The 50703-nt window shown below is 38.7% G+C and overlaps 1 protein-coding gene across 1 annotated transcript; it reads left to right on the forward strand.

The window, feature by feature from the left end:
• Positions 1-20944: 20944 nt before the first annotated feature.
• On the forward strand, positions 20945-50453 carry trpc5b (transient receptor potential cation channel, subfamily C, member 5b; the record flags this gene model as incomplete). The annotated part of the gene is made up of 10 exons (XM_081391490.1): positions 20945-21322; positions 22313-22834; positions 27329-27665; positions 32094-32233; positions 32423-32745; positions 37615-37810; positions 39694-39903; positions 46207-46248; positions 48451-48540; positions 49677-50453. 10 exons carry the CDS (start codon positions 20945-20947, stop codon positions 50451-50453), a joined length of 3015 nt encoding a protein of 1004 aa, XP_081247616.1.
• Positions 50454-50703: the final 250 nt, after the last annotated feature.

A 50703-nucleotide genomic window follows, 5' to 3' on the forward strand; every position in this document is an offset into this window, starting at 1 on the left:
CTTCATATATATATATATAAAAAGCAATAAGCCCCTTGAAGCCGTGTTTTACAGTGAATTTAGAACAGCTAACAACGCGGAGTCTAAAACGGTTACTACAGTCTAAAACAAAAAATATAACGTTATAACACATTTATTCCTTCGCCAAGCAATGTAGTTCCAAATAGGTTGCCAAGCAACACATGCAGCAACCGGCAGCAACAAAGAATCACAAACGGCAGTTGCGCAGTAATACTAATGTAATGCGGTCACAGGTGTATGTTTGTTGAGTAATTTACAACGGCTTCGAACGCGGCTCAACCAATCAGAATCAAGGACCAGGTCCAGAACTATCCGTTTTATAATGGATGGATTATCTCGGCAAAGGAGAAGTGCTCACTAACACAGATTTAGACAAATTTGTGAACAATATTTGAGAGAAATAGGCCTTTTGTGTACATAGAGTCTTAGATCTTTGAGTTCAGCTCATGAAAAATGGGGGCAAAAACAAAAGTGTTGCGTTTAGAATTTTGTTATATATATATAAACAATGAACAAAAACAGTTCTGGCACACAAACTGTTCCTTTCTTCTTCTTCTTTCTCCTCTTGGCTGCTGAGCATTCTGTGTCAGTGGCAGCTTGATTTTCCACAATGCGACAAGTCCTCCACTGCAAAAGCGATAGATTTCCCCAAGTGTCTGTAACAGACTAAGCCGATTGTCTCCATGTGTGGCCTGTGTCAAATCAATCTGAATTCCAGCTCTGTTGCAGCTGGATGCAGCCACTCCTGTCTTTATTCCTCCCAGCTAATCTCTCGCTATTTAAACTTAAATTGATAGTTTTGCTCCATTGCAATGTGCATGGCAGCGAGAGAGTAGTGTTAAAGTTTTAGCTTAGGTAAGCTTATGTTGTATAGGCTTCAAGATCTTAGAGTTTTTCTTGCCAGAATCAGCTTTGGGTTGTTTGCTGAGGGCTTGTGAGGGGCTTTTCTATTCTTCTTAAAGCTTCTTCGGCAAGATTTGTATTGTGTAAAGTACCATACAAATATATTTTAATTGAATTACTTTGCTGTACGCATACTTAAAAACGCAAAAAAGTGAAACCACCCTCCAGAGTGGAAATCTTAAAAACGCTCCACCGTCGCGTTCCCGTCTAAAGGGTAAAAACGCAAAAGTCTGCTAGACAGTGAAGTTGTGTGGCAGTGCTTCACATTGCCACCTAGCCGCCTGGAGTGCATACTACATCGAATTTCACTTTTGCGTCACCATATGCACGCAGATTTCCCCCCCTATAACGCTCGTCTAAACGCAAAATAAAAAGTGATAACACAACGCCACTTTTGCGTTTTCTCTTCAGATCGTTTCCGTGTAAACCTAGCCTCAAAGTGCAAGTTTTTGAAAACTATATCATTATCGTCTACATTACAAAAACACAAATTTGTGAAAACGGTGACGCCATGCGCATGAGAAAAAAAACGTTGTCCTGTAAATGTAGCTTAAGACAGAGTAGCATGCAGGGGTGCGGGAAGTAGGGGTGCTGTTTTTACAGGATTGTAAATGTAACGCAATTTTTTGTTCATTTACACTTATTAATGTTTAGTATTTAGAAATGTATTTGTAATAAACACTTTAAGTGGGCTATAAGTGGCCACTTTAAGTGGGCACTTTATTTGGAGTTAAAGTAAGTGGGCACTTTAAGTGGGCTTTAAACTGTTGCAATGTGTGTAAAAAGAATTTCTCCGCTCTACTCCTGAAACATATGTTGTGATTCTCCTTCAGGCGATCCTATATGTCTATTCTTCCACTGTACGGCTTCCCGTTTGGCAAGCCCGTGTCTTTCCCCTGTCTGTGTTGTCTCCACCCTGGCTAGGTTCGATCCTCCGCATGGACCTTCCATATGTAACTTAGCACTGCCCTCTGGCCAGTCCATATGTGTAACTCCTCATACTATCTCCCTAGAGGGCAGTGTGGTCTCCATAGCATCCCTTTCCAGTTGGAATAGGCACGCTTTCCCAGTGTTATCCAATATTCTCACTGTATGGGTAAGTAGGAACAGCAGTGATTTTCTCTGTGTAAAGCCCTGTCCTTCTTCCACCCCAGTGGTGCGGGGGGGATCAGGCGGCTTACACGGGTGAAGGCACAGCGTTTGTGGCGTTTTTCTTAGGGATCCCAATTCATCAGTCACTGAAGTAACATGTAGTGACTGACTGAAAGGGAATATCTTGGTTACCTATTGTAACTCCCCTTCCCTGAAGGAGGGTACAGAGACGTTACGTCCCGTCGCCGCAATCCCTGGGCTCACCGATGAACGACCAGACTCGAAAACTTTCTTTATAACACACTTTCTATATACCCGCAGCACGGGGTGTGCTTCCCGATGCAAATCTCACTCAAAGTGTTTCTGTTTCTGTTAACACTCGAAGGTGATAGCGCTCTCGTCAATCACTGACGTAACGTCTCCGTCCCCTCCCTCAGGGAACAGGGGGTTACAGTAGGTAACCTATAGACATTCTATTTGTACAATGTTGAACTTTCACTTATGAGTGTTGGTGGGTTATTATGCATTAGACCATGTGTCCACCAAATCATTTTTTTATCTAAGGCCAGCGTATTTTTTTCCAGTGTTTTCAATGCAAGCGTTTTGAATTGCATATTTAAAAACAGCAGCAGCGTGACGAAGCACTGAGAATCTTTTTTCTGCTAAGCACAGAAACGCTTTTTACCTGGTCGTAGAGAGTAAAATTTTTTTTTACCTTTGGGTAAAACTGTTCTGTTTTGGCTTAGTTTTGTGCTCCCAGTTCCTGTGTTCATTTCCTGTCATCCTTAGTTGAGCTAGTTTCCTAGTGTGTGCCTATATGTTCCCATTAGCCGCTTTCCGACCGGAGGAACCTTTTCACAGTTCCTAGAACTATTGGCTAAAGTACCCGGATGTCGGCGTGTTTGCACCGCAGGAACTAGGAACGATTTTAGTTCTAGGAACTCAGAGTAGGGTCTAAACCAGCACTATAGGAACTACCCGTGACGTTAGTGTACGCTGATTGGCCGAACGCCTGCGGAACACCAGCACCCGCCATTTTTAAAACAGCTATAATGTAAACACAGATTATAGCCTATATATTTACTCTAGAAACTAACTATACAAACATGGAAAACAGTGATAGATGGGTCTCTAAACCTTTATGCTGAAGAGAAAATCCAACGCAACTTTGAGGGGACCAAGCCAAACATGATTATGTATTTCTGCTCAGCTAGCAACACTGGACATCAACCACACGGCAACGGCTTTTTTTCATATACTGTCTACTTTCTATAACAGTTCTATCTAATAACATATTAAACAGTACAGATCGCTAACTAATAAACACAGAGAATGCGAGCATTGTTTGCTCTGTAAAATAAAAGTCACTGTGCTTGCGTCACTCCCTTACCCCTCCTACTAGTTCCTATGGCCACTTGGCCAGTGCGAACGCAAACAGTAAAACCGAGTTTGGGGGAGAGTAGTTCATAGAACTGTTTAGAAGTGGACAGTTCCTAGAACTAAGTTCCTGTAACTACTTGGTCGGAAAGCGACCAATAGGTAGCCTATTGTGTCCACCTGCCCATTGTTAACTTACTGGTTTAGTCCTGTGTATATATACCACCTGTTTAATTCAAGTCTCTTGTCGGTTCTGGTTAGCACTAAGTTTGGTTTTCTGTTTCTGTTTTGATTTATTATTAAAGATGAATTATTGGAATTGAATTTTCTCCTTCGTATGATTGAACCACAACGTAACAAAAATGCAGCGTTCATCACTGTCACTTTTTTTTCTTTTTTCATCACTGTCACTTTTTACCCAATCTCACTGAAATGTTTCTTGAGCAGCAAATTAGCATATTATAATGATTCGCGAAGGATCATGTATGACTGAATACTAAATGCTGAAAATTCAGCTTTGCCATCACAATAAATTACATTTTAAAATAGCCTATATTAAAATGGAAAACAGTTATTTTATTAATGTAATAATGTTTGCCTTTACTGTATATTTGATCAAATAAATGAAAAAATTCTTTCAAAAACAATAAAAAAATCTTTTTATAACCCCAAACAATTGAAACAGTAGTGTACGTGCCAGACCTATAGCAATTTATGCAATATAAGAAATGTCTGTTAAAATAGAGCTCAGTTTGTATTGTGTTAATATGAAGGAATTTTCCATATTGATTTTCACAGGAGTTTTACCCATATTTTGAATTATGCATTGCATTGTATTTGTGTATTATGGTTAAAGGAAATGTTTGTATAATATTCTGGCATAAAATTATCAATACTTTTTTGGTTTTTCTACAGCCTGACATCAACACTGCTGATTAGATTTGTATATAATGCAATGTCTAAAAAACAGATAGCACACCAAAATGATCTACAAGACACAGTTTGAATGATCAAGCGGAGCTAACTGTAGAAAAATGTGGAGAATAACAAGAAATGCTTAGATATCATCAATATAGTGCTGTCTTGTAATTATTGCATGTGAATGACTGGTTACTGCTGTCAAAATCTCAGCGCAGAGGAGCCATACATTATACATGCCATAGCCCACAGCCACACTAGACATGATGAATAACCCACCAGGGATTACTGCACTGGGGTTATTATTATAGCAACTGTGCCAAAAGGTCATTGCTACTGATTTCTTGAAAATAAATTTGATAAGATATCTGGACACTGGAAGCATTACATAATTATACTGTATTATTAAATGAAAAGAAATTCATTCTGACATGTTCATTATGCAAGCCTTGTTATTAGGGGTGCACTATTAAACCAGTTAGACTCATTAGTGTGCTTATCTAACAGGGTTCCTCAGGCTCTTCCAGCAGTCATCCAACTAAATCATAAATGCAGTCCAGACTGAATGGGAATCATTAAAGTTATTTTTTGTTTCATTTAAGTTTAAGCTTTTTATTTCTCCTAAAATTCCTTTTCCTAAAATATAATTACACACAAATGTTTTAATGAATCATCATAACTCAGATCATTTGTGACCACATGAAGTGGATGAGAAATGTTTGAAATCACTTTCAGAATTATTTTTTTCTTTTCTTTTTTCAGCTGATGAACGATTAAAAGATTGACCAATCAGAAGAGATTGGGGATTTAAAGCAGCAAAAAACATGGACATCACAAAATACCAGACCTTTAAGTCGTTCAGTGTTCTAAAATATCCTCTGACTTGATGGAATCTGAAGTCTGAAGTTAGTCTGTGCCCATCATCTGACTGCCAAATATCTGCAGACTAGCTTTTCTGACTTTCGGCAACTAGCACCAACTTGTCTAGACTGCAAAAATCTGGACAAAAGTTGTGTAGAGTTCTTGGTGTGAATGGGCCTTATTTGGTATTTGCACATGTGAAATTCATGTATTCTTTTTTTTTAAGCCACACACCAAACCGACATCAGAGAACTAGCGACAAAGAAAACCGAACAGTCCAAACGATTCCAAACGGTTATTTCGTTATGAAAATATTTGCGGATGGGAATGCTCAGGTAAGATGAAGATGTAAAATTAGAAGAGCCATTTGTGTGTGCCCTTTTGACTTTGACTGACTGCACTGCCCACAATTCTGTCATAATTTACTCTCCCTCAAGTTGTTCCAAACCTGTATGAGATTCTTTCTACTGCTGAAGAATGTTGACGGTAGTCATTGATTTCCATAGTATTTTTTTTTCCTACTATGGAAATCAATGGCTACCGTCAAATGAGTAAGTAATGACAACATTTTGGGGTGAACTACTATCCCTTTATGGCCAAAAATCAGCCAATGGGGTCCTTTTAGTGCGGCAAAAAACTGGGCTGACAGATACTCAACCATTGGCCCAACTTTGACTGACAGCTGACAATTGGCTTGGTGTTAACGGACAGTAGAAACAGGATTAAATAGTTTGGGAAGAATAGTTATACAATTTCAGCAGGGACGCAAATAGTTGGGAATTGAACCAAATGAAACTAAAATTGAAATAGAATGGTCTAAAATAAAAACGACCATCTGACCGACATGCGTGACAACCAGCTACAGTTTGTTTTTTCTTTTTATTGTCAATTAGGGTGGATAAATCTCACACTAATGATGCCTAGTTTTGTAGCTACTACGGCCCTGTTTACACCTAGAATTAAAGGAGAACTCCGGTCAATTTTAACATTGAGCTCATTTTTTTGTAAATTTGGAGTGCTGTAAGTACAGGGAACAACGACAAAAATCGTTGTTGCCTACACCGTGTTATCCTCTTTTTAAAATTTGCACCCTGTTGTCCTCAATTGGGCAAGTTTTAAACCTGCTTTTAGCCTCTTAACATCCTTGATGTGTCATTACAAGTGCACAGCCAATGTGAGTGATTCCTTCGGGGTGAACGCGGGTGAATCTGACTGCAGTAGATGTGAAAGATATTAATAAAAATGATGTTTATTCAGCCAGCGCTCATACCTGTATTTACATCCTGTTTTCGGTCGAAGTCCATAGTAATCGATTGTCGAGTTCACACACATAGGTTTAGTACATATGATCACGCGCGTGAACTCGACAATTGATTACTATGGCCTTCGACCGAAAACAGGAAGAAAATACAGGTATGTGCGCTGGCTGAATAAACATCATTTTTATTCATATCTTTCACATCTACTGCAGTCAGATTCACCCGTGATCACTCTGAAGGAATCACTCACATTAGCTGTGCACTTGTAATGACACAGCAAGGATGTTAAGAGGCTAAAAGCAGGTTTAGTACTTGCCCCATTGAAGTCAACAGGGTGCAAATTTTAAAAAGAGGATAACACGGTGTAGGCAACACCGATTTTTGTCGTTGTTCTCTGTACTGACAGCACTCCAAATGTACAAAAAAATGAGCTCAATGTTAAAATTGACCGGAGTTCTCCTTTAAGAAGTGTTTTGGTTTATCAGATCACTATAGACAAAGGAGACACATTCCCATTTACACCTTATGTTTTAATCTGTCTCTTTTGTCCACTTTCAACCACTTCTGTCCTTTCTTCGAGGGAAGGGCCTATAGGCGGGTAAATGTATGGGTTTTTCAGATCTTTAGATCTAATGCACGAAATAAGCTTGAGTAATTTACATATGAACGCACGGACGACGGAAAAACATACGGAGAGCATCAGCGTTCGTTCGTTTCTAACACGTGTTAGAAGTGTCAGGAATGGTAAGAGAACATTGTGCTTGGTTTTCATCTTCAAAAAAACTTGGGTCTTCAGCTGAAAAAGTTTAAATCCCGCCTGGCTAGCGCGCTTCCCATAATATTTACGTCAGTGGGTGGAGAGAAGGCTGTCTTTTGTGGCTGTTTGAACGTATTCGACCATGAACGTTTACGTTGCGAAAGCAATCCGGTCGAATGTGTTTTCAACTACCTCTGGAAGTGGAGATGCTTTTGAGAAGCTCAAAACGTTTTAGACCCCATTTACACCTGTATTTAGCGTCGTCCACCTGTGTTCCGATCAACAAATCGCATCTCAATACCAGGTGTAAACAGGGCCTAAATGCCTTTACCAAAAAACTCTAAATGGCTTTATGGGATGAAACGGAAGTAGCAAAAGTGAACAGACTTTGGGTGTGCTATCTGAGGCTGAGACTGTGAGCCATGGAGAAATGTAACAAAATCATGATGTGTGTGCGCCTAGAAGGGCGAGAGAACGTACCGCAGCGCTGAGCGCCACACATTTGCCTGGATCTCCAGTGGGCTGAGCTGTCGCCAACCAAGCACCTGTACTTGTCCTGTCATTCCCAGCGAGCAAAACGAAGTGCCCAGGAGAGAAACACCAACACATTAATGTCAGGGGAGAAACAGAGAAACACTCGTAGCTCTTCAAGACGAAGAAGGAGATAGGCAGGATTTGAGATGACAACAACCAAAAAACAACCTGGGTGCTGAAGAGGAGGGGAGAGAGAATGGGGAAGGGGAATTGGGGGGATGCTGCAAGAGGGAGGGAGGGATGGAGACACAGAGAGAGGAGGGTAAGATGGAAAAGGGAAAAAAACGGAGAGAGAACAGCTAGTCAGAGCGGCACAGAGGCAGACTGAGGTAGAGCATGAGCTGAAGACGACACTCCATCCCGCAACCATGACAACGGAGGCAAGCGCATGCCAAACCCCCCGTACCCTCGCACCACCGATAAGGGGGCTGTGAACCTCGATGGACACAGGGAACGACTGCAAAACACATTGAGGCACTGAAAACCAGGAAATATCCCTTTTTCAGCATCGATTAGTTCTTTTCCTGTGCTTTCACCTGGTGAGATGTGTTGAATTGCTGCTCACCAGGGTGGGCTGAATCCGGATCAAAGCCAACAGCTGGAAACCACACGCTGGAGCCTTTTCCACTGTGACCCATCAATGGAGTCCCTGAGGTGGGCTTAATACCGCTCAATGCTTCTCCTACGGAGCAAACGACCAGGCGCAATGCCAGCAGGCTTGAAGACAGATTATTCTTGAAATTTGCCTGTGAGATTGAAGAGACAAAACATGTAAGCCAGATGGTGCCCGGTGAGTGCGCATTCCTAATTTTTGCATGTGGAAAAAATTTTATCATTTGGAAAAGTATAATAATTTTAACATGTTGCTGAAGGTGCAGTGAGATCAGTGGAGAGAAAAAACATCAGTATACACGTCAAATGTATTCGCTACTATCTGTGACTTTGAACAGGGTTGACACAGAAGATGCGAGAATGTATCAAGAAAATGTTATCGTAAAGGATGAGAATGAACAGTTTATACCAATGAGTGGCTCTTTCGGGAAACTGACTGCAAAACTGATTTGTAGAAAGGGTTTCTATACTAATAGCTAAGACTATTGTTGCATTCAGAAAATGGTTAAGCACTATCTTAGAAAAAACACTGTGTTGTCGAAGCACACAAACACATTTAAGTGTGGCAGCCGTCTGCAACTGTCAACAGGTTATTAAGGCTTTAATGAATCTCTCACAGCAATGTTTGATGGCTTGTCCTCACGAAACGGTACCATGTGTCGCCATGACTTGCTTCTGATATAATTAACAGGACACTGAACTTAGCCACATATATATGTATTAAATGTTTCATGGGAATATCAGACAGTTTGCATGTCCTCATTCATAAGCATTACATTTAAATACACTCAAAAAAAGAATGTGTTGGCTCAACAAAAAAATTAACGCAATTTTTTTTTTTAGTTATGACAACATTGAATTTACATTCAACCAACAAGCTACACTGACTTGGAGGAACCTAATAATTTGTAGCAAAAACACAATTTTTAAAGTTGATTACTCAAAAAAATTAAGTTGGTCCAACTTCCAGAGTTGTAGCCCTGGAACCAATTCATCTTAACTATTTCAGTTCAAAACAACAGCTATCATAGCTAACTAACTTATTTAACATGCATATTTAATGAACAAATAAGATATTGATATAAGTCATTGCTTATAGAATCAATGTAGTGTTTACCTTCATGTATCTACTCTTCAGGTATCTAACATTACAGAAACTCTTTTAAATGTCAAACATAACAGCATTAAACACTAATAAGTCTTTCCCTTCACTAAAAACAAATAAATTAACACTCGATTTCAACATTTATTCTTCTTATCCAGTCATATGCAAAGCATGCTGGGAACTAGAAATCCACTGCCTATAATTAATATAAAAGTTACTACAACCTAATAATAAAAAAAGCCAATTAATGCAGAAATTTGAGTTTAAATTGCAAACAATATTAAGTTGATTTAATGATCAACAATATAATGTCAACAGAAATTTACAAAATAATGTTTGCAACTTAAAAGGTTTAATTAAAACAATAAATTAGAATTTTTAACTTGCAACCATGCATTTATTAAAGTTGTGCTAACAGGTCCCATGAATTACTTTTTAGAGGCTAAATTTAATTTAAAGTAAATTTGAGTGGAATTTTGGTTTCACTTTTTTTAAGGTGTCATTGTTACAGTGTAATAATTACACAGAAATGTGCTGAATAATATTAATTAACAACATGTAGCCTACTCACTATAGGGTTTTGGGTTAGGGTTTGGTTATGGGCACTGTAAAATAATTTGCTTTGTACAATTTTTGAGAAAATCTGGGAATTTGTCTTTTTCCTTTATTCTTTGTTCAAACCTGTTAAATTGTAACATTTCCACATTTAAATGGACATGTATCAACCAAAAGTATTCTATTATTTAAAATGTTTTAACTAAATAGCACAAAAAATATTGACTAAGGGTGTTATTAGATATATGTTGTTATCTTCAACCCTGTATCAATCAGTTGATAAAATGTAATAATAATAATAATCATACAATAATTAATTATTTAAAAAAAATATAAATATATATTTGACATTAAAATAAAACTATTTAATAAAAAAAAAAGATAAAATTAATTAATTAATTAAATTTAAATAAAAAAAATTGTAATTGGTTAATTTTTTTTGTTATTCAGAAGTATGATTTATTATTGGAAGCAACATTTTTAAAGAAAATGATAAAAAAAAGGAAGAAAAAGGAAGTGTCTTTGTTGAAGTGTCTAAACAACAACAAATATTTTTAGGCACAAAGCATCATTTCCTGACAATGGCCCAGTAAGGCCAATGAGGAAAACATCAAGATTTCTTGACAGCATTAAAAAAGTGGTAGTGGATGTTTTGCAGGTTTAATTTAAAGTAAAAATATTATCAGGCATGAAAATAGTTAAGCATGAAGTAGGTTACAGGCATGCTGGTCACAGGTGTGCTCTGATGTACATGACTTCATTTTCATATTTCACGCTTCGATCAACTAATGTGTAAATAACATTTAAGGCTGCTTTCGCAAATCTCTTATTATATAACATCATGTGGGTCAGCATCTTTAGAGTTCATTCCTGAACAAAGACACTTCCTTTTTCACCTGCTTTTTAGTTAATAGCATTGTTTTTGTTCTGTTCTCCATATGAAATGTTTCCATGAATATCTCATAAACGTGAAACTGTAAAACACAGCAACCGGGTGCAGACACAAACGCTTAATTATCACTCAAAGTGTGCTTGATAATTGGATCATTACTGTTAATTGTGCTTGCATTAAAATTATAAAGCCATTTCTAACACAACCGGAAATGGTGCACCCGTATACACACTAGGGGAGGGGGGCAAGGCCCACCAAAACCTTCTCCCTGGTCCCTATGAATTCAAAGGACAGCTCTGAACAAATATCACTATTTGTCACTATGTTTAGAATGGTATAGTATGTTAAACCATGAGATGCATTACATTGAAGATATTTCCAATATTGTTTTCAAATAACACTGGTGATCAGTTATCAGTTCAGAAAAAAATATGATTTATATATATATATATATTTATATATATATATATATATATATATATATATATATATATATATATATATGTATGTCAGCAGGTTCACTATAATCATAGAAAGAAATTATTAAAAAAATTCATAAAATAGGTAATACAATCATTAATTTATCTCATTGTAAATGGAAGGGTGAGTTGAGTGCATTGCATTATGGCATGCAATATTCCACTTATACAGAATAGTTGTATGCCATTCTGAATACATTCCTCTTGTTTTTGTGTTTAGTGTAGTAGTCAAATTAGTGAAAAAATCTGTAATTTTATGGTACAGTGGTACTGATGACAAGTAATGGTACTGTGATGCCTCCTGGGATCATATTAGTGTCAGCTAAGGGATATATAGGCCCCAAAAATGATCCTATTGTATCCCAGATGAATTATTCCAACCAACCATCTGACATCACCTGTTGTCAGCTGCATCCTGATGTCAGTATATCCTTAAACCAATTGAATAAGGCCAGTCTGGTTAACGACCCTGTTCTGTGGTGAGAACCGTCTTGTCTGAGTCATTTTAACAAACAGGCTTTCAGGTTTTACATTGACAAGACCTCTCGTCCACCATCATTGATGCTCTGTGAAAAACAGCAGTGATTGTGACGCAGTTCGGCTCTATAGGGTTAACAGTGATCAGTACAGAAAGGGGGGGGGGGGGGCATTTCTATGCTGTGGAATTGCTAACCGGCTCACCCACACTCTAGTAAACAGCTGCCTGTCCCTAATTAGCGTTTCGAACTGAATGTCTGTGTCGTGTGTGGGCTCCAGTCTCAAAAAAACATTCAGTGTTATGACCGGCTGAAGCTTTTACCTAATACCAACTACACTAATGCTGTCTGCGTTTCTGTGGCTACCTTTCTTTCCCCTGCAAGACCCACAATCCTGACATGTAAAGGGCCAGGTATTCTGCATTTTCGGTGTTCTGCCCTGTTCTGCATACAGTTGAGCACGCAAGACCTTTCAAAGTAGTGTCACTGGCCCTGTCCTAAATGGCACCCTAAATGCCATTTAGGGTGCCATTTAGGGTCCGTTCTTTCGTGACACAAAGTGTTTTGACTGTTAAGTAGAAGTCTGCTGCAGAGCTCGCCCCAGTGCTGGCTCCACAGAGGTGCGCATCGAGGGAGCATATCAAGCGCAAAGGGGGCGCTCGTGAGCACACTTCTAAAACCTGAAATGACAAATGGGACACCCTACAGTCTAGTGGACTTCATGATCTTGTGCACGTGGTGGCCATGCATGTGAAGTGTGACATTTAGGACAGGGCCATTGAGTGCGGTTGGACGTGCTATTTTTCATAACTAAAAGTGCTCAAAAATCAGCACAGTTTTTGGGTTTGCGACTTGTGTGCTGACAACAGGAAGTTCAGAAACGACCTCTACAGTCGCATAGATTTCAGACAGGAAGTTCAGAAACGACCTCTACAGTCGTGTCGATACAGACTTCAGAAACGACCTCTACAGTCGTGTCGATACAGACTTCAGAAACGACCTCTACAGTCGTGTCAATACAGACAGGAAGTTCAGAAACGACCTCTACAGTCGCGTCGATGCAGACAGGAAGTTCAGATACGACCTCTACAGTCGCGTCGATGCAGGCAGGAAGTTCAGATACGACCTCTACAGTCGCGTCGATGCAGGCAGGAAGTTCAGATACGACCTCTACAGTCGCGTCGATGCAGGCAGGAAGTTCAGAAACGACCTCTACAGTCGCATAGATTTCAGACAGGAAGTTCAGAAACGACCTCTACAGTCGTGTCGATACAGACTTCAGAAACGACCTCTACAGTCGTGTCAATACAGACAGGAAGTTCAGATACGACCTCTACAGTCGCGTCGATGCAGACAGGAAGTTCAGATACGACCTCTACAGTCGCGTCGATGCAGGCAGGAAGTTCAGATACGACCTCTACAGTCGCGTCGATGCAGACAGGAAGTTCAGATACGACCTCTACAGTCGCGTCGATGCAGACAGGAAGTTCAGATACGACCTCTACAGTCGCGTCGATGCAGGCAGGAAGTTCAGATACGACCTCTACAGTCGTGTCAATACAGACAGGAAGTTCAGAAACGACCTCTACAGTCGCGTCGATGCAGACAGGAAGTTCAGATACGACCTCTACAGTCGCGTCGATGCAGACAGGAAGTTCAGATACGACCTCTACAGTCGCGTCGATGCAGACAGGAAGTTCAGATACGACCTCTACAGTCGCGTCGATGCAGACAGGAAGTTCAGATACGACCTCTACAGTCGCGTCGATGCAGACAGGAAGTTCAGAAACGACCTCTACAGTCGCGTCAATACAGACAGGAAGTTCACATACGACCTCTACAGTCACGTCGATACAGACAGGAAGTTCAGGTACAACCTCTACAGTCGCATCAATACAGACAGGAAGTTCACATACAACCTCTACAGTCACGTCAATACAGACAGGAAGTTCACATACGACCTCTGTCGTGTCGATACAGACAGGAAGTTCAGATACAACCTCTACAGTCAAGTTGATACAGACAGGAAGTCCAGAAATAACCTCTACAGTCGCGTCGATGCAGACAGGAAGTCCAGAAACGACTTCTACAGTCGCGTCAATACAGACAGGAAGTCCAGAAACGACCTCTACAGTCAAGTCGATACAGACAGGAAGTTCAGGTACGACCTCTACAGTCAAGTCGATACAGACAGGAAGTTCAGGTACGACCTCTACAGTCAAGTCGATACAGACAGGAAGTTCAGGTACGACCTCTACAGTCAAGTCGATACAGACAGGAAGTTCAGGTATGACCTCTACAGTTGCGCCGATGTAGACAGGAAGTCCAGAAACGACCTCTACAGTCGTGTCGATACAGACAGGAAGTTCAGATACGACCTCTACAGTTGCGCCAATGTAGACAGGAAGTTCAGGTACGACCTCTACAGTCACGTCGATACAGACAGGAAGTTCAGATACGACCTCTACAGTCGTGTCGAGGCAAACTGAAAATTCAGAAAAGGCACAGGGGGCACAGACAGTTCAGACACGGCACCTATGGCCGTAACAGAGGCATTAGGAGAAACAGTGAGTTCAGAGATTGCCGCCACCTCGGGAGAAACAGGCGTGGTGTGTATATCTTAAACACACAAAATGGTGGCAGCCATCACAGGGAGAACAGTAGCCAAAAAATCTACCTCTGAGTTAGGTTGTAGCTAGTAGTTAGGTAGGTAGTTTGGTAGTTAGGTAGTAATCTACCTCCGAGTTAGGGCTGCAGCTCCGATTTAGGCGGTGCTAGCGAAGGCTTTGGGATGCCTGCAACTCATGCCGATATCAGCGGCGGATCCGCCACACTGGGCACCAGTCTTCTCCGCCATGACATGGGGGGTCCAGCGGTCGGAATGGTACTGGCAGATGGTGACGTCTGCAGTCACAACGGCCGTCGAAGCTTGGGCCTTATAGCCCCCTCAAACAAACTGTTTAAAGGGTGGATCCTCCTCCACTTCCCCCACAGTTTAGGGAGATCCACACAGCCTCAAAGCGAGGTCAATATACTGATCAAGGGTCCAGCCGGTATATTCCTCCGGCATCTGTTGGGCGATGTTGTCATCGAGCCTGCTCAAAAACAGTCCATTTGCTGGGCATCATCTAATGGCGCGAGATGGCAGCAAGCCAAAAAATCCATGGCACAAGACAGGAAATAACAAAAGAGTTTACAAACACACAGGGAATACATGACAGTATAACAAATATGCTGTAACAATGTGAACAGAATTTCAAAAAACGACTAAGTCTGATGGTCTTGGCCCAGTTCTCCTTATCTGCTCTTATCATTGCAGCAGCCCTCACTCGTATTTTCAATCAGTTTTGCTTCACTGCAGAAATGGCCATGGTTTGGAAACTATTAACTGTGCAGCCCTTATTCAAAGATGGTGATATGGTAGAATCGAACTTGGACTATTGTTCGAATCAAACTATTGTTTTACAACAATAGAACATTTGTCATCTCACCCATTGGTTGTCATATATCAAGATCAATTTTAGCCTCCACAATTTTTTTTTTTTATCTATATCAATAACATACAACAAATATGTATTTAGCTGGCCTAACAGAACTGATATTTACAGTAATACATTACAAAAGCAGTACAGTAACTGGATCGATTGCATCTAATTATTATTTTGCATCACATTGCAAAAGGGCTATTTACACTTAGTCATACTTAGATATCTGATTATTAAAAAGCCAAAAATAAATGTGATGAAAGATGCATTCGAGACAGATTGATATTCATGTGGTTCAATCGAAATGTATAAAGAGAGAATATAAAAGTTAAATCAAGCTGTTTTTTTTTTTTTTCTTAAATGGACAGCATTCATCACATCATTAAAAGGGTTGTGTTTTTGTCATAACTGTTGCCATCCCTTTTAGGCACTTCTAGATAATGAAAATACTGGATGTAGTCTAAATCTAAAATAATAATAAAAGGAAACAAAGATCCTCAATTAAATATCCACTATCAACCAATATCTATAATACTAGTAGATCCAAAACATACACTCCTGTTCAATTGCATGCTCTCCTTCTAAAAGCTTTTGCATGCTCACGTGGACATTTTATTTAAATCATTGCTTTTCCTTTTGAAAGCATATTCCCGGGTTCAATACAAGTTAAGTACAACGCACAACACACACACACACACACACACACACACACACACACACACACACACATAAAAAAAATTTAGACTTGCCCCTTGCATTTGTGTAACGCCTGATCAGGCTCCCGTCCTCCAGAGGGAGCCCTCACCGGAATATTGAACTCTGTCACTTCCTGTTCCTGTAACATCAGTTCCTGTCTTGTCATTTCCTGTCACCCTGTATTTCAACCATGACTGTGTCTGATCTCACGGCAATTTGTACGAATTCTACGAGGTGGCTAATTCGTACGAATTCTACGAGGTGGCTAATTCGTACGAATTCATACGACCTCACTCGTACGAATTAGTATGATTTTTGCTAAATCGTACATATTTTACGAATTGCCCAATTCGAATGAATTCAAACAAATGACCTACCCCTGACCCCGCCCCTAAACCTACCCATCACGTGGGTTTAGACAAATCGTACAAATTCGTACGAGTGAGGTCGTACGAATTCATATGATTAAGCCACCTTTTTATCACTCGTACAAATTCATACGAATTGGTCCAGAGATCATGTTGGAAATCGCATACTCATCCCCAGTAGCGGCGTTACAGGTGGAAATGAGAGAAATGCCTTTGGTAAATAGGTGGCAACAATTGAAAATGTTTTACTGGATATCAGTAAAAGGACACAAGCATAGTCACCCTGTTAAAGATGTTCTTAAGAACTGCTGTGAATATGAATATTCACAAGTAGCCAGTTTCAGATGGGATGCTAGTAATGAGGCAAAAAGAATGGGAAATTTTGATTATGAAATTAGTCCAACAGTGGCAATATCAGCTATACCTCCATGGTTATTCCCAATGCCATTGGTCGATTTACACTTACTTGAATAAATAAATAACCCTCAGAGAAAGATTTCTAAAGATTTGTTGGTGAAACTATATCAAGAGTATCATTATTGCACTTAAATATATATTGACGGCTCAAAATATCCTGAATCTGGGCATACAGACTCTGTTTAGAATTCATCAGTCAGGTATAAAAGTCGTCTTTTTGTGGTTCCTGCTCATGTGGGCATCGTGGGAAATGAAATAGCAGATGAGTTGGCAACAAAGGCTTTAAAGTATACAAGAATAAATGTTAATGTCCCTCTGTGGAAAGCTGAAATGAAGGGCTTAATTAAAAAGACAGTTAAGAATAGATGGCAAGAGTTGTGGACTCAGGAAGGAAAGGGAAAGACACTTATATGAAATAAATAAAGAAGTAGGAAATGTGAGAGAAGTTTGTGGCAAAAGAAGGGATGACAATAATTTCACGACTTTGTATTGGACACACAGCTTTGAATCAATCACCTTTTAAAATTGGTAAATATAATTGTGCAGCATATGTGGATTAACTGAAACAGTCGAACATGTTCTTTTAGAGTGTGCTGGTTATAATGAAGAAAGATCTCAGCTCATAGAAGAGGTTAAGGCTGTAGGAATAAAAAGGTTAACATTAAAGAGCTTCAAAAGCCATGTTGTCATTATCATGTGACCTAACAGCGTTAGTTGCGTCGCTTCACTGCCAGTCATAAATCCTCTTCTGTGGCCTCATGGGATAGTAAAGTGTCCATCATATGCACACTTTAGAATCTCAGTGGAAGTAATAGGTCATCCGGGGACTTTTCGCCTAGTCTTATATGAGTACTGTGAATTCTGACATACTTCTTTTGTCACATACTGTACTGTTTTTCAACTACTATATAGTCGGGAAGTGTGATTTCGGATGCAGCCCATGTGTTCCCACTGCCATATTGCGAAGTATTGCCAGTTAACTTTAATAAGTTAAAGTAATAATTTCTGCTTGTGGAATCATGATGATTCCTGTCATATAGCTTGATATTATATAAAAAAGCATCTTATGTCCATGTCCGAACCAAACCACATCTGAAACAAAATTTGAAAGCGGATCTGCGGATACCCGTTTTTTATAAATATTTTCAGGAGTACATGATTCAGTCCAATGGAGAGAAAAATCCAAGTGCTGGAAAAACCAGAAGCCTTAACATTTATAAACTTCAAATCACCGATCCACTGCAATAAACTAAGAGACGAAGCAAAGGGGAAAATACACAGCTGCCACAGTGTGAACTTAAATATGTGTTCACACTAAATGCCAGCAGATGCTCATGGAACACAATCAATGACTCCGGCCGCTCTGGGATGTTTCTTTGAGCTTGCAGAGGGTATGATGCCGTTCATGGCTCTCTAGCTCTCGCTCTCTTCTCTGTGGAGTTCTGCCATTCTGTGTCAGAATCAAAGTGCTAGGCAAGTTCATCTTTAAAAGACAGCCTAGCTGAAGGCAGTCTGTACAGCTCACAAGGGATTTTTGCTTTTGCTTTTTGTTTCAAATGAGTAATAGCAACAACATCCATCTCTAACTCCCTTTATAACCCACACACAAACACACATACACTACTCTTAGGGCACTGTTTTCGTGAAAAAAGCATTGTTGCTTTGAATGATGCAATTCCAGATTTTGCACGCAGGTTGTTTTTGAGGGCTAGATTGAAGGGGATATCTTGAGTCGTTTTAAGCATCTTGGGTGCATTTGGGGTTCCAACTCTGCTCCTCTCTCGTTGCTATAGCTTCTTTATTCTTCCCTGTACTATCAAAGGCAAAAAAATGCCCCACTCACAAAAATAACTTTACATTGTGGAGGATGAGGAATATGAACATCCTTCATTACGAGATCAAATAAAATCAAAACGGGAAATTGAAATTGAAATCAAAGCAACAAACTTAAATTTAATTTAAATACATCTGGGGTTAAATATTTCACACAAAATAAACAATGCAATGAAAATGATGAATTAAATGAATAGTTATATTCAATCATGTTATTTATTTAACAAGTTGTGCTGTTTTCATATGGAAACATCTAAACATGAATATTAGCGATTGAATTTGGGGCTGTGCACATTCACTGCCAAACCACACTAATGAACTAAAATGTTCATCCAGGTCTACAATTATGCTGAATAAAACATGGGCCGATTCCCTGTGGAAGCCTTGTTCAGCTTTTATGAAGCAGTGAGGTGTGAAGTACTACAGCAAATGGGAAAAACACACTGCCTCTATTCTTACATAATGAAATGCTCACAGAAACGAGTATAACGGTTTTGGCAAGGTTCACAAATCCTGATGGATGCCAGGAGGGCTGAATTACTGCAATGAACTTAGTGCTAATATTTGTTCGAGTGAGCAAAATGGCCTGAGCGGAAATTAATGTAGGCCTATCCCATTCTTTGAAAGTCCTATGTAGCAGGCCTTGACCAGCAATTCTTATTTATTTTGGATTGGCCGTCACAACTCTTTGAAATGAGGGATTCATGGTTTTACATTATTTTACATTTACATGTCATTTGAGAAATTTTACATTAATTTACATTTCATTTGTGTGGTCTTACGGTTTTACCATTAAATTGTGGACAAGGGTTACTCTTCTTGGTGCATACACTTATCTCTATTTATCAATTCCATCAATTATTTGTTAATTGGGATTGATTAGTAAAGCCTAGACAGTGTGTATCTCTAGTGTCTCAGGGTGAAATAAAGCAACAAAAGCCAGATATCTTGGCAAGTTGCACACACAATTTTACGCATCTGTTACCTGCCATGTCTAGAAATTGAACGGGTGTTATGGATTAGTAATGGTGTGTGATCATGTTTGAAGATGTTTACTTTCACATCAAAAAAAGGAAAAAGGAAGCATGAGCCGCCTGAAAAAAACGGAAGACAGACTGGAAATAATAAAGTCTTAGCCCTTGTAGAAGAAAGGTGAAGGAAACATACACAATATTGAGATGCTATCTTAAATATTCAAAAAAATTAATTTTAAACTGAAATTAACACTCACCTCAGAAAAGAGGATAGACACCCATCATAAACCTTGTTCATATGAAAATAACAACAACAACACATTACAATAATTCCTATTCTGGTTTCACCTGCAAATGTTATTCAGGAATGTAAGGCAGCAATGACATGCTGCATCTTGTTTGCTGCCACTGTTACCCAGGGTGTCCCCCAGGGCTCAGTCATTGGCCCTCTGTTCTTTCTCAACATTTCCCCATAGACAAATAATGTGATGTCAGTTCCAGTTCTATACTTTCCTTTCCCTAATTACTGCACATTTGTATGCTGTTTTTTTCCCACCAAATTTGTCAAGCCGAGCAGTGTTGGCAAATGTTTTAAATGTAACACATTACAATATTGAGTCAATTATTATATATATATAAATATAAAAAAAAAACGAATTATGTTGCACAATTGACACCATTTCAGGTTAAAAGAAGCAAATATGTCTCATATTAAAAGAATGCTAAAAGGGCTCAAATATAAACAATTCTAAACAGATAAAGCTTAAAAATTATTGCATCCCCTGCAAATATCTAGTTTCTTACTAAATAAATTGACCCCAGATGAAGAGATCCTTCAGATTAATGATTCAGGAAAGTTTCAATCACTTGTAGTGAGCAGCTCTCCTTGGAAATCAGGGCTCAATCAAGCCTGAAAAAACTGAGGAAAAAAACGTCTTTATATCACAGTTTGACACCCACGGCCAGCTGACTCTCTTGAACATCTGGTTGTAAGCTACACTTGGAAGCTTTGGGGGTTCATCTGGACATAGCATATAATATTCTGTGTTCCATCTGAAAGTACTGACTAGATAGGCCTAATCATTAAGCATTTTAACATCTGATTCATTCATATTTCTTCAGAAATCTGAAGAGCAAAAGCTTTAATTCTGAGGTTTAAACTTCATCCTTTTGTGCTTTCAAAAAGCGTCTTGCCATGTAGATGTGTTTTGATTAAGCATATCAGTTATAAATGTGTAATCTTGAACTGACTAACTGTTTGCTTGCTCAATCTCTGCTCAGCTCTTTCTTGACTTGTGTCATCTTATGTCACCGAGTCCACAAAAACCCCATGGCGCAGCTGTACTACAACAAGGCCAGTAACTCCCCGTACCGCGATCGCATCCCCCTGCAGATCGTGAGGGCGGAGGTTGAGCTGTCTGCCAAGGAACGAGCCTACCTGACAGCGGTGGAGAAGGGCGACTATGCTGGAGTTAAACAGGCCCTTGAGGAGGCCGATATCTATTACAACATCAACGTGAACTGCCTGGACCCATTGGGCCGCAGCGGACTCCTCATCGCTATTGAGAATGAGAACCTAGAGGTGATGGAGCTGTTGTTGAGGCATGGCGTGCTCATGGGCGACGCTCTCCTCTACGCCATCCGCAAGGAGGTGGTGGGAGCAGTGGAGTTACTGCTGTCCTACAGGAAGCCCAGTGGAGAGAAACAGGTGTGTGAGGGTGTGACTTCCTTAGCTTGAAGGGAGTGTCACATCCAACTTTTCTGACTGGACAGCATGTAGCTGTATTGATATGCCATACCTAATTTTGAGGAGAACAAGAAAAACTGAAAAATAAGACATGTTGCAGTAGGGCTGGGTTGATAATACTGATTACTGGATTTTAATCAATCTTCATTTTGATGAAGCGATATCGATTCTTAAATCATAAGATCAATCTTTTGCTGTTTTCAGATGTGTGAACAAAACTTTACGAAACATTATTTGTTGCATGCCTCCCATCTAATAATCACGATAAATTTTGTCCTTTGTTACTTCTGATATCAGCTCTCAAATTCTGTCAATATTATCACGTAATTTAATAATTACCGTTTTGGCGATCTTTACTTCTCTGGCATCACAATCCACATCAGTTAAAGCGGCAGAGCGGATCGCATGTTCATCTCTTCCTCTTGTTATAGCACAAAATATACAAGAATGAACTTCAGAAGGTATGTTGAAAAAAAAAAAACAGTAGACTACAAACTTGTAATCACTTAATCAGCAATCACTAAATCACTAAATCACTTGTGAACAATATGTCATGTAACATTACATTTACCTCAGGAAAGCCATTCAATCTAGTTAGTAAACTAGAAAAAAAACTCCACAGAGCAGATTTTTTTCTAATGAATTGAAGTAATAAGAAACGTAATTATATCTTTATAAAGATTATAGTTTATATTGCCTAAAAACTGCTTTACTCTACATAGTCTAATCATATTTCAGTCTAATCCTCAGAATGTTTTATCGGTCTGTCACAAGCTTTGCAATGATTATTAAAGGATGGGGCAGGACTGTTTATGAAAACTCACAAAATGAAATGTTCAAGGTCATCTTTAATATCATGCACAGTGCATTGGACTGAACTGTAGCCCTAAAGATTGAAAACTTCCTTAATAGCGCAATTTTACTATTATTTATTGATCTCTTTGTTTGCAGGTTCCTTCTCTTATGATGGACACACAGTTTTCGGAGTTTACACCCGATATAACACCAATCATGTTGGCTGCCCACACTAACAACTACGAGATAATCAAGCTCCTAGTTCAACGAAAAGTCACCATACCGCGGCCACACCAGATCCGCTGTGATTGCGTGGAATGTGTATCCAGCTCAGAAGTTGACAGCCTGCGGCACTCCCGTTCACGCTTGAACATCTACAAAACTCTTGCTAGCCCCTCTCTCATCGCCCTTTCCAGCGAGGATCCCATCCTCACAGCATTCAGGCTGGGCTGGGAGCTAAAGGAGCTCAGTAAGGTGGAGAATGAGTTTCGGCAGGAGTACGAGGAGCTATCGCAGCAGTGCAAACTTTTTGCCAAAGACCTGCTGGATCAGGCCCGTAGCTCCCGTGAGCTGGAGACCATCCTCAATCATCGGGATGACCATAGCGAGGAGCTGGACCCCCTTGAATGCAGAGACCTGGCCAAGCTCAAGCTAGCAATCAAGTATCACCAAAAAGAGGTGAGCATTCAAGACACATAGCATGTGTTAACACAGTGCATGAATGTTTCACCAATCATTAATACATATTCGGGTCTTTGGATCCATATCCACAGATGGCTATAACTACTTCAACGGTATAAAACTCTCTTGATATTTTAATAACAATTACAAAAGAATAGATTGAAGTATATTTTGTTACCTTTTAGAACTTGGAAGAGTAGATGATTTGAGCAGATCCTTTTTATCATAATCTCTGTCATCATCAGAGCTCACATCCACAGTACATTCAGCATCTCGCTAATAATCAATCTTTTGATCGCTGACAGCTTCTTCGCCAGATCCACCATCAAGTGACAGTGACACTAATATTTGATTGCATTCAGTAAATTGCTGAGCCATTTCAAGTTTTGCTGATGATATTTGTTTATTCTTTTGTTTTATACCTGCGGTAATTGAGTGAAACATCACGTCAACATTATGTATAAGACAGTGCCACCTTGAGGAATACAAGTGCACTTATTGAGCATCAGAGATTCAATTATTGTTGCACAGAAAAAAAAACTTACACTATTACATACCTCGGGTCGCTAGCCACCCTATACACATTTTAATCAGCTGTTCAAAGGTTTGCTAGTTGCAACGGAGAGGCATCTGTGATAAGGAGAAAGAGAACTCACTCACTCTCACTCTCTGGCCTTCTTCAAGCTGCTGGTAAGGTGACCGTAGAGAAGTCTAGAGGTGAGGTCTCAATCAGCAGCTTCCAGGAGATATATCCCTCTTTGGGGCTCTGTGAGGGCTGAATGAGTAATATTAGCAGAGATAGAAGAAACACATCTCTCTCGCTCTAGGCTCCCCCCTCCAGCTTACTTTGAGGTTGGGTCTGGCAAGAGGCAGACAGAGTGTCTTTAGGGCTAATTACTGTGGGTTTTAGCACCTTGCTTGCTCCCTGTGTTATGCTGCTCAAGTACCCCTTAGGTTAGAGGAGGGTGAATGGAACTATGCTGGGCAACTCATGAACTCCATTTGTTTCGTTTACCTCCCTTCCCAACTATTGTTGGATTGAAGCAGGGATATCACTTCCCTTTAGATGGGTGCTAAACTATGGACCTGGTTCGACAGTACTAATAAGTAGAGGAAGTTCGCTCCTTGTTATCTGTCATGTAATATCATAAAAAGCACTAGCTTTAACAGGTCTTTGGTGGAGAGCCTTATTACAAGGCAGGGTTCAGCTGTTCTCTCCCAGTTATATTGGGGTCTTAAAGTAGTACCTAAGCTCCCTGCGGTTCCCTGAGGGTTTAGAGTCTGGGTGATAAGAATGGTGGGCACACTGCACTATGTCCTGCTCCTATTCTCCCTCCTGTCCTGAGTAGGAGTAAGGATTAGGGTCCCTTTTAGAGGGGCAGCAATAGTGAAGGTTGTAGGCTGAAGCCAATTACTAAAGTTTTTAGTACTTTGCATGCTCTCTTTCTTAAGCTGATCTTAAGATACCCCTTAGAGTAGAGCAGGGTGAACAGAATTGTGTTTGGTATTTATAAATTTCCTTACTATCGTTTGTCCTCTCCCCAACTATGGTTGGGTATAAGTAGGACCTTATGCTCCCCTATGGCTAGGTATTCTGCATTCTCTAGTTGATCCATGCTTGGAGAACCTGGCAAGTATAGAGGCAGTTTGCCTGGTGGCCTCCCTTCGTGTTATGGTAGCACTATAATCAGATGAGTGCATGAAGTCTCCTGGTTCTTGAAGAAGAACTTTTCTCAAGTAGGGTTGACCCTAGGGTAATTAATCAGAGTTTAAGCTCCCCTGTGGTTTCCCTAGGGGTTAAGTTGCAATAGCAAGATTTTTTTTGCTTTCCCTTCTGATGAAGTTAAGGTTATATTCTTCCCATTGGAAGTAATGGTAGATCAAATTTCATAATTTAATTACTCCCTTTAATAAGCTACTCCCTAAAAGGCTTGTCAAAGTGTTGACATAGCTAGTACTCTATAAGAGCATTTGCTCTTGGGGCCTTTAAGACTTGTTACCTGCCCTGCATTGGAGGGAGGAAGATTGTTAAGTCCTGGACTTCCCTTGCAATAGAGCTTAGAAGCTTGTATATATTCTCTTACTATTAGAGAAAAAAAATGGGGCTTAGGGAGTGGCTCAACTAAGCAGTTTATGAGTTGCAATTTGCACCCTGGGGTTTGACGACACTCTGATTCTAGCTAGAGTCAGTCTATGCTATGGCCAATGTGTTTGTTCTTATCCACAGCTTAGTAAGGCAGGCATTCCCTCAGCATGACATAGTGGGTACTGGTTCCCCATTAGTGTCATTATCAGACTCGTTGAGTCATTGAAGTTCCACTTTGAAAGGGAAGGTTAGGCAACGTTTAGGTAATGCAACCCGGTTCCATGCATCAGGTTTGCATGCACGTCTTCTTCAGACAAAATGACGTTGATGACATGTCTAGCCGGCATCCTCTTATACTCACGGGCACTCTGCTTGTGACATCATGTTCTCCCGTCAATGTGCTGCTTGGTGTGTTACACGTATTCAGACACCAATCACGCCATAGTGTCATTAGCAGGCACAGTGTCTTGTTCCTCTTCTCAGGGAACCGGGTTGCATACGTAACCTAAGACGGTATTGGTTTAGCCAAAGCACAAGCTCATATTCCTTGTTTTGATAGATTTTAATGTCAGTAAAGTGTATCTACATAAACAATTGTCTTATCCTCAGGCATCAAAGTAAGTTTCACTATATCATGTTGCCTTAATAAGTGTATTATATTTTGACTCTGCATCAAATGCAGTGGTGAAGTACTCCTCTTGAAACATTTTTATTTTGAGGAAATCTTTATTGATCAACAATACACCTCTTGCCAAGCTGTAAATAATTTATACATTTGATAAAAAAAAAGAATATTAAATAAATAAAACAAACAACTGAACCAGGACAGTCAAAAGAATCAGAACCTAAATCAGAACTTTTGTATTTCCCTAGAAATGTTATCTCGAGATGAATGGCTTTCAAAAGAACAGTTGCTTTCTAATGGTTATGGCATCATTGCAAAATGCTTTCATGAGAGGTGACAGTTCAAGGTGCTGTTGCATTTTCAATCATTTGTCTGTTTATTAGGACCCCACAGCAGAATGGACTCCTTTCATAAAACTTAATAACATTTCAGAGAAATGTAGGCCAGGCAGCAAGAGAAAATGTGATTTGAGAAACATTATTTATACAATTATTATGGACAGGCACATCATTTTACTCCTGCATTGTGTAGAAGGGAGCCATTTTTGGAGCATTTGTGATTTTTTTTTGCAATGCTAAAATATAAACCTTCGATTAACTGTAAAATTGTGTGCAGTCATGGAAAGTTGGGGTGGTGTGGCATAGTGGAGTGTACAGTAGATGAAAGGTTGCAGGTTTAAACCTCACAAGGGTTATTTTGTTCATCATCAACATTGGGCTCTTGAGCAAATTGTATCATGTAACTCCAGGGAAATAGACTTTGTAATAATCATAATGTACGTTTTACTAAATATTAAATTAATACGTATACGCCTGAAAGGTTGATTTAATAAGTGATTTCCTCTCAAATGTCTGTGGAAAAAGGTATTACGTAACGACGTGAATGCCAAACCTCACTGATGTTTACCCGCTTTAAAACCTCTTCAACATTTATGCCGTTGTGTAATGTTTGTTATCAATTTACATTTATGCATTTAGCAGATGCTTTTATCCTTAACGACTTCCAATAGAGCGACATGAGCACTTTGTCACAGATGCAACAATATTCAAAACAATACCAAACTTCGTAGCAAATTACAGTAGAGCAACATAAACATTTCATCACAGAGCCAACGATATAGAAAACAAAACAATTATACTATGATATATTTTTACAAATTCACTAATATTTTTGCACTACATTTATATTATCATTTGGTTACACTTTATTTTAATGTGTCTCTTTTACAGTGTAATTGTACATTTAAGTACTGAGTAATATTAATTAACTACATGTTACTATAGGATTATGGTAGGATTAGGGTTTGGGTTTGGTTGAGGGTTATTTGCATGTAATTATGCATAATTTAAAGTTATTATAGTAAATGCATGTAACATGTAACAAGGACACATTAGTGTTGCCAATAATATCTAAGAGATTTTTTATATTTTGGTTTTCATTAAATTAATATCACAATAGATATAACTGTAACTTTCTTTTTTTTTCAGAAAAGAACTTTCTTTTTGCAAGACATTTCTTGACAGTTTTCACGATATTACTCTTTTACAAATGATTCGTTTTTCATATACTTTCATAGTATCGTATATCATATACCAAGTAGCCAAGAATATGTACAAAACATCTGAATTTAACATCTATTTGATCTTTTCAACAATTTGTATGCATTAATCTCAAGCGATCAAAAATATTATGCCAGATCATGAATTGCATCTTTATCTGTATTTGTCATGAGATTTTCACAGGCTTATTAGATCATTCAACCATTATTATATTCTGACAGTTTGTAGCTCAACCCAACTGCCAGCAGCTCTTGGCAACACTTTGGTATGATGGTTTCCCGGGTTGGAGACGTCGTCACTGGGCAGTGAAGCTCGTCACTTGCTTCATCATTGGCCTGCTCTTCCCTATCTTCTCCATCATTTACCTTCTGGCTCCAAAGAGCACCCTGGGAACCTTCATCAAGAAACCTTTCATCAAGTTCATCTGCCACACTGCCTCCTACCTGACCTTCCTCTTGCTCCTCCTCCTCGCCTCACAGCATATTGTGCAAACGGACCTGCATGTACAGGGACCTCCACCCACCATTGTGGAGTGGTTGATCTTACCCTGGGTTCTAGGTAAGATTCCTTGGGTACATTTAAGCACAACAGTGGGATGGATGGATGGATGGATGGATGGATGGATGGATGGATGGATGGATGGATGGATGGATGGATGGATGGTGGTTGGTGTACTTCAAATCTTAAAAGCATATTTTAAAAAACTGTACTTATTGTACAGTATTTTACCCCTACTGTACAGATAATACCATATTAATTAAATAAAATGCCACAGTGTACTTAAAGAGATTACACTTATTACAAACTTAAGTACTCTTTTAACCCTCAGACGGTCCTCTGTCATTTCTGACCGAAGCATTTTCTGTTTTGAATTTCTAAAAATCACAGCTTCATCGGAATGTTATGAAACTTGGTGACTTTTATGGCATTAGGTATGTGAATACAAAAAAAAAAAAATTGAGGTCATGATCCGAGCATGCTCAGTGGTCGTAAAAAAAAGTAATGATTTTTGTCTTCGGTCAAAAATGACCGACCCATAGGAAATGAATGGGAAATTGACAAAAAAAAAATCTTCGAATTTTTGTGTGTACAATTTTGTGTACACAAATCGGCCACAATCCTAAAAAAAAGTACACAGCTGTAAAGGGGTGACACTCTACAACATCAAGAGTGCAAAAAAGACACACACACCCACCCACCCACACACACATACAAACACACTTTTATACACATACACACCAATAAATTTTGATTACAAAAAATCTGTTTTGAATTTTTACAAATCACAGCTTCATCGGAATGTTACAAAACTTGGTGACAAAAAAATTGTGGTCAAAAGTGGTCATAAAAAAATAGTCACACTTGTGGTCTTCGGTCAAAAATGACCCCCATAGGAAATGAATGGGAAATTGACAAAAAAATCTAATAATAATAATAATAATAATAATTTAAATATTATTTTACATAAAGTGTTATAATTGAATGAATTGCATTTTTTTGTTACAAATTCTGTAAACAAAAAAAAGTAAATGTGTCCATAAACAGCTGGGGAATTCACATGCCTCTCCATAGAGAGCTGTACATGCCATCTAGTGGTTACACCATGGTTCTACGCTTTCTCTCCATACTCTCACCAGATTGTGCTAATCTGCTTAAAACATTTTTTGAAGGCCTAGACCATATTAATTTTTTTTTTAATTTTTTAATTTAAAAAAAAATATATATATATATATATATAATTTTTTGTATTATTTTCAATGTCAAAAATAGACCATAAATATTGCAAATATTCTCTCAAAATACAAAATTAAAAAAAAAGAAAAATATTATAGAATTAAAATAAATTGCATTGGTTTTACTGGGATGGAGGAAGTTTCATTTTTAGGTGTCCGGTCACTTCTGACCGGGAAGGCCCAGGATGTGACTCCGAAACGAAGACCGTCTGAGGGTTAAATAGTGCACTTCACAATAATGTCAAATTAAACGTTTTAAATCATTATTTTTCAACTTGTGTTGTGCTTTATAGAAATATTTCGATGTCTTGACTAACATACTAAGTGTAAAGTACCTGATTATAATTTTAACTGTAGTGTTATTCTAAACGGCTGTCTTTCAAATTCCCTCTGCACGCAATAGGACAGCGCTAAAAGTGGGGTCCTGAAAATGCAGCCTCCGGCTCTGCAGGCAGACCCTATACTCCTTCAACCAACCAGAGCGTTTTCCCAACAGCGGAGCTTAGTTGATAGATTCAACTTTTGCCATATCTGGCCGGCAAAACGACGAACACATCTTCCTTTATTTAAGAATGACTTAAGTGCCGTTCTTTGCTCTTTTCTCAAAGAAAAACTTAACTCCAAGTCCGAGTCGCGGCCAAAGCCGATTCGAAAGACCGTTGTTCTCCATCAGCAGCCATTCTTTGTTTTCAAGTAGCAGCAGCCAGGTAACCGTCGCAACTCTGTCGTGTATGTTAAGCCCGCCCCCGCCTACTCTATACACAACGTGATTGGCCTGACCCAATCTGGGTTTTTGCAGCGAGAAGGTTTATTGAGAGTTGCTAGACCCACCTGGCTGCGAAATACATTTTGCTGCCGCTAGGGTGCGTCTAGATTTCTAGGCTAGTGTTATTCAGTATTAGATTTAAAATGTATATATTTTAAATCCACTGAATTGCAACTTCACCTTTACAGATGTGTAATTACAAATATATTTGAATACATGGTATACAAGTTCAATAGTGTATTTTAATTTACCATAAATGCTTGTCAGCACTTTAAAATTTTTTCAAAAATATGTACTTAAGTCCTACATGTAAATAACATGCAATTAAGTGTATAAAAGCATTACATTCAGTTTGCACTTAAGTAGGCCTATATTCTTTTAAAGTATTTTCATGTAACTTCCATTACTCTTTTTTATATATATATGGTAAAGTGTACATCTTTTGCACAAGGTTATGTACCTTTTTCAAACTTCATTTCAAAGTCTTTTTATGGCTTATAACTTTTTTTTAAATCCCTTTGCATAAAATGAATAAGAAAAATAAAGTGGGCGGACACTGTAATGCTGGAATCCAAAGTGTAAAATTGTAGCCTCAAATATCCATTTAGCTCAAATAATGACGAAATGATGATCTGTAACATTCATTTAGCTGGCTCATTCCTCAAGCAGTAAAACTGGTCGACTGCACAGGAAATGGATACGGCTATGGTTTTATCCCTCTGATGAAGTAAATGAATACTCATGAATTATTGATATAATAATTTATTGACCTCAAGACATAAGCAGCCGAAATCATATCTGAAGCCCCAGTTCAGAACTGATTACAGCAGGGCTCAATCATAATGGCTTGAGGTTTTCTCTCAAAGTACACACAAGCCCAGAAGTAGACACAAGTGGAGGCTTGAAACTAATTATCTGTAGTTTGGAGGACAGGTGAAATCTGCTAGAAAGGAGTTTGCTTTATTTCTGTGAGTAAGAAGCCAAGCACTATGCAGTGGAACACTGAAAAATATATATATTTTAGCCTAGCAGTGTAACATACATGAGTGAACTGTTCCAACCTTCAGAGTTTTTGGTTCTGTCCTAGTTTTCCTCAATCTGTTTAATTGTTCATTTTATTCACCTGTGTCTTGTTAATCAACTTATAAGTTTCCTTTGTTTGTTCATGCTTATAAGCTTTCAGTTCTCCCTTAGGGTAAGTTCACACGACAACGATATGCCTAAAACGGAGAAGTTTTTCCTTTGAGTTTTCCCGTGTACAGACGACACCACTGTCAAAACTATCCCTATTCACACAGATCCGTGAAAACGACTAAAAACCCTGTATTCGGCTGCCAGGCCAATAGATGACGATGAAACATTAGACTGAACACGTAATACGCATGTGCATGATGTCATCGTCTTCAGAGATTTGAAGCGTTTCGAAACTTTGAAACCCGTTGTCAAAACGTTGCATTTTCAGGCACCCAAAATGCCATTGTCGTGTAAATGAATGGCCAAAACGCATAAAAAGTGTTACGTTCTTAGTTGAAAACATTGTCGTGTAATGATAGCCTCAATGTATGAGTGTATTTCTCCTTAGTTAAACCTGTTTCCTGAGTATTTGTTATTAAAGCTTGTCTCCTTGAAGTATTCCTCGTCGTCCAATTTTATATACATCACGTTACATGACAAGCTGTATTTGTTTGCTCTTTAGTTAAAAAAATTGGAGGGGCAAGAAATGTTGCAGAATCTGAGGAAGGGTGGAGAATTTCATTTTATGGTTTCTCAATGTTATTTATTTGTTTCATTTGTGTGTGGCTGTGGACTACCCTGGAAATCCAGAGTTCTTGCAAGAGCACAATTTAAATTTGCTCAGCGAGTTACTCTGGCATTGAGTAATGATGCTCATTAACTATGCCCATGTAGCCGAGCTGCACCAATCACATCGGTGTATCTGAGATAGGCGGGCCAGAGGCGAGCTAAACAGATGACGACAGCGTTAATGACAGCGATTGGTCGTAGTGTTATCCAATTGCGTGCAGTGAGATTTTCAAATGCATTCTTGGTGCCGGTGTTGTGCCGAATTTCGACCCCCTGCCAAATTATTACCCCCCTCGTTGAAGTCAGTACCCGATTGCCTAATCCTAACCCCACCCCTAATCCTAACCCCTCCCCCACAACTAATCCTAAACCTACCAATACTAGGGGGGTAATAATTTGGCGGGGGTCGAAATTCGGCACAACACCGGCCCTCAAGTTGGGCGATTTTCATTACTCGATGCCAGACCCTTAATCTTTCAGATTAGGGTCTGGATTTCCAGGCTATAGTTGTGGACACCAAAAACATCAAATATAAAAAGAAAAATCAATCAATCAATCAAAATCAATCATTTTTCTGCATACTTTGCACTTTAGATTTATTTTCTTGTACGCAAACTGCCACGTTTTTTTACTGTACTTTTCTTCATACTGATTTGCAGTTGTTGTAATTTTTTATCCTTGCAGGCTTCATCTGGGCAGAGATTAAAGAGATGTGGGATGGAGGTTTCACAGAGTACATCCATGACTGGTGGAACCTGATGGATTTTGCGATGAACTCCCTCTACCTGGCCACCATATCTCTTAAAATGGTGGCCTACTTTAAGGTTGATACCATCATTTTTATGCAAGCTACAGTCCTGGAGTAGATACCTTTACAGAGGACCACTTGTAAATAGTTTGTTTCAGGTTGTACAGAGTTTGAGCAGGACTTGAAATGAAATGATTGTAGAAGAAGGAATATAGTTTTCACCACAGTGTCTTTATTTATCTCACATATGTTCTCTCTCCATCAGTACAATAGCTCTCGTCCTCGTGTGGAGTGGGAGATGTGGCACCCTACGCTCATTGCCGAGGCTCTCTTCGCCATCGCCAACATCTTCAGCTCGCTGCGTCTCATCTCTCTGTTCACCGCCAACTCTCACTTGGGCCCACTGCAGATTTCTCTTGGCCGCATGCTGCTGGACATCCTCAAGTTCCTTTTCATCTACTGTCTGGTGCTGCTGGCTTTCGCCAACGGCCTCAACCAGCTCTACTTCTACTACGAGACGAAGGCGTCCGAAGAGCCCAGCCACTGCAAAGGGATCCGTTGTGAGAAGCAGAACAATGCCTTCTCCACGTGAGTGAAACGCACTGTGCAGTTGTTTAGTAGAATGTCCAGGTTACCCCTTGAGAAAATGTATTGAGAAATAGCTATGAACTGTTGTATTGGTTTCGGACACTAAGGGCCAGATTTACTAAACAGGGCCAATTAGCGTGAGAGTGCAATTCCAAAAAAAGGACTGATGGAAGTGGAAAGTTCTGCATGTGATCTACTGACAATGTGCAAACTAAAGAACACAGACGCAGCCGGATCATTTCCATAATGACCAACGCAATCTACCAAGAGCTGCTCAAATTGGCGTCTGGTTTAAAAAATTTTTTGGTGGGGCGGTAAATAATGGCGCAAATACCAGTAAATTGACAAGTGCAAACCTTAGTAAATCACCTTGCATGATTCATTTAAATACTCTGAAAGGGAAACTCCAACAAATGCATATGCAATAAGGTCAGCCGCTAAAATCCTGGTTATAACTTTTTGACTATTTTTCAAATAAAAGATTTCCTGTATCATAAATCTTTTAACTTTTGCTTAAAAACAGTGAAAAATGGCATAATTCCCCTTAGTTAAAAAAATGGAACTTAACCATATAACAATGTTCCTGCTTATAAGAAACTAGCACTTCCTAAAACTTGAACTCTAGAACTGTTGAGAACTTTCTGGAACTTTCTAGGACTGTTGAGAACTGTCCGGAGTTTTCTGGAACTTTTTTTCTAGAACAATTCAAATCTTGGTAGCTATACATATATAGAAGAGAGGGGAAGAGAGAGGGAGAGAGAGAGAGAGGGAGAGAGAGAGAGAGAGAGAGAGAGAGAGAGAGAGAGAGAGAGAGAGAGAGAGAGGGAGGGAGGGAGAGGGAGAGCTTTATATACAAACAACTCACCTTGATACTTTTTGATATTTGTTTCAGTAGCAATATGAAATGTTGCACAAGAGAAACGATATTACCTTACCGAAGAACAAGGCTTTCTGGACCAATAATCTAGTGAGATTTCAGCAATCACATAGATGAAGAGGAAGCTTGCCTTTAGAAGAATCTTAGTGGAATATTTCCATAAAAGTCTTCTAAATAAATGGAATTGTCCTGTTCAATTTATTCTTCCATAATTGTGTGACTTGAAAATGTCCACTATACGCTCCTTTCTTCCTTTGATTTCGGCTCCAAGAAACTGGCACTCTCCAATAATTTGCCTTTGGAGTGACATTCTGCACTTTTCTTCTAGTAAAGATTAGCAAGTCTAGTTGGTCTCCCAGCCTAATGTGAGCCTAAGCAGACTGGTCTGTTGACTGGTTTTAGAGGAGTTTTGGCCACTTTTGTCATCTAGTCAGTCTGGGAGACCACCTTAATCCAGCTAAAACCAGCTCAAATTTTTTGGTAACACTTTATTTTAGGGTTCAATTCTTGCTATTAACTAGTTGCTTATTAGCATGCATATTACTAGGACACTGGCTGTTTATTAGTACTTATAAAGCACATATTAATGCCTTATTCTACATCCCTTAATCCCACCCAATACCTACATTTAACAACCACCTTACTAACTATTAGTAAGCAGTAAACTAGGAGTTAATTGAGGCAAAAGTCATAGTTAATAGTGAATATATGAATATGTGTTTCGTTTCCCATACTAAAGTGTTACCAATTTTTCATTATGAAAGTGCTGAAAACCCCTCTAAAACCAGCCAAACAGACCAGCGTTAACATAACATGTTTGCCAACATGTGAAAAGCAAGAGCGAGTAGATCAGGGCTATTCAATTAGTTTCATTCGAGGGCCGCATTATCAAATCGAAAAGTTGAGGTGGGCCGGTGGGTTGGTTTTGGGGGTTTAGCTTATTTATTGAAACATAACAGTTTCAATAAATAAGTTAAAGTAACCCTAAAGAAGTGTGGTATTTACTTGGAAATGTGGTACCCAACAGTATGCAAATATATAAAACCATAATAAATAAATAACTTGATAATTTACAGCTGTGTACAACTATTTTCCTTGGAACAAATAAATAAATTATACAAACTTATAGCTGTTGGTGAGAAATAATAATCATTTTATTTATAATTGTTATGCTTAAATGAAAATATTCTAACAGTGAGACTTGATAACCACAGGCTACTCACTCCCACTGTATAAAAAAATGCCTAAACACAAGTTAAAAACTATACGCACCTTTACAAAGAAACTGACATAATTTCATAACAAGCATTAATTATATATTCCTCTACCCACCTAATAAAACTAATGCAATATAAATCACTATATTTACTATTATACTATATAATACTATATACCTAAAGAATATAATAAGTATATTTACTATATTTATTTATTACTACATAGTATTCAATATAAATATTGCACATTTCTGCCCAACCATGGTAAATTACTACAGTAAATTCATGGTAAATGTTTGTAAGGGTGATTAGGGGATTTAAAGTCTTCTAAATTCGTTCATGCCTCAGTGTTTCTCCTGCTTTCCTCATCAGTCTTGTTGGGAATGTTGAGGCTGTTTCATCCGATTTAATACTAATTAAATCATCAAGTGATTTGTGGTTTGTAACAGAGAGGTTTCTGTCGAACTGAAACGCTTCCCACTGGTTATCGCAACAATGTTTAATTTAGTGTCCGGACCGGGAGTAAACGCAACTCAGTGCTGGGCCATGTTGAAACAACTAGTGAAACAACTGAAAACATCGCTATTTGTTGTTACTGTACTGATCGAGAAACCGCTTCAGATGATTCAGTGACGGAGCGGTCCGAATAGTTTTAGACCGTTATGAAAGCGCGTTTAGAATCGAACCAAAAGAATGATTCATTCACGAATGATTGGTAGTCTATCGCTGGTTCAGTCGACATAAATTCGGGACACATATAATAACTGCTGAAATATTCGCACATAAAACGTTTCTCAGGTCAAACGGAGCGAGTATCAAACTGAATTACCGCACCGCCAGGAAAAGAGGAGGAGGGAGGTTGGTGCCGTCGGGCCACATGGAGATGATTGGCGGGCCGCCAATTGAATAGCCCTGGAGTAGATAATGCCAGCATGTACATTTTTTGGTGAACTATTCTTTAACATCCGTTTTGTTCTCCTTGAGTCCTAAAGGAGTAAAAATGTCCTGTGTGTTGAAGATATTAGATATTAGATCATAATGACACAGCTCAATGGTCGAGCTTGCCTTTGCAGTAACAGAGGTCTCATTGATAATAATCGAATAAATGAACTGTGATGCACGTATTATAAAACCCACAAGGACACATCGGTTGCCTTGATCAATGAAAGTAATGTGGCCAAGATGCCACACGCAGCTTAATGCTGACCTCCCGCAGAGGTCAAAATGAGAAAGAAATGAGAAAGGAAACGAGAGTGGAAATGGTTATGATCTTCCTGAGATTTTGCATCATAGCATGAGCCTTGAAGAATCATTTGATCTCAGAGGACGAAGACGAAATTATAGAGCGGTGCTTCATCCATCAACTCTTGTCTAATGATGAGAATCTTTTGCTCAAGGCTGTGCAGTAATAATGTGTTAGGAAATGGGAAGAGATTTCAATGAGAACAATAAATTTCAGAACTACTCTTGTCTTGAGAGGGCAAATATTTGATTTCTTCTAAGTAAAGACAGCCAGGAAAACATCCTATCCGCTTTTTCTTGGCTGTTTTTTCCCACATTCATCCTTTCTATCTATCTATCTATCTATCTATCTATCTATCTATCTATCTATCTATCTATCTATCTATCTATCTATCTATCTATCTATCTATCTATCTATCTATCTATCTATCTATCTATCTATCTATCTATCTATCTGTCTATCTGTCTGTCTGTCTATCTTTCTGTATGTCTGTCCAACGCATTCTCATCCTAGGGCGTCATATACTGACGCTTTGGACATTTCGTCGACATGGAACGCACATGGCACCCTTTAGCGTCAATATGAGACGCACAGAGCTTTGTTCGGTTATGGGTAGGTTTAGGTCTGGGGTAGGGTTAGGGTTAGGGTTAGACCGCTAGGAGGCGCCTTCTGGCCCATATCTATCTGCGTCTCATATTGACGCTCAAGGGTGCCATGTGCGTTCGATGTAGAGATTGTAGACGAAATGTCAAAAGCGTCAGTATATGACGCCTTGGGTCTGGGTCGTTTGGTCGATCCATCCATCCATCCATCCATCCATCCATCCATCCATCCATGAACCTTAAAATGTTACATTTTTTAACTTTCAAATGTTCTTTAAACTTTTCCTTGAGAAACTTTGCTTTGTAGTTAAAGTTATTTTTAATAATCATGTCATTCAAATTCCTTATGTTCAGTTTTGAATTGCAGTTCTTCATCCTGTTTACTCCTCAATTCAAATTCAAATGACAAGTATGTGATCACTTCACTTACACTGTTCAAATATTTTTCAGGGAAATCAAATGTCTTTCTTAGATTTGTATCTGTAATTTATAAATATGGGACATGAAAAAGTTCTCATCTATGTTTAAGAAGAAACAGTATGTCAAGTCAAGTCAAGTCAAGTTTATTTATATAGCGCTTTTCACAACACAGGTTGTATCAAAGCAGCTTCACAGTAATAAATTAGAACAATACATCAATGTTTGTTTCTAGTGGAACGTCTACGTTCGGTAATGCTGATCAATAGTATCGTTGATTGATTAATTCAATTAAATATCAGGAATATCAGTATGTGCAGTATTGTATATATTAAGTTGCAGGCTGTTGATAATAGTGCAGGAAAATGGCTTGAAAGAGCATCAATGCCACCCTTTCAATTCAGTGGCCCAATTTAGTTCTGCTTTACTCAGTGTGTGTTTGAGAGAATCTGGAGAAATTATTTCTGCTTTGCTTCTTTCTTTATTTCCCTCTCTCTCTCTTTGACTTCTCAGGCTGTTTGAAACTCTTCAGTCTCTTTTCTGGTCTGTGTTCGGGCTGTTGAATCTGTACGTTACCAATGTGAAGGCTCGTCATGAGTTCACCGAGTTTGTGGGGGCCACCATGTTCGGCACTTACAACGTCATCTCACTGGTGGTGCTACTGAACATGCTCATCGCTATGATGAACAACTCTTACCAGCTCATCGCTGTGAGTGCCAGCAAATACAATTATAATGTAAGGGTTTACACTGCTCTCACATCAATTGTTTGGGATTGAAAGTAAGTATGGAAAGTAAGTGAAAGTAAAGAGATTTAGAGCACTTGTAGAGATCTTGTAATATGTTAAGTCAGATTTAATAAATTCCCATTTTAATTATGAATTATTATTCACACTTTTCAGCACAAAAACTTGTATTGTATTTATTAACTACATGCAATGTAGTTTAACCAGAAGCTAAATGTCCTAAAATAACACTGTGCCATATTTGATAGGTTGCATCTTATTCATAAAACTAACAGATACTTGTATAGTGCAATTAAAGGAATAGGTCGCTTAAAATCCTGTTACCATTTACTCACCCTCAAGTTGTTTCAATCCTGTATGAATTTCTTTCTTCTGCTGAACACAAAAGAAGATATTTTGAAGAATGTCGGTAACCAGACAGTTGATGGACCCCATTGACTTCCATAGTAGGGAAAACAATACTATGGAAGTCAATGGGGTCCATCAACTGTTTGGTTACCGACATTCTTCAAAATATCTTCTTTTGTGTTCAGCAGAAGAAAGAAATTCGTACAGGTTTAAAACAAATTGAGGGTGAGTAAATGATGACAGAATTTTCATTTTTAAGTGAACTATTCCTTTAATATTGTGCTATTACCATCTGGGTCAATGACAAATAAGTGTGTCCTTGAGCAAATCTAGTTTAAAACATTTTAAATGTGCCAAGCTCTTAGTATTCTTAGTATGTAGTATTCTTTGCATCCATGTAGTTTCATATAGTTTTTAAAAACTTTGAGAATAGAATAGAATAGAATAAAATAGAATAGAATAGAATAGAATAGAATAGAATAGAATAGAATAGAATAGAATAGAATAGAATAGAATAGAATAAAAAGCCTTTATTGTTATTATACTCATGTACAATGAAAGTGCTTCTCTTGGTGGCGGAAAAAATATTCAACAAACCAAAAAAATATTACATACGTATAGTACAAAAGTAAACAATTATGTAATCAAATATTTATAAATATTGCACTAATAATAAATATGTTGCACTAAACATGTTTATTGCAAAGTTTATTGCACAACACTTTATTTTTAGGTTACACAGTTACGCATTACATAATAATAACACTAAATTATGCATATTTACAAGTAACAAGCCCTAACCCTAACCTTAACTGTAAGTACATGTAGTTAATTAATATTACTCAGTACTTATGTGTGTAATTACACTGTAACAAACAAATGTGACACCTTAAAATAAAGTGTAACCAAAACGTTTATATCATTAAAAAAAAAAAACTTTTTTGGAATAACTAAAATTGCCCCAAAAAACTTTATAATATATTTTTCAAGGTAAAAAGTATTTTTTATAAATATCATGAATTGTTATTAAAAAAAAGCAAGTTTTGGGAAAGTTGCACCACTTGACATTTTTTATCCAGTACAACTATCTTGTAATAAAAAGGTCAAATTATCTGATATTAAGATACTTATTGACCTTGACACAATCATTTCTGCTTGTGAATACTCTATATATGTGTTTTCACACATTTAATGAATATTAAATCCATTAGTATCTTTAGGATACTAAAAGACCATCATATTATAGCAGTTTTGTGACAGTCAGATGGGCTCATGTTTATGTATTTTTCAGTATGTTAGTTATGTGCTTATAGCCTACATTTAGAGCCATTTTCACCGCCTGTGTGTGTCTCATAATGGGAACTGTTATTCAAGTAAACACAATTCTGAGTTAATGCGCATCATCCAATCACAACAAAAGCCTGAGTCTGGGACACTATCCCAACTGGCACTTTCAGCACTGTCCTCCATCCAACTGGCTGTCTGTTGTTCTGCTGTAGGATCACGCAGACATTGAGTGGAAGTTTGCTCGTACAAAGCTGTGGATGAGCTACTTTGATGAGGGAGGGACGTTACCACCACCCTTCAACATCATACCCAGTCCAAAGTCTGTGTGGTACCTGTGTGTGTGGCTGCACTGCCGTCTGTGTGGACACGGAGAATCAAGGCACGAGGACGAGTGTAAACATGGAAAACTCAAAGAGTTCACGGTAATGCATTATGCGCTTTCGTTCTGAATGCAGCGTGGGTGGTACATTATAGCTTTCACTCAGTGAATGTGACACAGCCCCTGACTAAAGCAAACAAAAACAGCATAATTGCCATTATAAACAGCGATTTTTCAAGAAACACTAAGTAGTGCTGAAGACAAGCATTGCTATCATTCATTATTGCTCATGCTTTGTTAACTCTTAACCCTAAAGATTACATTTTGTTTGTGCTGTGGAAATTCATTTTACCTCAGATCATGTGGTTTATTGCGGAAAGTTCTGCTATTAATTTTCTAAGCAATCAGACTCATTATTTTACCCTGGTGGATGGTGGGAAAAGGGACTGTCCAGCTAGAAAATGTTTTGTTCTAGTAATGTTTTTAGTGACATGGGGCATTCTTCATGCTGCAGTGGATTCTGGGAGCCATGGATGAGTTTTGTATGATGCATCCAGAATGCACTGCAGTATGAAGCATGTCACCGTTGTTGAGATTCATTCATTGATTCATGATTCTCAAGTGAGTCTAATAGACACATGAGTTCAAGATGTTTAGAGTACAATGTGTTTTCAAAAGACTTTAGATGATCTGTTTAAAACACTGATGAATCTCATGCTGTAGAAAGACAGGGCTACAATAATCAAAAATATAAAATTAATTACACATCACCTATATGATCAAGGTTAAGACACCAAATGAGATCAATTAATCAGGCCACTAGATGATAATTATGTCACCATCAAACTACCTAATCACGTTTTCTCTTGGCTTTTTCGTCATAACGAATGTGTCTTATAAACACACAGTTACAGCAGCCAGAGAAAAACCAAGGTTAAAAAGCCAAGGGTCAAGAGCCCAACTAAAGCAAACACTAATCGTCATAACAGTGACCTAACCCTCAACATCTAAATCTCTGTTAATTCTCAATAAGGACATAGATGTATGTGTCACATCTTTTTTGTGGTTTTGTTTCAAGTTTATGTTTTCATGTCTTATATTTTGTAGCTTATATTATGTGATTTTTCCCTTTTCCTGATGTGATCTTGCCATGTGCTTCCCCTGTTTATGTGTCATGTTCTGATTGGTTGTTTTGGTCATGTGGTTCTCTGTTCTGTTTGGTCATTGTAGCCCTCATGTTATCATTGTCTTTTGTCTAGATTTGTTTGTGTTAACTCGCCTAGAGTGGACTCTGTTAAAGTCAAACTGGTTAGTAATTAGTAAAGCTGGTAATGCTGTTTGTGGAGTTTTAGGAAAACGGTCTGGGAATGAAAATGTTCGGCCTCTGAAAACATTAAATTACCTAGCTATTACATATTTCAAATAATGAATATAATCTGACAGTAACAGGTTTATCATAAATAGTGCTTCTTTTGTGAAAATCACTATTTAGAAAATACATTTATCACATTAGCAAAAAGGTTCATTGTCCATTCTCAATTCATAGTTATTACGTGTCGTCACAATTCCTTTTGAAATGCCTGGATTTCACCTTTGAAATTTCACTAAACAATGGTAAATGTGAGCACTCTTTAAGGTGGACTTCCTACAGCCGCCATATTGAGTGTTGCGAAGCTTGTGTCAAAAATACAATCGGCAAATTGTAAGACAGAACTACAGCTGCCTTAAGGGCCCTACACACCGGGACGAATATCGGCGCGCAAATTCATTCCCTGACATTAGATGGCGCTTAATGTAAAACAGAAACCACTCCATAACAGTTCTCTTTTATCAAGATTTTTGTAGTCGCTGTCGCGTTTGTCATATAATTCTTTATGTTCCGACACCAACGAGACCAGCAGCTCTACATTCATCTTGCCTTGCATCTTCCTCGTCTTATTTCTTCCCGGCAGTGTTTAGACGCTACTCGGCATATATCTTCTTCGCCGTTACGTATGTGTGCTCGGCAAGACCGTTTTGTGTTTGAGCGCCCCCAAGTTGTGTTTTACTGTAACTTCAAAAGCTCCAGACACGTGAACAAAAGCGCCAATCTCATTGGTCGGATAGTTTTTGACGCGGCGCGTCAAACCCAAAAAACGAACCCAAGGCGTTTTTAAAAAAATGACGCTTTTACGCGTGGCGTTTTTCACGCCGGTGTACACACTCACATTGGCGCCCTTTGTTTAGTCACGAGGCGTTAAACGTCTGCGAATATCGCGCGCGAAATTCGTCCCGGTGTGAACAGGCCTTTAGGGGCAATTCACACAGAACGTGTTTTTCTATGCCAACGCGCTACTTTTCCATTGTTTTTCTATGTAAACACGCTAGACGGACGCGTATAACCGTCTTGTGTAGCGTCTAGCGCATGTCACGGCTTTCTAAAAATGCAGTGCTCAAGGTAAAATCAGTTCAACTTTTAAAAATCACATCTCGGGACTTGCATTTTTCCCCATTCCACTGCCTGCGTCTGTGTTTTTCAAAGCAAAAACGCGTTCTGTGTGAACAAGCCCTTACTGAGAGTTACGATTTCTTCCATTCAAGTCAAGTCAAGTCACCTTTATTTATATAGCGTATATACAATACAGTTTGTTTCAAAGCAGTTTTACAGTGATTAATAGGATTCAATGATTGACAAATTTTGTACATCAATTATGAAATTCATCTATAAGGCGGTTCTGTAGAAAACAGTGATGTCAAAGTCCAGCTCAGTTCAGTTCTAATCCAATAGTGTCAATGCAGTCAAATCGATAATATTGTTGAATATTAAGTGTCCCAAACTAAGCAAGTTTGAGGTGGCAAGGAACCCAAACTCTATATTTTGACTCAGATCAATATTTCGTGTCTGATTATTTATTTATGTGGCAAGTAGCCGTGTAATAAGCGGGATAATGTACATCCGCTTAGCGTCGGGATCCTGATCACCATGTCCGGGTTTATTCTGACATAACAACTGGCTGGACGTACATTATCCCTTCCCTTATAAATGGTTTCAAGGATGTCCTGCCATTAAATAAGGTTTGGATTTAAAGGGATAGTTCACCCAAAAATGAAAATTCTGTCATCATTTACTCTCCCTCAAGTTGTTCCAAACCTGTATGACTTTCTTTCTTCTGCTGCTGAACACAAAAGAAGATATTTTGAAGAAAGTCGGTAACCAAACGACTGACCCATTGACTTAATAGTAGGGAAAAAAAAATACTATGGATGTCAGTGGGGACCAGCAACTATTTAATTACCAACCTTCTTTAAAATATCTTCTTTTGTGTTTAGCAGAAGAAAGGAAATCATACAGGTTTGAAACAACTTGAGGGAGAGTAAATGATGACAGAATTTTCCTTTTTGGGTGAACTATCCCTTTAACCTACTAGGGCATGTCTATTTGACGTCCAGCCTCAAGTTGCCCTATGCCGATTTTGGTTGCTAGGCAACCTCGCTTCAACCATATCAATTCCCCTGACATCTTTCGATCAATTGAACTTCTCTCCTCTGTGAGGTGGTTTCTACTGTTTCTGCAAACTCACTCGCCCACGTTCTCCCACACACAGCACATGGAGCACAGTTTTTAAGAATCATTATGTAAGGCTGCTATCATTTATATTTCATTTTTAGCTTGCATTTTAGTGAAGAATATATGTACAAAATGCTTTTAGAAGATTTCGAGGAATTCCGTCATTTACTCACCCTCATGTTTCTGTCTTCTGTGGAATACAATAGGAGAAAATGTGCTGGTATAGACCTTATGTAGCCCGCCCCTTTTCAGCGCTGCACTCGTTGCGTTCTGTCTTCCGGTTTGTATTTCCACAGCATGACGGTAAGATCTTACGGATTTATGAATGACTCGGTTTAAAATCCTTCCGGTCTACTGACATTTATTATGACATCCACTTCAAACATTACAAAGCTCATGATAACTGTCATTAACTACAATAAGTAAATCCACTTCACCAGCTCATGACTCTTCGACAGCGATGCCATAGAAATATACGGAGCTGCCGCAGAAACGGAAGTTCAAAGACAAATTAAAGACGGCTGCAGGCTTGTTTCTCAGATGCATAAAGTCTATACAGTTATAATAAACTGGAGCTGTCAAGCTAAAGTTAACACCACATTTTGTTGTTTCAGACTTTGAATTGAGATGCATGGACCACTTTTTATGATAGCTATTTGGTATTTTTGCATCCTTTTTGAAGTCAAAGCTCCACTTTAATTGCCATTGCATTGAAATGACTTCAAAACTTATTTTTTTTGTTCTATGGATGGAAGTCATGCAGGTTTGAAACAGGTGAACAAATGACAACAATTTTCGGTCACACTTTAGATTATGGTCCAATTCTTACTATTAAAGGGATAGTTCACTTTGAAATTAAATTTTGGTATGTTTTAGCTTACCTCAAGGGCATCCAAGATGTAGGTGTCTTTTTTTCCGCAGTAGTTTCAATTTTGATATTTTTAGGTCAAACCGTTCTTGTCTGTCAGTCATATAATGCAGGTCTGTGGTCACTGTCTCAAAGAGCATGCACAGAGTCCAAATTAAAACAATTCCCCATCGTAAACATTGATGGCCTAAGACACGAAACGAGCGGTTTGTGAGATATATACACTAGATGTCGCCTTAAAGACATTCGTTCCAATGAACTGCCGTAGCCAAGGCGACATCTAGTTTATAAATCTATGCACCAGTCTGCGTACACGTCACACACCAGGAAGCGCCCGCGCCCTCAAATCACTTGGACGTGGCTGTGTATAAGAGGTAAAAACGATATAAATACTGTTCGTTTTCTCACACAAACCGCTCGTTTCGTGTCTTAGGCCATCAATGTGTACTTATGATGGGGAATTGTTTTAATTTGGACTCTGTGCATGCTCTTTGAGACAGTGACCAAAGACCTGCATTATACGACTGACAGACAAGAACGGTTTGACCTAAAAATATCAAAATTGAAACTACTGCGGAAAAAAAGACACCTACATCTTGGATGCCCTTGAGGTAAGCTAAAACATACCCAAATTTAATTTCAAAGTGAACTATCCCTTTAAAGGTGCTGTATGTAGATTTTCTACCAAAACGAATCCTTTTTTTATTGCCTGTGTGTGAAGGGGTTGTAATCTCACATTAAAATTATCCACTTTGCGGGTTTTGCTATTACCTCTGAAAGCAAGTATTCTTATTTTTATGTGAAGGTCCCGGGTCGGATTTACCGCCAGTGACGTCACCTGCATGCGCGCTCTCGAGCCTCTCGCCTAGTCTAGCTTACTGACTTTGCACTCAACAGCGACGACACTGCAACTTATGACATGGACTTATGACTTATGCAACTTATCACATGTCTGATAACACTAAGAAACGACCTGCGCCCAGCAAAACACAGACTCCAACACAGACTCCACATATTGCCAGACGTGAATCGGATGAACTTCGGGTAAAAAACATGGAACAACATCGGCAGGGCATTTGAATAATGGAGAAACCTTATCTACAAACCTAGAATGTACATTTCTTGTGAAGTAGTGCTTGCAGTGGCAAAATTCGGCACGGTTGATAGGGTTCCATACTTATCATGGTACGAGCATGGAGGATTAGTTCAACGTCAAGCTGATAAAAGTAGCCTATTATTTTAACGTTGCAGTGGGAGTTTACCTGAGTTTCCAGCATGTTGTGGGATGCTTTGTGTGTTATGCCCGGTTGCGTCTCAGTCTGGCCCGTACCCACAGTGCTTGCTCATAAATTCGAGCACGCGTAAGAGCACGCGCTTGTAAACTTATTGGTTGCAATCTGAAACATCACCGCTAGAGGTCGCTAAAAACTACATACAGCACCTTTAACTATGATTTTTGCCTCAATAAACTCCTAATTGCTGTTTATTAATAGTTAGTAAGGTAGTTGTTAAGTTTAAGTTTAGGTTTTGGGAAAGGATTAAGGAATGTACAATATGGTCTTGCAGAATAAGGCATTAATATGTGCTTTATAAGTTCTAATAAACAGCCAAAATCCAACAATAACTAGTTAATAGTCAGAATTGTACCCTAAACTAAAGTGCACTATTTTCATTTTAGGGACTATTCTAAACTATTCATGATTAATTGTCATTAAGTAAAACCATGAAAAACATGTCTTTACTTGTAACAAAATTAATGTTAACTGAAATAAAATAAAATGAGAAAAATATATTATCAAAGACCATTTTTTTTATAAAAAATGAAACGGAAAATATAAAAGTAAAATCTAATTGAACATATTAACAAAAACTATAATAGTATATCAATGTATATCAACACTGGAGTTATTTTATGATTGAATATTCACCTTTGCATCTGTATAATGCCACACATTTATTGTTGAAATCTGTTTTTGCTCAATCTGTTTTAGGAAAGGCATGCCGACAACCTCATCCAGAACCAGCACTACCAGGTAATGACTGTACACATCACATTTTGGCATCCATGTCACAAATCCATTTTTCAGCATGCTGTTAGATTCAACCCATGCTGTTAATATGTTAACAAACGCCAACAATTTATTTAAATGAGAAAACAAACGTTAGCCGATGGGCATCATGCATATTAATGACTTATTAGAGCTTTGCAAGCCATATAATTTGCATGCTTTTCATAAATAATAGTTCTAGGTGCTTGCAAAGAAACAAATCGTGAGATTTTAAAAGGTGTTGATCATGATCATGCTTAAAATACATCTTGATAACATGTAGAAATACTGTTAATTGTAATTTGACAATATTCAGTACTTGCTCTAATTGCATTACATCCTGTCCTGCTACTTATTTGATAACCACTGGATGGACTTTGCTAATGTATTAATTCATAGCCAGACAGACTCCAGCAACCTCTGGTGCAGGTCGCGACACTGTAATGAACATCCCTTTTAGTGGAGCGGCTAAGTGCTTATGTTTGGCAGAATCCTTCAGTTTATGATACATGCGTGAAAATTGGCATGAGCAGTCTCCATGGGTCACTTGACAAGAAAATTGTCCGAGCCACTTGAAATTTCAAGATGGCGGCCATTTTTCAAGATGGCCGACACCTTAGCAGTTAAGTGATATAGTGGTTTATTTGGTGATACAAGAATGACAATTGGCATGATCAGTCTCTGTGGGTCACTTGACAATAAGCCACCTACAGCTACTTGAAATTTCAAGAAGGCGGCCATTTTTCAAGATGGCCACCACCTTAGTAGAGCAATTAGGCTTAAGAAATCATTTAGTTGGTGATACAAGCATGAAAATTGCCATGAGCCTAATTGCTCCACTAAGGTGGTGGCCATCTTGAAAAATGGCTGCCATCTTGAAATTTCAAGTAGCTGTGGGTGGCTTATTGTCTAGTGACCATCAGAGACTGCTCATGCCAATTTTTATGTTTGTATCACCAAATAAACCACTATATCACTTAACTGCTCCACTAAGGTGTCGGCCATCTTGAAAAATGAAAAATCTTGAAATTTCAAGTGGCTCGGACAGTTTTCTTGTCAAGTGACCCATGGAGACTGCTCATGCCAATTTTCACGCTTGTATCATAAACTGAACGATTATATCACTTAACCGCTCCATATTGAAAGAGTGAGTGTGTGAAAAGTGTGTGTCGAGTTCCAAAATGGACAAAAACACCATAAAAGAACCCTAAAAATGTTGATGTGCCATTATGAATTGACAAGACCGGGAATGTAGTGCAAGTCTATATGGAGCCGTTTGGACTACTTTTGTGATGCATTTATTGGATTTATTTTTTTGGTGTTGTTGCTATTTTTGAGCTTTACAGTTTTGCAGTTAAATAGCAAGAGCTGTGTGATGATTGTTCAAAATCTTTTCTTCTATATTCTGTGGAAAAATTAAAGCATACGGACTAGGAACAACATGAGGATGAATAAATAATGATAGAGTTGTCATTTTTGGGTGAACTATTCCTTTAAGCAGTGTATTTTGTGAGTGTAAGGTTGTATATAATTGCTACAGACAAATGTTACTCCCAACAATCAAGAGCTGCAGTTGCAGATATTGCATTATCTGTTATTTTTAATTGTGCGTAAGCTTGTTTTGGCTCACTCTTTATTGGAAATGCAAATCAATGCTAATGAATGCACATCCAGATTTTCACCATACATTAATATGCCCAAAACTGATTTTCACCCATTATTAAACTGGGATCTCAAAATATGCGCATGCCAATCACATCGAAAGCCCATCAACTTATCTTACAGTGATGGTTCATGATGCAGTGGTAATGTTGAGCACATACCACATTCATTACTGCAATGCTTGTCCTTCATTCATCCTGCATTGTTTTATTTTTTATTTTATTTTTTATGGTTTCTGTATTCATATAATTTATTTGCCAATATGACTCAGATACGGTTTATTTCTCTTTTAGTTTTGTTTTGTTGACCTCTTTTACAGGCCTAAACATTTGATTTGATTATTTGCATTTTTGTTATCTCATTCCTTGCTTGGTCCCTCACACTCACCCTGTCTGAGATTATATCATCACCTCATTTGGGGATGAGGAAAGTCCTTGTAAATCATTTTGAAGAGGAAAACATGGTTGTTTGTAGATCAGAAGGTAACATGTCAAGAGAAATGTGTGTGTTTGTGGCTGTTTTCAGGGGGTGATCAGAAACTTGGTAAAGCGATACGTTGCAGCCATGATCCGCAGTGCCAAAACAGACGAAGGGCTGACAGAGGAGAACTTCAAGGTGTGAGGATTATCTTATTCCCTTTATAGACACTTATACAATTTTATAGAGGCCATTGTGATCTCATTTGTTTTTGTGTAAATTTGGATAGACACTGAAACATACAATATCAACATGGCAGCATCAAAAAAATTGTTTATATAAAAATAAACCCTTTTATGCATGGGCAATAATGAGATCTCTTTGCCAGGTTGTTAGTAAAGTAAAGTAGACATTAAAAGGGCCTGGTTTCACAGTCAAGGCTTAGATTAAGCCAGGCTTTAGTTTTAATTAGGGCATTTAAGTAGCTTTTTGTAAACGTGCCTTAGAAAAAAAAACAATACTGATGTGCATCTTGAGACAAAACAATGTCACTGACATATTTTATGATTCGCTTACAGTTAAAACAGTTCAAACATGCATTTTAGTCTGGGACTAGTTTAAGCCTTGTCTTTGAAACTGGAGGAACATGAACGGTTTATAGACTTAAAAGTAAATTAACCTTGAATTAAGCCATATTTGCTTTTATAATACAGCAGAAAATGTAGCTGTATTAGGATAAGACATCAATGTTCTATATATAATTATTGTGATTGTTAATTATATTAGTAACATTAATATTGTTAATATATGAGTATTAATAGTAATAAAATGGTTTGTTAGCCTGACTGTACACAGTTTACATTGCAATACAGCAACTTATACAAATATAGAATTAAGTTGATGTGCGACCACAATGTATGTTCAAACATGGCTCATCCAAACCTTTTAGAACATCTATTTAGCTTGATATGAATTTCATAGTCTAAATAATGATTTCCTTATGTAGCTTTCACTTTAAATGCGAAGTGATATCATAACCAGGCATATGACGATAATAAGAACGATATGTCCAAATTTCCATCCTGCATGCGACAGGACATTTTGTTGGCTGTGATGCCATCTTCCATCTCCTCTTGTAAATTAAACACTTGGGAAAAGACTGATAATGGAAGGTAACAAACTCCAGACAAGGCATATCCCTAAACTCCACAAGAAAAACCATAAGGACTTAAGCATGAGACGTTATGAAGATAAATGTTGTAACGTTGGAATATTTCCTGTAATTAGGTGATGTGGTTAAGCTCTGCTAATTTAATTTGTTTCTCTGCATTCAGGAACTGAAGCAGGACATCTCCAGTTTCCGCTACGAGGTTCTAGACCTGCTGGGCAACCGTAAACCCCCGCGCCGCACATACTCTTCCAGTAGTGATGCCACTCAGCAGGACGAAACAGCTGAGCCCGAGGAAGAAGAGGATGAGGAGGGAGACGGGCTCGGAGGACACCGATGTGGGGATGAGGGAGAGTCAACCAGATCCAAAGCATCTGCGTCCTTTTCCCAGTGTTACAGGAGTAACCGAGAGTCCCAGTTTAGCGTGTCGGCCCTGTTCAGGTCCATGTCGGGACCGGCCAGAGAAAGACTGGAAAGCAACGGCTTGAGGAAGAACGTATCCCACCCCTCTGCATTTGTGCGGACCTTTTCACGCTCCAAGAAAAACTCTTTGCAGCGTTTGGGAATGCTGATGTCGCGCATGAATGGACACGTCCCGGATCCGCATGCGGAGACCCCTGGAGTTCAGCGGTCTGCATACAGCGTCTCAGACAGCGTACCGCAAACATCTTGGCACGACCCTCAGACGCTGTCGAAGGCGACACAGAGCGAGATGCACCTGCACACGCTGGGATTGGGACCCTCTGAGACTGAACATAACCCAGTGCAGGCCACATCTCGACGGGCAAACGGCAGGGAGAGTCTCCTCCTCCGGCCGCCCCCGCTGCACTGTGCTTCCTCCAGCGCACAGCTCTTGGCCTCCAGTGATGGCTGGATGGGACCCTGTGACATTTTAGGCTCCTCCAGCTGGGAACAAGAGGAGTCTGTTACGACACAGCTGTAGTGGCGGTAGCGAAGGCCATTGGGTTCAAAAGGTTTGACAATAGTGAAAGGCCTGTAACGCTCATACTTTTGCATCTTTACGCTTTGCACACATTGGATCTTATTCGCTCAACACGAACAAAACAAATAGTGTAAAAACGTTCATAAAACCTCAATGCGAGAGTCAATGCGACCATTTATGTAATGTGTATTTATGCGTTCCAAATTATTTGAAAAATGTGTTCCACTTGTGTTTATTGATTGAGGCCCAT

The sequence above is a fragment of the Scardinius erythrophthalmus genome (assembly GCF_964197995.2).
Source record: "Scardinius erythrophthalmus genome assembly, chromosome: 17".
Lineage (NCBI taxonomy): Eukaryota > Metazoa > Chordata > Actinopteri > Cypriniformes > Leuciscidae > Scardinius > Scardinius erythrophthalmus.